Consider the following 72,089-nt stretch of genomic DNA (forward strand, 5'->3'; position numbering starts at 1 on the left):
TATTGATTCTCAAAAATGCAGTATCGATTTTTAATTAATAACATTTTACATGCAAAGATTTACGGCAGAGTATAAGGGCAACATTGAGGGAAAAAATACACATTTGACATTTTGAGAATAAAGTCATAATATTACGAGAATAAAGCCATAAGTTTACGAGAAAAAAGTTGTAATATTGTGAGAATAAAGTCACAACTGTGTGTGTTTTACCTGTTATATGTTTTATCTGCCTCATTTAGTCTTGTCAAGTATTTGTTTTAAAGCACTGACCAGAAGTGGCAACTGTGAATCTCGTTGTATTTAATACAATGACAATAAAGCTTTTTATTCTATTCTATTCTATAGGTCAAAAGTCATAATATTATGAGATAAAGTCGTATCTTTACAAGAAAAAAAAGTCGCTATATCATGAGAATCGGCATTGGCTAACTTTGGTAGTACACCAATATGGAGGCCAATGTCCCTGATCATTTTTGGAATTAAGATTATTATTTTAATTGGTAGCTCTACCGATTCCACTGACTGAGCAGCTGTGATTACCTTTTCTCTAAACATGCTTTAATTGTGAAGGGGAAACAGGTGATTTCCGGCAGAGACCTGGTCTGTCTCCATCAGCTTGACTGAACGCTGCGTAGGCGAGCTGATGACCAACCCCTGTCCCATGTGGTGTGGAGGAGCAGAAAGCATATGAGGCAGGCAGCAGTCATCTCCATCACTTCATATTCCTGTAGTCAGTCAGTCAGTGTTGGAGAGCTGCATGTCTGTCTAACTGCTACTATTCTCATTATGTTCAGCTACACTACACATGGGCTGATGTGTCACTGGTGCCTTACTCTGAATTGACATAATAGTGGCATACATAGTTCATGGTATTTCCTTTGTTAAATTATATATAGAAAATATTTCTATATTACATTTTTGCAGTTAAATATGGAACATTGTGATCACCACTATTCACTATATTATCTGGGCCCCTGCATCAAGATTTAGTTTTAAAGGGACTGTATGTAACTTTTTAGACACATTTTTTAAGCATTTTTTTATTGCCGATGTGTGAACAGGTTGTAATCTAACTTAAAAAATGAGATCTTCTGTGACTTTCTGGGTTTCCTATATCAGCCTGTAGACTGTTTTTAATGAAAAGAATGCGGGGCCCGTTTTTTCTGGGAAAAGTCCAACGGATGTGACGTCATGCGCGCTCACAAACGACGACTCCAAGGATGCACAAAAAAAAATAAAGTTATATCTAGTGAAGCCCGTCTTGCAAAACAGGAATGTGACCGACGTTGAGGTGTAGCGGAGGCAAAAGAGTCCATTGTCCCTGCAAAATGTATGTGTTTCTGATGGTTTATTTATCCAAAAAGCAAGCAAACGAAGCACAAAAGGGCCTCTCTTGTTCTGGTAAAAAAAAAAAACATAAGCCCACCCAGGTGCATGCTGGTCCTACCTGCCTACCTACCTATATAACCACAGATGCCCACAGTGTTACCCAATTCATGAACAAAAGAAAACAAAATACTAAATAGGCTATACTAAACAAGAAAACAACAATTGACTTTCACTTCTTAGCAATATATACGCTCTTTGGCATCCTCTTACTGCAGCTAATGCAGCCTCAGCCTCCTCTCTCCGCTGCATTTCCACATACTCCGAGTCAGCCAAAGCACAGTAAAACGTCTCCTCATCCATAACATCCTCTGCACTCATATTTTGGGATGCCATTGTGAAGCGAAGAGAACATGAAGTTCTGTTTTTGAGCGATATCTAGAGCTGGCTACCTAGAGTAGGAGACTTCCAAGAATCCAAACTGAAATAGCCAAGTTTTTTTTTGTTTTTTTGTGTCACTGTCACGTCAAATGACGGCGCCAGATGCAGGAAGAACAACAGACTATTTGCAGCAGGAGAAGTCAGCTTTCTGAGTCAATATGGCACACACAGGAATTTATTGCAACTACATTTACCATCAACACTGATTGGACATCCACATAAAACATTTTCCCTTTAATGATTTCGGCTGATGCTGAGTTTACATGGTGCAAATTATATTATATTAATTTGTGTTTAATGAAATGATGCACAAAGAAAGGCAGGAATGGGGGAGCCCAGCAGTTTGCCCCAGGAGGACCCACAGCTTAAACCTGCAGTCTGTAGAAATGGAGCAAATGGGATTTTAAACAGTTATTAATATTTGTAATTATAAAACGGTCACTATATCCTGACAGTAGTTCATGAGACAGGTAATCTGAAATAAAAATCATGTGCCACTGTGTCCTCCGGTGTCCTCCGGTGTCCTCTGGTGCTCCTAACGGCATCTGCTGCTGGGAAAAGAAAAACAAATCAAAACAGTAAATGCACCGCTGAAAATAGTCCCCAACGAATGCACTATGTCCTCCTTTGAATAACATTTTGGAAAAATGTCTTGTGACCTGCTTTCGAAAGATTTATGTTTCAGTAGGAACCAATGTGCTCGGGGCTGAGTGCCACAGACCAGGTAGGGAACACAGAAAGTAAACATTTCATATTCTTGCCAAGGGATTTGTTGACTGATACATGATATAGAATAACGCCAGTTTTACGCTTTAAAGGGACTCTTTGTAAGAATCAGAAATTTCTTGTTAACAGTGACACCTGTGGCCGTTAAGTCAACGACAGTCATCGTGCTCGCACTATGTAGACGCAAGGGAGCATCGGTCAAAACAGTGAGGCGACATATATGAGACTGAATGTAATTAACAGGCATCATGTTGATTAACGTTAGCAACCAGAATGCATTGCACGGCTGCTTACATAGACAATGAATAGGGAGCGTGGAAAGGATGGAGGCTGTGGACACGTAACTTTAGCTCTGAAGTGGAGCTGAAGAGAGTAAAGGCACTCCCGGGCACACATGACATCACATCCGTTGGATTTTCCTGGACAAAATGGCCCAAATTCATCACATTAAAAGCAGTCTACAGACTGATAGAGGAAACCTAGAAAGTCGTAGAAGGTCTAATTTTTTAGGTTAGGTTACAACCTGTTCACACATTGGCAACAAAAACGATTAAAACATGTTTATGTAAAAATGTACATACAGTCCCTTTAAGAAACTTACAATGAGGTTTATGTGTGAGTTGTGAAATAAAAGGCTGAAACAGCTGGGGGGGGGGGTTTAAATGGAAGTAACAGCTCTGGTGAAATGATGTCGTCGTCTTCAAGATCCCAAATCAGTCCAGTTTCACATCCAGTAGCCTGGTTTCTGTCAGCGTCCATCATTCACCTGAGAGTAATACACACACCCTGATTACCCCTGTAGTTCAGCCAAACAGAGCTCTGCCATCCAAAGGGGGGATCAAAGGGTGTGTGTGTGTGTGTGTGTGTGTGTGTGTGTGTGTTGCAAGCCCAGCACACACACACACACACACACACCACCACCCCCTGGCTTTTATTATGAGGTGAAGAATAGAAGCTGGCAGTGTATGAAGGGCCTGGTTGTGACTTTGACTAATGAGAACATCAAAAAGCTTCAGTCAGCAAATGACCTTAAGGTCCTCAGCTGTGCACATCTGTGCTCTGTGGAAACATACTGTATGTAATGTATGCAGGGATGACACACTGCCAACACATCGGAAGGTTTTGTACTCATATATGGTGTAGAGGAATTGACTGCATTATAACTAGGGCTGTCAAAGTTAACGCCATAATAACGTGTTAACGCAAATTCGTTTTAACACCACTAATTTCTTTAACGCATCAACGCAACTAGAGAGAAGATACTGTTATCACATGAAACTAGAAAAACCTAAAGAATCCATCGGTACCAACCATGTCATACTAGCTTGTCAGGAAGGAGGCTAAATAAAGCTCCAAACTTACACTAAATTTTGGTGAGGAAAAACTGGCAAGGCCATTTTCAAAGGGGTCCCTTGACCTCTGACCTCCAGATATGTGAATGTAAATGGGTTCTATGGGTACCCACGAGTCTCCCCTTTACAGACATGCCCACTTTATGATAATCACATGCAGTTTGGGGCAAGTCATAGTCAAGTCAGCACACTGACACACTGACAGCTGTTGTTGCCTGTTGGGCTGCAGTTTGCCATGTTATGATTGGAGCATATTGTTTTATGCTAAATGCAGTACCTGTGAGGGTTTCTGGACAATATCTGTAATTGTTTTGTGTTGTTAGTTGATTTCCAATAATAAATATATACATACATTTGCATAAAGCAGCATATTTGCCCACTCCCATGTTGATAAGAGGATTAAATTACTTGACAAATCTCCCTTTAAGGTACATTTTAAACAGATAAAACACGTGTTTAATTATATATTTGAATCGATTGACAACCCTAATTATAATACAATTATACAGTAATGTATAAACTGTATATTCAGTTACCCAGACAGTCAATATGTCAGCCAGTAAATATTGCATGTTGTATATGAATAGATGGATGCCACATTGTACAAACTGAATTAACAGAAGTGTTGTGTGATGGAGGTCTGGCGCCCTCTTTCATCCAGACATATGCAGCAACATTTACAGAGAAATGTACTCTCACTAATCATTGATGACAATTATCATCTATAAAAATAATTATTATAACCTCACACATTTTACTTATTTCAAATTTGAAATGTTTCAGAATGTATAGTTACAGTAGGCTATTACTTATTTTTTCATTGAACACTTTCAGTTTTACAGATTTTATCACCATCCTACTAAAGTTAATATGTTAATGTATATGTTTAATATATATTTATATTAATATGGGATCAAACAGCTGAGAAAACAAGGCAGTGTTTTGGTGTGTGACATCAGCTGCCAGCAGTTGGCCAGTCATCTCTCTCTATCAGCTGATGTCCTGCAGGAATCTCCCTGAAGTCAAACTAGACCGAGTTACACTGAAACATACCGGAAGTTAACTGGATTTGCCTTCAAAGTAAAGTCATAAAGAAAAAAAGCGTTTAGTATGAAACTGTACTGTTTTAATTTTTAATTTATTTCACATAAATTCACTTACAACACCAGATATATTTTTTTATTAAAGAACAAAACATTGTATCTTGCACACTTTTGCTAATGTATATAGTGGGTTATTCTATGTTTATGATTTAGATTTTTTTGTTATGTTAGTTGTAGTAGTCAGGTATATTTATAGTGTATTCCAATATATTTTGTGTTCTTTGGATATATTTCTTTAGTGTTGACATGTACATTTTATATACTGTATTTATCACTTTATCTGTTCCATTATTTTTTGCCATTTTTAAAAACAATTTTATTTTATTACGTTTATAAACCCCTTACATTCATCATCTTTATCCACATGATCTTGTCCTATGTGTTATCCATTTTATTGTTTTGTTACTTTTGCAAATGATTTACAGCCTAATCGGTCCAGAGCACACAATATATTGTTCCAAACCCAATGGTCTCATGAAACATTGGACTTACCAGGGTTAAACTCACTCAGTTTAATAGGATTTAGTTGGATTTCCAAAAGGAATCTATGTATCATAAAGTGATTCTTAGATTGTTCAATTGCAAAAATGTGTAGCCTATACTAGGGATGCACCGATACCAATACTGGATCGGATAGCCTATCAGGCCGATACCGACTACTCAAATAGCTGGATCAATGTATCGGTGAAAATGGGGCCGATCTATTAAATTCAATTCTATGTTTATACACATTATATAGTGGAATTCCTGTTAAATGTCCTGCCTCTCGTTTGCACTAGGGTCCTCACTGCATTAGACTTAATAGACGATGTTACCTTCATTTATAAAGCTCAAATACAACCCAGACAGATTTTTTTAATAAATTCATTAATTTATTTTATTTTATTTTATTTATTATTGATTATTTTAATAATTTTTTATATTTATTTTATTTTATTTTATTATTTTGTTTTGTTTTATTTTGTTTTGTTTTGTTTTATTTTTTTATTTTATTTTATTTTATTTATTATTGATTATTTTGTATATATTTTTATATTTATTTTATTTTATTATTTTGTTTTGTTTTATTTCATTTAGTTTTTTTATTTAATTTCATTTCATTTCATTTCATTTCATTTCATTTCATTTCATTTCATTTCATTTTATTTCATTTCATTTCATTTCATTTCATTTCATTTGGGCCAAAAATGGCTCTTGACAGTAAAGGTTGCACAAACACATCCTTTAGTACTGTATTACTTTGAAATACTTCCCCCGGTAATGCATGCTGTATTCAGGGTCACCTGCTCTAACTCGCTCTTCACCAGTTCTCAGTGCGTCAGCTCGTCAGCTGTGATGACTTCCAGCTGTGAACGTGTTTAACGCAGAAACAGGAGGAGTACTACTTAACAGGTAGAGAGGAACCAGGTGCGGGTTTCCTCCATGTGGTGATGAGATGATCAGTGAACTTTATTCATCCTAACTATCACCACTCTCATCCACTGCGCGTGTTAGGACCCTGACTACACCTCCATCATGGCCTCCGCCACCTCGACCCCCGCTGCCGCCGCCTCCACCGGCCGCTCCAGCCGCTCTGCTAGCCGGCGAGGCACCGCAGCCTCCCCCGGCCTGCAGCCCGGATCCTCCAGCTCCACCAGTCCGACCCGCATGCACCGCATCCAGGAGAAAGATGAGCTCCGACACCTCAACGACCGCCTCGCCAACTACATCCAGCGGGTCCAGGAGCTGGAGAGCGAGCGGTCCTCCATCCTGTTCCAGCTGGAGGAGAAGGACGAGTCGAAGAGCCGGGAGATGGGCAGCGTGCGGCGGCTCTACGAGGAGGAGCTGGCCGACGTGAGGAAGTCTCTGGACGGCCTGGCCGGAGAGAGGGCCCGCCTACAGATCGACTACGGCAATCTGTGCGAGGAGTACAGGAAACTGCAACACAGGTCAGGAGTGATTTAGGATGCAACTATGTAGCAACATGCAGGATGCAGCCATGTAGGACCATGCAGGTGAAGGAGCAGCTGATGCACCAGACTCTTAACACAGTATTGCTTTGCTTTAGACAAACACACCTGCACAACACAGATGAGGACATTTCTGTGTCTCTGTGTAATTCAGAGTGAATACGGGCACCTGTTTTTAGTAATATTTCTACTTTTTTAGCTGGTTCACACTAGGGATCGACCGATATGGTTCCTCAGGACCGATACCGATATCAATTATTAGTAATCAAGTAGACCTTTAACCGATATTAGGTCTACGGTACAACGGAGTATTAGGGCCACATTAAGGAAAACAAAATAAATCTAAGATTTCGAGAATAAAGTCATATTCCGAGAAAAAAAGTTGTATTACGAGGATAAAGTCATAATATTAGTATATATAGTAGAAATTTTACGTGTTATTTTCTTTTTTCTCTTAAAGTTATGACTTTTTCTCTTAAAGTTATGACTTTATTCTCGTAATGTTATGACTTTATTCTCGTAAAGTTACGACTTTATTCTCGCAAAGTTATGACTTTATTCTCGTAATATTACAACTTTTTTTCGTGTAATATTATGACTTTATTCTGGAAATCTCAGATTTATTTTCCCTCAATGTGGCCCTAATACTCCGTAGTACATTGTCTCTTTGGCCCTCACTGCATTAGACTTATATGCTATATACTTATAAACTGACTATAGAATATAAACTGTGTTACCTTCATCACAATGCTCAAATGTTTTGCGGCTCCAGACAGATTATTTTTTTTTTATTTATTTTTTTTTGGCCTAAAATGGCTCTTTTAGTAGTAAAGGTTGCTGACCCCTGCTTTAGACGAACACACCTGCACAACACAGATGAGGACATTTCTGTGCTGCTGTGTAATTCGGAGTGAATTCGGGCACCTGTTTTAGTAATATTTTTTCGTCTTAGGGATAGACCGATAGGTTTTTTTTTTCAGGACCCATACCGATATCAATTATTAGTAATCAAGGAGACCTTTAAAGGGACTATTTGTAACTTTCACCTGTGGCCGTTAAGTCAACAAAAGTCATGTTGGGTTTGCGCTTGTGCTCGCTCTACATAGACATGAACGAGCATCTTTCAAAACCACAATATCACTCTATATTTCAGCTGCTTGGTAGTAATGTTAGCTGACCAGACGAAGGTCTCTCCATGAATCAATGCTGATCCTAGTGTTGGCTTTTCTTTTTGGAAAAGAAACATTATCGTCTACGACTGCAGCCGGAGGGAACAGGGTAGACACCGGCACCCAGTCGGAGACGATAACATTTCTCTCTGCGGAGCCCCGTCACTTCACAAGACACGGGAAACCTCTGTTGGTCTGGAGGAGCTGCAGCAGTTATTTCTGCACAAACGTCCACTGAACATTCACTAGATATTCTCAGAGCTAAACTAACTCTTCTGCAGTGTGGAGTGTGCGCACATGAACGTGAGGTGGAGCGAGAACGCGCGTGCGTTGTGAGTGAAGGCAAGCAGGCAGAGGAGCGGTCTGAGCAGCGTAGCCACATGCGAGTGAGCATGGGACACCGACCCGGTAGATTTATACGCTTAAAAAGTTACAAACAGTCCCTTTAACCGATATTTTGAACCGATTTTATCACATTTACAGTAAAAATGAAACTCTTGTTGTCAAAAATAGGAATAAAACTTTGTTGAAATGCCTTAAAGCATATGTTTGATTAAAAGAGAACTTTTCAACATTATCTTAAAATGAAGAGTGAAGTGGAGGTTTCAACGAAGATAAACGATAATTTAAATAAATAAATAAACAATATCTCCCTGAAGTTTTATCCCTCAGTGTTAATAGGCTATTGCCGGTGACGTGTAACCAATCAGATAGTGTTGTGGGCGGGACATTGAGCCAGACTGCACAGTGGAGAGCACTGACCGAGAGAGGAGGCTTCATGAGAGCCGAAGTAGTGCATTTTTAAATGAATGTATTTTAAAAAAAATAACGAGACCGATAATCGTAAACATGCTGAAAAATGGTGCTGAAATTTGGTAGATCTCTAGTTAACACAGCTCCTGTATTTCGAGATGGGGGCCTGAACTTCTTTACACACTTCATCCTTAATAAGAGTTTGGTTGGAAATTTCCACCTGGCCCATTTAGAGAAGTATGTTGTAGTCATTGTTTTGAAATGTGTAAGGTACGTGCCTGTTGTTGGCAAATATGTGGCCTATTTCCTTTTTGTTTTTGTTATGTTGGAAACAAATGGATATGCTAAAAAAAACAAATATATTTGCAAAAAAACAAACCATAAAATAAAAAGACAGCAGGGAAGAGATGAAGTCATAGTTCATTTCAGCAGTCTGACTAAGGGTGTTTTCACATCTAGTCCTTTTTAAACAAACCAAACTCAGTCCTCTTAAAGTGGACCAACAGAAAAGGGACTCGGTTGTTTTTGTGTTCACATTGTCAGTTCATTTGAAAGAGGACTCAGTTGTGTTTCAGCTCTGATGGGGCCTCAGTCTTCTCTCTGTTCACACTATAGTTCTACCTTCATCACTGCTGCTCAATGCTTTCCCTGTCATTGACATTTTTAGGACTTCCACACAGAATACTGTCCAGTTTGTCTAAAAAAAGGAGCATGTGTCTCTTGCATCAGTTTCTCACTTATCAGTATCTATTTTCTATGGCTATGAAAACATCTCCTTCAAACAGTTGTATTTATTTTCAAGTTTCTTGCCAAAAACTACATTTTACAAGATTACACTCGAAAACATCATGATAACATTATAATTTTCACCCAATATTAATTTTTTGAGTTTGAACGCATCATAATGTAACTCAATGGAGCCTCCGTATATTAGCTGGTAGCTTCGTTATTTAGCCATCAGGACTGTACTGCCCATGTACTGCTAACAGCTAACGTTAACTTGCTCTCCTCCTGTTGATTTCAACACAGATTTATTGTTCACAGCGTAGCATTATCAGGGATTGGTGACTAGAAACCATTAATGCCGATCTCCCGATTGCATATTTTTACTGAATATTGGCCGATAACGATCAGTGGCTGATCAAATATGCCATCCCTGACAGCAAGCCTAGAGGGCTAAAATACAATGGCAAAGTGAACCTGGAGAGCATTGTGTTCACAATGCACAGGATAAATGTACTGCAATGTGGGCTTAAATCGAGGTTGAACTGTTTGGAAATGTTAGGTTTGTAACAGATTAAGGTTTAGGCAATCCTAAATTGTTAAACTAAACTGAGAAGAGGTGCTGTGTATGTATGGCGGTGACCAAGGCAGCACTAAACCTACAGATATATGAATGGAGTTTGGTATGAAATGATGATTCTATTGTGCTCATCTGATGTTCTGCCACTTCAGGAACCAGAAGAAAGAGAGCGATCTGGCGAATGCGCTGGCCCAATGGAGGAAAGTCGAGGCGATTCTGAGCGCCAAGGACGCCGAGTTCACCAAGCTGCTGTCTGAGAACAGGAGGCTGGATGAGGACTTAACTGACGTGCAGGGCCAGCTAGAAAACGTATGAACCAAAGCTACATTTACACATGATAGGTGATCTACATACAGGGCTAACTGGAGATGTAATGATCTCCATGTTTGAGGTCTTAAAGCCCCCGTTAGTAGGAATAGAAAATGTCTTAAGTTTAAGTGCAAATTATTACTTTTGCGTCGAGAACATTTACTCCTTAAATTAAATATTGATACAAAACTTTCAATAAGTGGTGTGTAACAATTTCTCCCTGATAAAAGTGTATTTTTAAGTATCTAATGATTGCAGACGTGCCATTTACCCCCTTTTCATACTTGGAACACACCCTACATTTCTTAATGTAGACCACTGAGTGTACCTTCTACAGTTACATATCATATATTGCTGGATTCAGCACAGTCATACCATTCCAGCAAACCCTGATTGGTGTTTCTGTCACCAGGTAGAGGGGGTGCTGGCGGACACGAAGAACCAGCTGAGCTCTGAGATCCTGAGGAGGGTGGACCTGGAGAACCAGGCGCAAACACTCAAAGAGCAGCTGGGACTCCAGAGGAACATCAGTGAGCAGGTAAACCACACAAGTTGACTATAAATTACCAACCTTCCATCTCAACACAGTGACTGCCTTCCCCTGAGAGGAACCCGTTAATATTCTGCATCGCCCCAGGCTCATATGTGCACATTTTATTGATGTTTTGCAGGAGATCTTGGAGGTCCGAAGCCGACACGATAGTCGTCTGGTGGAGTTGGACTCGGGACGACGGAGAGAGTTTGAGAGTAAAATGGCCGAGACGATACAGCAGCTCCGCCAGGACCACGAGTCTCAGCTGCTGCAGTACAAAGAGGAGATCGACAGGACCTTCAGTTCAAAGGTAGAAACAAAGAACTCCGATAATGTCTTTAAAAAGTGTCCAGATTTATTTATTTTGAAGTTTCTGATATTCTATTGAACCCTTTTTGCCCTATAGTTACAGAACGCCCAGCAGGCGGCGTTGGAGAAAAACAACGTTGCGTCAGCTACAAGAGAAGAACTGGAAACCACCAAGCTCCGAGTGGAGAGCCTCAGCTCCCAGCTCCAACAGTACCAGAAAGATGTAAGTGCAGGCCGTAACACAACACACAGACACATCTGCAGGGCCGGCTTAAAGGCAGGGTTGACGATGTTCTCCACTATTTGTTATATTGGTTGAAATGGTCTTTACACCCCGACAGCGATCCATTACTGATGAGCTTTAAAAAGGACCGGAAAAGAGCCGTCATCTGTAGCTGCTGTAATCTTGTAAAAACGTCTACCAATCACTGCCTCGCGGTCCGCTTGGAAAGAACCAATCAGATGCCTCCCTGCTCGTTCTCTACCCTTGGCGTGCACCAGCCTGAACTCAAAGCGTATCACTTGGCGTGTTAATCTCTGGCGTAAACTAATATTCATCTGTTTTTATTTATTTATGCTCCTGCTTGAGTATTTCTTTCTCTTAGTTCTCTCCGTCTCTCACTCACTGAAGGTCCTTTTAGATACAAATTGCACCACTGCGCTCTGAAATCCGTTATTTACAATAGCTTGCACTGCGCCACGACGGCTTTTCACTGCATCGAGCAAAGCCCAACTTGGGCGCTGCGCTGTGTCGCAAGCATAGACTGCTCTCTTCTGCCGGGAAACGACAGTTGGTGTAGCTCTATTGTCGTCCGGGTGGAAACAGTAGGAATTATACACACTGTTCAGTTCCAGAAACAGGTTGAGATAACGAAAAGAAAAAAAAAGTGTGACAATTTGCCATAAATCGGGAGAAATACGGGAGAATTGTGACCCCGGGAGGGGAAAATTGTGAGGGTTGGCAAGTATGCATGACGGCCGTCTAGCCTGCCACCTTCTGGGGGTTGCTGGTCGCCCTCAACAAACAAAAAAATTCACCTCAAATCCAAATTTCGCCTTGGGCACCAAAAGGCCTAGAGCTGGCTCTGCGCATCTGTTAACAAAACAAGGTCAACTGTGTGGAAAATACCTCATAGTCCAAGGCCACAGTCTTCCTAACTCCCATGATACTTATCAGATTATTTTGTGTCCTGCTAACATTTGTCTTGATATTATTCTGTCAGAAAACGGTGCTGGAGGGCCGCTTCCAGGATCTGGAGAGGACTCGGGACGGGGAGCGGGAGGTTTGGAAGCAGAGACTCGGTCAGAAGGAGCAGGAGATGCTGACCATGAGGAGCCAGATGTTCACCCAGCTGGAGGACTACGAGGACCTGCTGGATGTCAAGCTGGCTCTGGACATGGAGATCAACGCCTACAGGAAGATGCTGGAGGTGGAGGAGCAGAGGTACAGTACGGCTGTGATCTATGTGTATAGCATGGATGATACCTGCCTGGCTGCTTTTATTTAAAACCAAAATGTGTTTTTTCTTCAGATTGCAGTTGTCTCCCAGCCCCTCCCAGCACACAGCCGTACCCCGAACACACGAACACAGCAGCCACAAGCTCCGAGGGAAGAAAAGGAAACACGAGGGAGCCTCCGGCAGCTCGCCCGCCTATAAGATGTCCAGTCGTTCAGCAACGCACAGTACCGTGAGCGTAGCCGAGGTCGACATGGACGGGAAGTATGTTCGACTGAAGAACAACTCCGAGGCGGTAAGGCTGGATTGTGGTTTGTTTATTTTGGGGGTTAGGCTTGATTTGTACTTTATAATGTCAAGAATTAGTTTTAGCAAAGACACAACTTGTTATGGTTGTATAATGTTTCCTGAAGCTCTGGAGGAGCTTTGTCAGGTAACACATAGTGATGTCATCAGCGTTATCTCATCTTGAGCATGGACCAAAAATTCGTTTCCCGTCCCTAATTATTTTATTTCCTTGGTTAAAGCATGAATACTTTATATGCATCATTTAACTGCTTCTTGTCCTCATCTGTGTGTTTCCAGGAGCAGCCGCTGGGCGGTTGGGTGGTACGGAGGATGTACCCGGACTCTGGAGAACTCTCCTTCCACATCCCCTCCCCCTGCATCCTGGCTGGTGGGCAGACACTCACAGTGAGTAGTTAACTGTATGTTTCCCACGATTATATACAAAGTCGAGGCGAATAGACGCAAATATATGGCGCGAAATTCATGTGACGCTGTGTCGCGTGAAAGTGAGATTCTCCTCCTGACGTCCTGAGATTCTCCTCCTGTCGTCACTGACGTCCTGACGTTGAATCTTGTAGCTGTCTGTGGTCACCCAGAACTACGATAGCACATCATAGATAGACCAAACTCTGTATATAAATGTATGTGTATGAACCACAGACTGTATGGTAGAAACAACAACGTCGCTGCCTTATTTTATGCCTAGATGACTTTATCTTGAGTGTTGATGGAGCAGCTACATATCCTGGCACTGATTGATCCGAACTCCATTCAGAAAACAAGCATTTTAAGAGTTGTTTGCTTGTTGTCTTGCGGACAGACCTGACAAAGAATGAATTCAGACTTTTTACAAATCATCATCATGTAGTTATTTCAGCGTCTTTTTGATCTGTTTACTGCAATGAAATCTGTTTATTTGGGTTCATACCGCAATAGCAACGTGTGCAATGGCAAATTAACACAAATGATGCCGGCGGTCCAACTAGCGTGAGTAAAGCAAGGTGAAAATTCGCTTCGCTCTTGGTGTGAATGCAACAATGGGGGGGGGGGGGGACAATTCAGATTTGTTGAGCATTTTAATAGGGGCCCTCCCAAGTAGGTGAAATATATAATTAACAAAAGTGTGTGTGTGTGTGTGGTGTCAGATCTGGGCAGCAGGTTCTGAGACGGAGGCTGATTCTGGGGACCTGGTTCTGCAGGGCCACAGGAGCTGGGGCCCTGTCACTGATATACGGGTGGTTCTTATGAACCCCAACCATGAGGTGAGTGGAGCAGTGTGTACCGGTGCATACTGGGAGATGCAGTTTCAGCTTCAATCACTGCAGTCAAAGTCCTTTAAAAGTATCTTGGTCTACCCCTCATTATGAAGTGATCTACTCTGAGTCATGAGATGATACTGTATGTGTCAGGATGAAGTGGTGTTTATTCAGAATGCCTAGTGCGAATCCTTTTTGTCTCGGCTATCTTGCGATGTTGGATGTAACTCACCACAGGAGTCATGTGATACGTTCTCAGGAAATAGCGGAGCGCAGGGTGTGTATGCAGGACCGAGGTGACGAGGAAACCGAACTAGACTTTGATGAAGAGTACGTGGCAGGCAGCGACATCCAGCACTTTCGGAGACAGGTAAACACGCTGGCTCATAAACAACCAGTAGTTCTATCACCTCAGTGTGCTCTTACAGATACAAGCACAAATGCTTCAGTATTATGAAACTTGATGTCACTTTTCCCCCCACCTGCCTACACTGAAGCCAAAGAGGAAGAAGAAGAAGTGTTGTTCAGTCTCTTGAGCGCGGAGCAGACGGCGTGCTGTACAGGAGGAGGTGAGGAGGGCGGCGCTGCCCTCTTGCTCGTCCGCTCGTACCCGCTGTGCTCCGCTCTGTGTGCTGGTCACAACATGCATGGCTTGTTTCATACGTGTTTCATACGTGTTGGATTCGCTGCTGCCTGTTGTGTTTTATTCATCAACATGCCAAACATCATCACAAAGCAAGTTCAGTTCTGTTTGTCTCTCTTTGGGTTACCTGGCTCCATTGAGTCTAAAGCTCCAAGAGCGAAGCGACTGTAGTTCAACAAACCATCTGTTTACCTGGATTAGGCCATAGTTAATCATGATTTATCTCAAATTAATCACACATTTATCCGTTCAAAATGTACCTTAAAGGGAGATTTGTCAAGTATTTAATACTCTTATCAACATGGGAGTGGGGAAATATGCTGCTTTATGCAAATGTATGTATATATTTATTATTGTAAATCAATTAACAACACAAAACAATGACAGATATTGTCCAGAAACCCTCACAGGTACTGCATTTAGCATAAAACAATATGCTCAAATCATAACATGGCAAACTGCAGCCCAACAGGCAACAACAGCTGTCAGTGTGTCAGTGTGCTGACTTGACTATGACTTGCCCCAAACTGCATGTGATTATCATAAAGTGGGCATGTCTGTAAAGGGGAGACTCGTGGGTACCCATAGAACCCATTTACATTCACACATCTGGAGGTCAGAGGTCAAGGAACCCTTTTGAAAATGGAAATGACAGTTTTTCCTCGCCAAAGTTTTGCACAAGTTTGGAGCTGTATTTAGCCTCCTTCGTGACAAGCTAGTCTGACATGGTTGGTACCGATGGATTCATTACGTTTTTTTCTAGTTTCATATGATAACAGTATCTTTAGCTCTAGCTTTAAAACTGAGCCCGATACAACCTAAAAAACGCAAGTTGTGGCATTAAAAAGAATTTGAGTTAACGCGTTATTCTAGCGTCAACTTCATTTGGTACATACACAAAGGAAGTAGCAATGCTAATGCATTAACATACCGTACTAATGATGCATTCTCAAAAGCTAAAATGAACTTACTCTGCTTGTTCTTCAATAGAAAGATCCACGAAGGCAGCTGTTTGTTGCCCACCAGTAACCCCCTCACCCCCTCCAGACTCATGTGCCATGCCTTCCTCTAACTGTGCTGCCTGTATGAGACCAGCATGTTTCCCATGATGCTAATTGATTAAATATATGTGTGTGTATATATAACGCCGCTGTGCTCGTTTATTATTTCAGGATCTGTCTAAGGAGGAGGGGAGCTGTGCCGTCATGTGATTTGCTGCCTGGAAAACCTGGACCGGCTCTGGCCTCGAGTCTGGTTCCAGTTGTTTTCTCCTACAACGAACTCCACTCTGAGAAACTACAGTAGGACTTTGACACATTAGTCAGACGCCTTAGAGCAACAGCATCGACCTCAGTATTCCTCACTCGTCTCATGGCTCTTAACTGCACAAGATGATTATGAGCTTTGCCTTGAATTGATCTCATTTTAAATGTGTGTGTGATATAAAACTTAATAAAGCATAATAAATTCATTATGGTAGAGACACCAGTATTGAAGACTGTTTATTACAATATATGCAATTAGTAGAGTTTGGCGGGAAAAGCTGTGTGCATGAAGGTGCTCCCAGTTCACTGACTCACACTTAATAAACTAAATCAACAGAAGAGTTAAAGGGTTGGATCACCCGAATACCCAACAAGAAATATAATTTGTACAATTTATTTTTCCTTCTAGTGGTATGTAGGGTAGCACTTCATTTTACAGGTCCGCAAATTTCATGGTAATTAGGTTAATTATCACCTATTTGAAATTGCTGCCAAATTACCCCAATATTTACCTAAATAATTACTTTATTAAAAACATTATTTAATAATTATATTCTGCTATTTCCCAAGAGCTGGTAATTTATTTAATACATTTCCAGGAAAAGAATACAAAGTTAATTGATGTGCTTTATTTCTTTGTATGCTGATAAATAGATGATAATTAGTAAATAACTTCTTTGAAATTTCTTTAAACCTGTAAAATGAAGTGTTACCGTATGTAGCCATGCAGATGGTTTTAGTTTTATTTGTCCTGCTCACAGCATTGGAAAAAACATCCATGTGGCAGGAATAATGAGCAGAGTCTTAATGAATTGTTTGTGTGTGAACAGCTGATGAACTGTCACATGGATGACGTGCCGGAGCTTAAGCATTTCTCACTTTAGTTCTTCTCTGTAAAGTTGCAACAGATTGTCCACGAGGAGGAAAAATAACATCCGATTAGTCCAGAACGCTTCATTGTCTTCAGGAAATGATACCGATTGTCACCGTGGACTCTAAAAAAAATACTGAACATGTCCACAGTTGCCAGAATGCCTCTTCTGATTTGGAGACGGTGTCACAAGATGTTCGTCTTCATCGCATTAAAACAGACTCAAAGGTTGTCAGAAGTCTTTAGATTTGCTCCTTTGACGGCCAGTAAAATGTTCCAGAGGCTGGTGTAACAGTCCTCCAGCTCTTGAAGGAGTGTAGCTACTCATAACGTAATAACTGCACATAATGTAGTCATTTAAATGTAATTAAAGCTCATGATGTAATAAAACCATGAGCACATAATGTTATAACAGTTTTGTTCATAACTTAAGTTATTACATTATGAGAACATTATTATATAATAAACTTATAAGCAAAAAAAAGTTGAATAATGTAATAATAAAGAGTACTCTCCTTGTCTCTTAAAGCCTTATAGGAAACCTTATAGTTTTAAATGACAAAAGTAGATGATTTAAAGCAACTGGACAAGAGGACATTTTCATCAATTAATTTATAACTTTTTTATAAATTTATACCTGGTTAGAAGTGCTTCTGTGCTTTAAGAGACAAGGAGTGTACTCTTTTTTTTTTTAATTTTTTTTTTTTTTTATATTCAATTATTACATTATGCGCTGAATTTATTATCATTCAGCTTTTTTTTGCTAAGTTTATAATGTAATGTTCTCAATGTAATAACTTATTACATTATGAACAAAACTGTTATTACGTTATGCACTGAATGTTTTATTACATTAAGAGCTTTTATTACATTTAAATTATTACATTATGCACAGTTATTATGCTATGATATGGCTTCATATCTGTTGCCATGTCAGGACTGGGACACTCTGTTCTCCTCTTCCCTTTCTATATATATTTATATATATATATATTTATATATGAGGTATGTTCAGTGTTGTAGACCGGAGTCTCTACACCATTGTCTCTTTGTTGGTGGTCTTGCTGAGGGTGTTTATGGACGGGGTCTGTTGGTTAAAAGCAGTGTTGGCAGGTGAGGGAACCTGCAGTCTCACTCTCTGGTCGGTCTTCTTCCACGTCTTGAACAGATGTGTGTGGTAGCGCACAGATACCTGAGAAACAAATACGCATCATATTTCAGTACAGCTGGTAAAGGTCAAGTATGGAAGCTCATAGGGGACTTCATTAAAAATGATAAGGTAAACTTGAAAATGTAATTCCACAATATCATAATTTTCCACATATGTATGTGCTTTTTTAGTAAAACATAAAATGAAAATGCAATAAGCAACCAAATCAAATGAATTTGTAATGTGAAAGGGGCTGCAGAGAATTAACTCTGACAAGTCTAGACCCTGAACACACCATGGTCCAGAAGACGTATATGGTGAAGAGAGCCAGCGTGAGGACCAGCAGCCCCAGGGCCTCCATGCCGTTGGTGTGGTAGAGGTCCATGGCTCCCTGGACACACAGCCATCCTGACAGGCTGGCCAGAGGCGTGATGAAGAGGAAACACACGGCGTCGCCACACAGCGTCCTCCTCTGCTGCTGCATGGATGGAGAACACAACCACTGGGAGGAGGAAGAGGAAGGGGAAGACCGGTAAATAAAGATTTAACTATGTGTACCATATGTAGAGATAAAACACCTGGGGTGGAAAGTATGGCATCTGGCCAGCAGGTGGAGCTAAATGCTTGGATCCTGTGAACTGTTGCATGCAGTTAGTAGTAGTAGTAAGTAAATAGTATTAAAAGCCACAATATGTAGCTGTGTTCCACTATAATGTTATATCAGACAAATTTTCAATCAGTTTAGTTTTCAATGGCATGATTGTCCATAGTTAATCATGATTAATTGCACATTTATCTGATCAAAATGAACCTCAAAGGGATATTTGTCAGGTATTTAATCCTCTTATCAACATGGGAGTGGGCAAATATGCTGCTTTATACAAACGTATGTATATATTTATTATTAAAAATCAATTAACGCAAAACAATGACAAGTATTGTCCAGAAACCCTCACAGGTACTGCATTTAGCATAAAAAAATATGCTCAAATCATAACATGGCAAACTGCAGCCCAACAGGCAACAACAGAATAGAACCCATTTTCATTCACATATGTTGAGGACAGAGGTCAAGGGACCCCTTTGAAAATGGCCATGCCAGTTTTTTCTCGCCAAAATTTTGCATTGGTTTGGAGCGTTATTTAACCTCCTTCATGACAAGCTAGTATGACATGGTTGGTACCAGTGGATTCGTTTATAGTTTATATATTTATAGTTTCATATGATACCAGTATCTTCATTCTAGCTTAAAAACTGAGCCCACTACAACCTAAAAATTGTATGATTATCGCGTTAACTTTGACAGCCCTAATATATATATATATATATATATATATATATATATATATATGGTCCCTAACTATGATGTTAGAAATACTGACATGAGTCCAATGGTTTTATGGTTTTGTGTGATGACCAATCTTAAATGCCCGTCATTGTCTAAAAGGTTTTTAAAAAATCAATCATTCTGGCTGATTGGACTCATGCTCAAGTTGAAGGTGGGCGGAAGTGAGGTCACCAGACCCGTGTATTAATAAGGATGATAAAGTCCCCACCCAAACAGCTGCAACAAAGCAAAGTCTGCACACACCCACACAGACATAGGAAGACGTCTAATCAGCCAAAATAGTGATATCACTACATAGACTTAGATAGAGATGTCTAACACCTCCAGAACATTCAACTGTACTACATTACTAACATAAAGCCATGTGTTTCTGTGCATGTGCGCGCATGTGTCTAGCATTGCCTGACAGCAAGCTTATGTCGTTCACTGTGTAGCTTAACCTGGTGGAGAACGTGGTGCTTAATCAGCAGATTACTGGCTGTGACCACACATGCAGCAGGAAGACGAGGAAGGCCACTAATACACTCTCCTGCACTGTGCTCTGCAGAGCAGCGAGGAGGAGGAAACACCATCTAATCTGGCTCTCAGGCTAAGTGGCTTTAGGGGGGGTACAAGCGGTCCAGCTAACAGCAGCAGGTCCTCCAACGTGAAGGCAGCGACTGGCTGCAGGAGGCTCCTCCCACACTGACTGGGACGTCTGCTGTCTCATTGGGAATAAAAGAGCAGGCCTACTAGACATCCGGTTTCTCACGTTTTATCATCGGTTGAATGTACATTCGAATTTCTATGACAGAGTATTAGGGCCACATTGAGGGGGAAAAATAAATGAGATTTCAAGAATAAAGTCATAATATTACAAGAATAAAGTCAGAAGTTTACGACAAAAAAGTCATAGTATTATGAGAATAAAGTCATAATATTAAAAGGTAGTGATTTTACGTGTTATTTTAGAGGGGAAATAGAGCAGCCTGTGTGAAAATGAGGAACGTGGAGCATCTTGAGAAGTTATACTTTAGTTTAGGTTTCACAAATCACAAAATTCTTCATCTTTTGGCACATCAGCACCACATTATCATCAGTATCAGGACCTTGAAAAGATTGTGCAAGAAACTGCGTTAATTCTGAAGAAAGAACCACACGGACCTGATGGGGAAACTGACTCTTTTGTGGAGGAGGAAATTACTTTTTTCTCTTAAAGTTATTACTTTATTCTCATTAAATTACAACTTTTTTCTCATGAAGTTATGACTTTATTCTCGTAATATTACGTTTTTCTTTCTTTTGAAATAGTATGACTTTATTCTCATTAAATTCTGACTTTTTTCTCGTAATATTAGATTTTCTTTTCCCTTGATGTGGCCCTAATACTCTGTCGTAGTATTTCAGTGGGGCTTATTATCACATTAAAGAAATAGTTATATTTATATTTCGGAAAATACGCTTATTTTCTTTCTCTCTTTTTTGAGAGTGAGATGAGATGACTGAAATCAACCTCACGTCTGTTAGAGGAGTCTTTTTGAACTTTTGAACTGAACAGAGCCAGTTAGCTCTCTCCCTCCCTTTGCTTCGAGTCATTTAGCTAAGCTAAATTAACAACATCCCGACTGTAGCTCTGATCTTAACTCCCCGACATGATACTGAACAATCTTCTAATCTCACTCAAAGAAAAGAAATCACACAAAGAAAGCAAATAATGTTGTCTCCCCAAAATGTTGAGCTATTCCTTTAACTGACTAAAAAGTAGACTTAAAGCTGCAGTGGGTAGAAATGGAGCAAATATGATTAAAAAAAAAGTAATTTTTATGAAACGGTTTAAGAACTGAATGCTGAGAAGCAGTGAGTGTCAATAAATGACGATAATCTTAAGGGCCTACCTCAGTAAGAGGTTTTGGCAGGCGCTCCAGTGCATACTGGTGGTGGCAGAGTTCACAGTGGCTGCTGTTGGAGGCGGTGAGCCAGTGCTCCAGGCAGGCCCGGTGCACCATGGCCAGGCTCCCAGAGCACTCGCAGGGGGACAGCAGCTCCCCTGAGGCGCTGCCTTCGTGGCAGATCCGACAAAACGGCTCGTCGCTGCACAGACTAGCACACAGAGAGAGACAACAGTCATGTCAGAGGATAAAGGAGTGTATGTGAGGATGTCTGCTGTAACATTTCCCTAAGTGTTGTGAACTTGTGATAGGAGATAGGAGGAGAGCACCGTTTGTGTCCCGTGTGAAACCAAGTCAACGTTGACTTATTTTACTTTACTGTTGTTACGTAACTTCTGTACTTAACTAATGCCAGTTACAAAACAAACATAACTTATTTTAACCCAAACCATGATGTTTTCCTAAACATAACCAAGACATTTTGTTGCCTCAACATAACCAAATAGTTGTGTTGCCTTACCAAACCAAAAAGTTGTGTTGTCTAAACTTAAGCAAGTAGTTTTGTTACCTTGACCTAACCAAGAAGTTTGTTGCCTAAACTTAACCAAAATGTTTTGTGCCTAAACCTAACCAAGATATTTTGTTGTCTGAACCTAACAAAGACGATTATTTTGCCTAACCTCACCAGAGGATGCAGAAGAGAGATGAGACTTGGGTGTTACCTGTCTGTGATTGCTGCACACTCCTCAGTGGCCGTGTCCGTGCGATAGAGCGTTACTTCCTGGTTGCAGCTGTTGAGTTCCTCCTCCAACCCGTGTTCAGGCATTAACTTGACCTCCCCCGCAGGGCTGGACACCCACGGGACCAGGATTTCCTCTGCTGTCATGTCTGCTTTATAAGGGGCCATTCACTCATGTCAGGAGCATCACATCTGTTAGCAGAGACATAGACAGATGCAGACAGGTCAGAACTCAAGAGATACTAATACTTTTATCATACCCATTGCCAACCCTCTGATTTTCCCGGGAGACTCCCGTTTTTCATCGCCCTCTCCCGGTTTCCTCCCGGGGTCACAAAAGAGAAAGAAATACTCAAGCAGGAGCAAAAACTTAATGAATGAATGAAAACCGATGAATAGCCTATTAGTTTATACCAGAGATTCACTCAAGTTAACGCCAGAGGGGCAAATTACGTTGCGTTGCGGTGCGGTGCCATGCGGTGCGGTGCCATGCGGTGCGGTGCCATGCGGTGCCGTGCGGTGCGGTGCCATGCGGTGCGATGCCATGCAGTGCGATGCGATGCGGTGCAATGCTATGCGGTGCGATGTGGTGCAATGCGATGCGTTGTGCTCAGGTGCGTTGCGCTCAGGTGCGTTGCGTTGCTTTGCTTTGCGTTGCGTTGCGTTGCTTTGCGGTGCGGTGCGTTGCGGTGTGGTGCGATGCGTTGGCTAAGGTGCGTTGCCTTGCGGTGCGGTGACGGTCTACAGGTACAGAGCAGGAGGGAGAGGAGGAGATAAAGAGAGAGGAGTGCGGTGCGCGAATAGCAGAAAAGATGAGTGACACTCAGAAACGAAGCAGCATGTAAAGTTATGGTATTTTGGAAATTACAAGGTTTAGTATAATTATATTGAATAATTTAAGTGATATATGTGCACACATACTAATCATTAAGGTCAAAACAGCTAAAGCTAAATTTGGCTGAATTATAAAAGGCAGAAGTGGTAAAATGAAGAGCCGAGTTTGGAAGCAGAACGAGCCGGCTCTTCTCTTCTTGGTGAGCTGAGCCAAATGATCCGGCTCACTAAAAAGAGCGATGATGGGAACATCACTACATATTACAGACTGGGGCTGCAGGTGATGCAGGTAACAACACGGAAGTGCCTTAGCCAATCAGAGTGCAGGTCTACCGCACCGTAGGCAGACTAGACAGTGAACGTTACTCTAACGTTAGAGCTACTGTCGGTAGAGGAAGCTGCTGCTGAACGGTAAAAATATAACTCGCATAAAGCTGTAAACACAATATAACGTTATCAAATCAGCATGGTAACAGTCTGTACTCTGTTATGAGCTCGTAGATGTGTGTTTGTGTGAGTATCTGCTCACTGAAAGCTGCTGATCGATACAGTATTGACAATAAACAAGACTAGAAAATTGCACAAGTGGAAAATGATATTGCACAGTGAGAATGAATGAATGAATGAATGTAATTCCACCTGAAAATATCAGGTTTTGTCAGTTTTTGGTGTGTAAGTGTAAGAGCTCTACTGGGAGAAGTGCTGGTTGTGGTCTACTGGGACCACAGATCTGTGATATTCTGTATTTAGAGCCAGTAAAGGCTGTTGGGGATGACTATAAACAATGAAAAATATATATATTACCATTTAATCAATTTATATCTATATAATATATAATATAATGTATATTTTCTAGTAAGTATATCATGTGTATATAACATACATGTATAATAAATTGTAATTGTTTTATTCATCTTAAGTGTATAAACCAATCCTTTGGTCAATAATTGTATTGTATTGTAGTGTGATATAATATAATAATGGTAGGAGGGGTAATATTAGTGTTCTGTGTCACTTCGGGTTAGTGGTATTGGTTGAACCAGTAAAGATCTGAACCACTTCATGAACCAGTCACGTGATATGGCCAGGCAGCGAGGCTTCGGACGTCATCAATGACGTCATTGGTCTAAAACGATACAAGCCTCGATACACGCATCGCGGAAAACTTCCTGGATTACTCGACACACGCTCCGAAGCCTCGGCACAACACGTAACATCACTAGTGAACAGTGCAATTAGCTAGCTAACTGTTAGATAAGATAAGATAGAACTTTATTAATCCCGAAGGAAATTCTTGTGCCAGAGATTGCTCAGAAATACGACAAAATTACAACAAGTTCAAGTGTATAAAATAAAAAAAGTACTATTTCTAGCACCAGTGCCTAGTAGAATAACAATTAAGTAAGATACATTTAGTAAAATGAGTAAATAAGATAAGTAAAATAAAAAAGGTAAAGTAAGCTAAAAATCTGAAAAAGAAGTAATATTGCAAATGTTGGACATTAATATTGCACACAATGAACAGTGATATTGTACATGAGAATGTAAAAGTAGTATTGCACATGATATTGATATAATTTTTGTTCTCAGTGTTTTCAGCTGTCCTTCCTGCAGGAGGGGGAGGAGTTATATAGTCTGATGGTCACTGGTAGGAAAGACCTCCTGTGGCGTTCTGTGGTGCACCTCGGTGATCTCAGTCTACGGCTGAAGGTGCTCTGATGAGAGGCGTTGCCCCTGATGCTAAGTAGTTTCCTCAGCATCCTCCTCTCCGACACCTCCACCTCCACCAAAGACTCCAGCTCAACTCCCAGGACAGAACCTGCTTTCCTGATGAGCTTGTTGAGTCTGTTAGCGTCAGCTGCCTTCACCCCGCTGCCCCAGCACACTACAGCATAGAAGATGACGCTGGCCACCACCGAGTCATAAAACACTGACAGCAAGAGGGTCATGACTTCTTAACTTACTATACTATGACTTTTTTTTTTACATACTATACTATGACTTTTTTTTCGATATACTATAATGTGACTTTTTTTTCTATGTACTATACTATGACATTTTCTTCGACATATAGTATGACTTTTTATTTACATACAATACTGTGACTTTTTTCTACTCTTTTTCTTCAACATACTATACTATGATGTTTTTTCGACATACTGTACTATGACTTGTTTTCAACATACTATATCATGACCTTTTATGAAATTTTTTCTGACATACTAGACTACGACTTTTTTTTCTCGACATATTATACTACGACCTTTTTTTTACATACAATACTATGACTTTTACGACTTTTCAACATTAATGCGATTAAAATTCCAATAAACTTTCTAAATTCCATTGTTTGTAATGCAGCAGCCTGTATTATCTTCACTTATTTCTACTGAAAATTGACTGGAATGTTCTCACTTCTTTAAGAAAATTAGATTTTTAGGACTCATAATAGCCAGAAATTACTTGATAAAATTGAATTTTACAAGATAGATTTGAACTGTCTCTTACCTGTATCTAATGCAACAGACAGGTGACTCCCACTCATAACATTTGTACTAGTGCTTGTACAAAAGACAGTAGTGTAGCACAGATTTGGCTCAGGTCTACATGCAGCTCACCCTGTTCAAAACCATCTGCATGATATCAAACTCTGTTCATGACAAGCTGCTGTTCACCACAAACACAGAAGCCCAAGCAGTGACACGTGAAACACAACACACACACAGAGCACATACATTACAGTAAGAGCTAATGACAGCTAAGCCAATAGGCTTCAAACAACACCTTTTACAGTATAAAGTAAGAAGTTAACTTCTAACAGTAGTCTTACCAACAGCTGGATATATCCACAAACCCTCTGTGGTGTGTGCTCCCATAAAGTGAAATCAACCTTCTCCCTCTCTGTTTACCAGGGTGTATGTGTGGAAGCTTCTCCTCCTATAAAGCCTGCCAGCAGATTAGTGTGGCTGACGGACGGCGGTGAGAATAGTGAGGGATTAGACGGAGGGGAAGGTAAGGGCCACGCCAGACAAATGGAAAGCACATCAGAGTGAGTTACACCGAGCGAGAGCAGCACCTCACCACATCCCCCCTTAATCCTGTTAGGGGGCTACCAGAGCGAGCCTTTCACTGGCCTCCCAGCTCCTATGGTAATGTAGGCTGCTGGAGGCCGAGGAGGAAGGACATGAGACTGTGTTGTTGTTTGGTTTTTTGACAGGTATGTCTGTGGAGGGGAGAAATCCTCATTCATTGATTTATACAACAATCCGTAGTCTTGCTGAGATGGAAATCTGATGGCAAGTGTGGACAAACAGAAAGATGTCCCCCTTAAGAAATGAATTCAATGTAATTTTTGCTTGTTTGTAAAGCAGCCAGTGCACTTTATTGTTTTACGGGCCTTCACTTCCACTCAGATCCTCCACTGCAGATTCATTAGACGATCAGAACTATAGTCATAAACCTCATTTGTGTCAGACTGTGTTGTGGCATCATTTCCACCATCGTTGATTTTCTAACCTTCATCTTTGTATATTAGTTTCCTGTCTTGTTTTGTAGATTTTCAAACCCTGGACGTTGTCCTCCCCCCTGGGTTTCCTCTTGAAAGTGTTGATCTCTGTGAGGCTGGCTTATGTGTTATTATATATAGGCCCTCTCTCCATTTCTGAGAGAGAACAGGGCTGGTTCCACTATGTTATCCATTGTGAATACCATATATAAAGTCATAGTATAGCATGTTGAAAAATGTAATGAAAAAAAGTCATAGTATTGCATGTCATAAGATTTCATAGGAAAAAGTCATTGTATATGTCGAAAAATTGCATGAGAAAAAGTCATAGTATAGTGTGTCGAAAAATTTCATGAAAGAAAGTCATAGTATAATATGTTGAAAGATTTCATGAAAAAAAGTCATAGTATAGCATTTCGAAAAATTTCAGGAAAAAAAGTCGTAGTGTAATATGTTGAAAAATTTCATGAAAAAAGTCATAGTATAGCATTTCGGAAAATTTCATGAAAAAAAGTCATAGTATAATATGTTGCAAGATTTCATGAAAAAAAGTCATAGTATAATATGTCGAAAAATTTCATGAAAAAAAGTCAGTGTAATATGTTGAAAAATTTCATGAAAAAAGTCATAGTATAGCATTTTGAAAAAATTCATGAAAAAAAGTCATAGTAAAGCATTTCGGAAAATTTCATGAAAAAAAGTCATGGTGTAATATGTTGAAAAATTTCATGAAAAAAAGTCAGTGTAATATGTTGAAAAATTTCATGAAAAAAGTCATAGTATAGCATTTCGGAAAATTTCATGAAAAAAAGTCATAGTGTAAAATGTTGAAAAATTTCATGAAAAAAGTCATAGTATAGCATTTCGGAAAATTTCATGAAAAAAAGTCACAGTAAAGCATTTCGGAAAATTTCATGAAAAAAAGTCATAGTGTAATATGTTGAAAAATTTCATGAAAAAAGTCATAGTATAGCATGTTGAAAAATTTCATGAAAAAAAGTCATAGTATAGCATTTCGGAAAATTTCATGAAAAAAGTCATAGTATAGCATTTTGGAAAATTTCATGAAAAAAAGTCATAGTGTAATATGTTGAAAAATTTCATGAAAAAAGTCATAGTATAGCATTTCGAAAAAATTCATGAAAAAAAGTCATAGTAAAGCATTTCGGAAAATTTCATGAAAAAAAGTCATGGTGTAATATGTTGAAAAATTTCATGAAAAAAGTCATAGTATAGCATTTCGGAAAATTTCATGAAAAAAAGTCATAGTGTAAAATGTTGAAAAATTTCATGAAAAAAGTCATAGTATAGCATTTCGGAAAATTTCATGAAAAAAAGTCATAGTAAAGCATTTCGGAAAATTTCATGATAAAAAGTCATAGTGTAATATGTTGAAAAATTTCATGAAAAAAGTCATAGTATAGAATTTCGAAAAATTTCATGAAAAAAAGTCATAGTAAAGCATTTCGGAAAATTTCATGAAAAAAAGTCATAGTATAGCATTTCGAAAAATTTCATGAAAAAAAAGTCATATTATAATATGTTGAAAGATTTCATGAAAAAAAGTCATAGTATAATATGTTGAAAAATTTCATGAAAAAAGTCATAGTATAGCATTTCGAAAAATTTCAAGAAAAAAAGTCATAGTATAGCATTTCGGAAAATTTCATGAAAAAAAGTCATAGTAAAGCATTTCAGAAAATTTCATGAAAAAAAGTCATGGTGTAATATGTTGAAAAATTTCATGAAAAAAGTCAGTGTAATATGTTGAAAAATTTCATGAAAAAAGTCATAGTATAGCATGTTGAAAAATTTCATGAAAAAAAGTCATAGTATAGCATTTCGGAAAATTTCATGAAAAAAAGTCATAGTATAGCATTTTGGAAAATTTCATGAAAAAAAGTCATAGTATAGCATTTCGAAAAAATTCATGAAAAAAAGTCATAGTAAAGCATTTCGGAAAATTTCATGAAAAAAATTCATGGTGTAATATGTTGAAAAATTTCATGAAAAAAGTCATAGTATAGCATTTCGGAAAATTTCATGAAAAAAAGTCATAGTGTAATATGTTGAAAAATTTCATGAAAAAAGTCATAGTATAGCATTTCGAAAAATTTCATGAAAAAAAGTCATAGTAAAGCATTTCGGAAAATTTCATGAAAAAAAGTCATGGTGTAATATGTTGAAAGATTTCATGAAAAAAAGTCATAGTATAATATGTCGAAAAATTTCATGAAAAAAGTCATAGTATAGCATTTCGAAAAATTTCATGAAAAAAAAGTCATATTATAATATGTTGAAAGATTTCATGAAAAAAAGTCATAGTATAATATGTTGAAAAATTTCATGAAAAAAGTCATAGTATAGCATTTCGAAAAATTTCATGAAAAAAAGTCATAGTATAGCATTTCGGAAAATTTCATGAAAAAAAGTCATTGTGTAATATGTTGAAAAATTTCATGAAAAAAGTCATAGTATAGCATGTTGAAAAATTTCATGAAAAAAAGTCATAGTATAGCATTTCGGAAAATTTCATGAAAAAAAGTCATAGTATAGCATTTTGGAAAATTTCATGAAAAAAAGTCATAGTGTAATATGTTGAAAAATTTCATGAAAAAAGTCATAGTATAGCATTTCGAAAAAATTCATTAAAAAAAGTCATAGTAAAGCATTTCGGAAAATTTCATGAAAAAAAGTCATGGTGTAATATGTTGAAAAATTTCATGAAAAAAGTCATAGTATAGCATTTCGAAAAATTTCATGAAAAAAAGTCATGGTGTAATATGTTGAAAAATTTCATGAAAAAAGTCATAGTATAGCATTTCGGAAAATTTCATGAAAAAAAGTCATAGTATAGCATTTCGGAAAATTTCATGAAAAAAAGTCATAGTGTAATATGTTGAAAAATTTCATGAAAAAAGTCATAGTATAGCATTTCGAAAAATTTCATGAAAAAAGTCATAGTATAGCATTTCGGAAAATTTCATGAAAAAAAGTCATAGTGTAATATGTTGAAAAATTTCATGAAAAAAAGTCATAGTGTAATATGTTGAAAAATTTCATGAAAAAAGTCATAGTATAGCATGTTGAAAAATTTCATGAAAAAAGTCATAGTATAGCATTTCGAAAAATTTCATGAAAAAAAGTCATAGTAAAGCATTTCGGAAAACTTCATGAAAAAAAGTCATAGTATAATATGTCGAAAAATTTCATGAAAAAAAGTCAGTGTAATATGTTGAAAAATTTCATGAAAAAAGTCATAGTATAGCATTTCGGAAAATTTCATGAAAAAAAGTCATAGTGTAATATGTTGAAAAATTTCATGAAAAAAGTCATAGTATAGCATTTCGGAAAATTTCATGAAAAAAAGTCATAGTATAGCATTTTGGAAAATTTCATGAAAAAAAGTCATAGTGTAATATGTTGAAAAATTTCATGAAAAAAGTCATAGTATAGCATTTCGAAAAAATTCATGAAAAAAAGTCATAGTAAAGCATTTCGGAAAATTTCATGAAAAAAAGTCATGGTGTAATATGTTGAAAAATTTCATGAAAAAAGTCATAGTGTAAAATGTTGAAAAATTTCATGAAAAAAGTCATAGTATAGCATTTGGAAAAATTTCATGAAAAAAAGTCATAGTATAGCATTTCGGAAAATTTCATGAAAAAAAGTCAGTGTAATATGTTGAAAAATTTCATGAAAAAAGTCATAGTATAGCATTTTGAAAAATTTCATGAAAAAAAGTCATAGTATAGCATTTCGGAAAATTTCATGAAAAAAAGTCTTAGTAAAGCATTTCGGAAAATTTCATGAAAAAAAGTCATAGTGTAATATGTTGAAAAATTTCATGAAAAAAGTCATAGTATAGCATGTTGAAAAATTTCATGAAAAAAAGTCATAGTATAGCATGTTGAAAAATTTCATGAAAAAAGTCATAGTATAGCATTTCGGAAAATTTCATGAAAAAAAGTCATAGTATAGCATTTCGGAAAATTTCATGAAAAAAAGTCATAGTGTAATATGTTGAAAAATTTCATGAAAAAAGTCATAGTATAGCATTTCGAAAAATTTCATGAAAAAAAGTCATAGTATAGCATTTCGGAAAATTTCATGAAAAAAAGTCATAGTAAAGCATTTCGGAAAATTTCATGAAAAAAAGTCATATTATAATATGTTGCAAGATTTCATGAAAAAAAGTCATAGTATAATATGTCAAAAAATTTCACGAAAAAAAGTCATAGTATAGCATTTCGAAAAATTTCATGAAAAAAAAGTCATAGTATAGCATGTCAAAAAAAATTCATGGAAAAAAAGTCATAGTATTGCATGTTGAATAATTTCATGGAGAAAATATCATAGTCTAGTATGTCAAAAAATGTCATGAAAAAAAAGTCACAATAAAGTATATTGTGAAAAAGTCCTACGATTATTTCACTTTTTTCGACATACTGTAATGTGACTTTTTTTTCGACAAACATATGTTCTGTTTTGACAAGCTGTATTATTACTTGTGAAATAGCTGAGGGTGGTAGATATCTGGTTGGAATACTGGAGGTTGGTGGTTCGATCCTAATGTGACATTGTGAGTTTTGAGGGTTAACTTCAAATGGAGAAGTCAAAAAGAAAAATAAATATTACATCATTGTATCTGGTCAGATAGCTCAGTCTGGTAGATAACTGGTTGGAATACTGGAGGTTGTGGGTTTGATCCTTATGTAACACAGACTGTTTTCAGGTCTAACTTCTAATGACGAAGTCAAATATACGAAGAGGACAGTCCCAAGCGCGTGTGGCATTGGTGGCTCGGTTGCTAAATTCCTGATTCTGGCTGCGGCAGAGCGGGGTTCGATCCCCACCCTCACATCGATGGCCGGTGCCCGACAGTGGAGTGAGACGAGCGTCTCCTCCCAGGGTTTCTGAGAGATACAACTGGGGGGTTGTGAAACAGTTTCCATAGTATATATATTAAATAATAATATATATGTATTCATTATATATAATAAATAACATAGATTATAACCATGACCTGTATGATATATAACCCTAAACCTAACCCTATGAAATATATAACCCTAACCCTAACCTATATAATCCACCAGGCATCAATGTGAGGGTGGGGATTGAACCCCGCGCTGCCGCAGCCAGAATCGGGAATTTAGCAACCAAGCCACCAATGCCACACGCTCTTCAGAATGTTCTCTTCGTATATTTGACTTCGTCATTAGAAGTCAGACCCGAAAACAGACTGTGCCACATAAGGATCGAACCCACAACCTCCAGTACTCTAACCAGATATTCCTAGTTATCTACCACACTAAGCTATCTGACCAGATACACTGATGTAGTGTTTCTTTTTCTTTTTGACTTCTTCATTTGAAGTTAGACCTCAAAACTCAGTGTGTCACATAAGGATCAAACCAACAACCGCCGGTATTCCAACCAGGTATCTACCTCCATGAGCTATTTCACAAGTTGTAATATGGCATGTCAAAAAAAGACTACAAAACATATGTATGTTGAAAAAAAGTCATTGGATAGTATCCAGAAAAAATAAAGTCATAGTATATAAAGTATGTGGATATAGTCATAGTTTAGTCTGTAAAAAAAAAAGTCATTGTACAGTATGTTGAAAAAAGTAAAAAAAAAAAAAAGTCTATCGAAAAAAAGTCCTGGTATATTATGTTGAAAAAAACCCAAAGTCATAGTATCGCATATCCGAAAAAGTAAAAAAATAAAATAAGCCATAGTATAAAAAAAATCATATGTATGTTGAAAGAAAAGTCATAATTTAGTCTATAAAAAAAAGTCATAGCACAGTATGTTGAAAAAAGTCTTAGTATATGCATCTGATGCATCTAGATGCAGAATGCATCTGTCTGCAAAAGGAAAATGTATTCTCCTTTAATTTCAAGGTCTCAATCAGTGATGGAGAGATGACCCAATAAAACCCGGCAACCGGGAACATAGAAACATATAGTATGTCGAAAAAAAGTCATATAATAATATATCCGAAAAAGTAAAAAGAAAAAGTCATAATATAGTCAGTCGAAAAAAGTTATTGTATAGTATGTTGAACTAAGTCCTAATAAAGTCATATTATGTTATGTCGAAAAAAGTGATAAAAAAGTCATAGTATAGTATTTAAAAAAAAAGTAATATAGTATGTCGAAAAAAGTCAAAGTATAGTATGTCGAAAAATTTGATAAAAAATTCTAGTTTATATTTAAAAAAATGTCCAAAAAATCCTAGTATAGTATGTCAAAAAATATGAAAAAAGTTAAAGCATAGTAAGTAAAAAAAGAAATACGAAAAAGTCACAAAATGTCGTAAAATGTGATAAATGTCATAGTATAATATTTCAAAAAATATGAAAATATTCATAGTAAAGTATGTCAAAAAATATGAAAAAAGTTATAACATAGTCTGTCAAATAATTTTATGAAAAAATTCCTATTATAGTATGTCGAAAAAAATTTAAATATTCCTAGTATAGTATGTTAAAAAATTTGATTAAAAAATGCATAGTTTTTTACGTCGAAAAATGTCATAAAATAATCATGTATGTTGAAAATATGATGACAATTTGATGAAAAAGTCATAGCATAGTATGTTGAAAAATGTTATTAAAAAAATCATAATATAGTATATCGAAAAATATAAAAAATAATATAGTATTTGAAGAAGCTTGATAAAAAAAAGTCATACTATAGTATGCAATAAAAAGTCATGATAGTATGATGAAAAATGTCATAAAAATCAAAGTATAATTCGTCAAAAAATTGGATGAAAAAAGTCACGGTACTGTAATGCAGAATAATTTGGGGTAATCGCTTTTTATTGTGGAAACATTCAAAAGTATTGACTATTAATATTCAGCAACTTCAAAATGAAAATAGTGGTATTTTTCTACCTTATAACAATAATTATTTCAAATGAACTGTTTTTGAGTTACACTGAGTGAATAGACTAAAACATGTCCGTGTGGAGCCGGTTCAGAGCCAAGCCTGTGTTCTAAAGGAAGCCTTTCCATTCATATTTATAGCCTGCTCTCTCTTTCTACACATAACAGCAGATAAAAGTGATGCTGAAAAACAACTCCTGCGCATTGTGAAGAAAGAGAAGGACTTTCCCTGCCTGGCAGACCTCTCTTTCTCTTTCTCTCTCTTCTCCCTCTAATCCTGTCTGTTATTCATTCCCAGGCTGCTCCTGACAAAGCCCAGAGGGAACGCATATCATTGGGAATTCCTTCATGAACAGACTGAGAGGGTGGATAATTCCTTTGACATCGGCGGGACGGCAGCGCGCAAAGCCCCAGACGTGCAGGAGAAAAACATATATGCACAGGGCCCCGTCACGCCACTCTGGAGAAAAGCCACTTCCTGTCCTCTCTGGGTGCAGAGGGCCCGTTGGACGCTGCCTCTGGCTGCAGGTCTGGGTCGGCTGATGTTGTGTCTGGGCTTTAGTCAAGGTCTGTTTGCGATCGGCGGACCCTTTAACCCCCCGCCTCCATTTGCATTGTGCTAGATGAGACCGGGGCCCTCTCTAATCCTGCTAGGAGCGAGGGGCCACTCTCCAGTCTATCGATCCCTCGCTTCATCAGGTCCCAGAACAGCCATTAAAAGATGTTAATCCAGCGTGTGCCTCAGTCTGGATCGATAGGAGACAAAAGCACTGTTGGAGGCTGTCTGAGACATTAACTCACACGTGCTTTATGCTCTACCTGTACGCCATCATCATCATGATAAAGTGCTAAACACCTGCTCCTTGGTGTACCACTCTTAATAGGAATAACAATAAGATGTAAAGGGTTAAGTGTGCTTTGAATAAAGCAGTTTGTACATTGCGAAAGAAACATACGGGGATACATGACCTGATGCAATGTATCCTCATACAACGGTTTGTATATCTTACGAAAAGTTTAAAAAAAGTTTCATTTTTTGAGCGTTCTCCTGCGATTGCCCAGCGTATGAGCGATCAGTGCGCCTGTGCAAGCTCCTGCAGCGCAGAACCTGTTGAGGCAACAAAACTACTTGGTTAGGTTTAGGAAAAGATTTTAGTTTAGGTTAAAAGTAGTACGTTTGTTATGTAAAATAAGTATGTTTGTTTCGTAACTTACGCACGTGGCGTCAACGTTGACTTAGTCTCACAGGGGACATGAACAGCAGGCTCCTGGGTGAAAGTCCGAGGTTGTTTGACCCATCCATCTCAAGTCTCCAGGAAGAGCGCAGGGCTTTGAAGCCAATTTCCGTTGCGACCAAATTGGGGACTTACAATTTGTCTGTGCATAAATGCTACAACTCCTCAAGACCAAAGCCAAGCTCCGTGTCTTCCCAGTCGCCTGCTGACTAAAGTGAAGGCGGTTAGCCCTGGAGTTAGCCCTGGAGTTAGCAACAACTCCGGCTCAGGCTCATTTAAGGTGGATCAGTTATTCTCCTTTAAGTGACAAGCCGCTCCTCTGAGTTTTGCTCAGCTTTTTATTTAATCTTTAATATCTATTTTAACCGAAAGCATTAGTCGGTTAAAATTCTGAATGTCGGTTAATGGTTAAACGGTTAATTATCAACATTCCTAATACACACACCTCCAAACACCGGGCCGATCACTGATTGTCAGATTTTCTGTTTTGGAAAGTTCTAAAAAAATGGTCTGATGTGACCCCTCTGATTGTGCCATCAGTTGTTTAAACGCTTGACTTAAAGCATACTGAGCCTCAACAATATAATCTATATAGTACAGTGTGAGTTAAATAACAAATGTTTCTATTCATGTCATAAATAGCCTGCATGGGCAGAGCTCTGAGACTCAGACGGGGCTTGCCAGGACTGTTTGAAGTAAGGAAAAGGGGTCACTGAGTGTTTTATCTGGGGACACGACGATTTGATGCTAGCAGACCTTTCAAGGGTCTTTTTTTAAAACACAGATAAGACGACTGGCGAGTGGCCGGAGAGGAGAGGAGCAGTCACAACAAACCCACCGGACACCAGACTGAACTGGACCAAACCAAAATTCTTATTTGCTCTGACGTGTGTGATCCTGCCACAAACTTCTTGATGTCTTTTTTGTACATAACAGCATCCAGGATTTGAAAGTGAGCATGCTCTTCTGTACTGGTCATCATTTAAAATATACCTCTCCATTAAAGGAAGAGCCCATTCGCTCTCAGAGGACTAATCTGTGAAGAATGCTCTATCAGTCGGCGCTATCAGCCGCTCCTCCAGTAGAGGAAGGAGGATGTGTCTCGGTTTTAAAATGGATCCCAAAGACGAGAGAGAAGTAACCGCGCCAAGTGAGTCATGTCAAGTGGACATCCTTATCTATGAAAGATGGGAAGGCTCTCTCTTGCAATGTACTGCTCTCAAAGCGACTGGGCAGAGAGCAGGCGGAGGGTAGGTGCTCTGACTTTAGGAGAGCTTTCTGACTAAGAAATGAGATGTAAAAATTGAGAAAAAACCTCAGGAACCGAGTGTAGATTAGGTAGGATAGTGTAGCCCAGATCAGGTCTTCTTCAAGGTGGTTAAAGATGTCAGCAGGTCCAACAGGGTAGGAGTTGAGGAGGAGGAGGAGGAGAGGTGGATCAGTCCAGAGCAGACTGCCCTACTCCAGGCAGTTGGTCCCTCCTCGAGGCAGCCGGCAGCCACAGGCCACCATGACGGAGTGGACCCTGCTCAAACGTCTCCTGGACGCCGTCCACCAGCACTCCACCATGATCGGTCGCCTGTGGCTCACTGTCATGGTCATCTTCCGGCTGCTCGTCGTCGCCGTGGCGACCGAGGACGTGTACACCGACGAGCAGGAGATGTTCGTGTGCAACACGCTGCAGCCGGGATGCTCCACCGTCTGCTACGACGCGTTCGCGCCCATCTCGCAACCTCGCTTCTGGGTCTTCCACATCATCAGCGTCTCCACGCCATCCCTCTGCTTCATCATCTACACGTGGCACAACCTGTCCAAACTGCCCCACAACGCCACCCAGAGGCCGGGGCAAGGACTAGGGGTCATCGCGGGGCAGGGAGGCCCAGACGCAGGGCAAGGCGGCGGACGGGAGGCGTACGATCGGAGCTGCGACTCGGACAGCTGCTCCATCCGCTCCCACAAGCATCTGGGTCACAGCCTGGCGGATGTGCTGCAGGGCGTCACCGCCCAGAGGGGAGACCCCAACAACATGGCGTCCTTGAGCCACGCCCGAGCTTGCACTGTCAGGGAGGAGAGCGCGGAGGGTCCTGTGGCCTCTGGAGGCGTTCTGTCTAAATGTTACATCTTCCACGTGTGTCTACGGGCCGTTCTGGAGGTGGGCTTCGTCCTGGCCCAGTGGAAGCTGTTTGGCTTCCAGGTGCCCGTCCACTTCCTGTGCACCTCGTCCCCCTGCAGCCAGCCGGTGGACTGCTACGTCTCCAGGCCAACGGAGAAGACCATCTTCTTGCTCTTCATGTTTTGCGTGGGGGTTTTCTGCATCCTGCTCAACCTGCTGGAGCTCAACCACCTGGGCTGGAAGAAGATCCGGCAGGTGGTGAGGCTGCGGGAGACGGCGTCCTGGGGACGTTGTCCTGGTATGAGGGGGGGGTATGAGACCTTCCCTCCAGACAGCCCCTCTCTCACATCCTCGTTAGGCTTCAGGGACGTGACCAGCACCACCTCCCTGCCCACTTTGGACCTGGTGGTGGGTCACCAGCCGGACTGGACCTGTGCTGTGAACTGTGAGGGGGTCAGAGAGACGAGACCGGATCAACCACAGAGACTGGACTCCTATAAAGGAGAGAGGCAGCCTCTGAAGAGCAAGAGGACCATTAGAGAGTCTAAACAGAGGAGTGCTGAGGTCTGGATATAGACTACGACCAACAAACGCATGTTGCTGCCTTTACTTGTTTGACCCGTGGATCTCACTTTGGAATTTAAAGCATATCAATTAACTTTGTATCCTGGAAATGAATTAAATAAATTACCAGCTATATATAATGATTAAATAATGTTTGTAATAAAGTCATTTTCGATAAATTTTGAGGTAAATATTGGGGATATTTGCGATCCCTTAATACAGAACAATGTCTACTTGTTACCCTCACAGGTCGCATGACTTGTGAGCAGTTGAGTCATTTATAGACTGTTTCGTTATAGCTCTCAATAGCTCTCGGAGACATAGAGTTCAAATCATATATTACACTGTAAGAAACGGGCAAAGATGAGAAAATAAAGATAGTTCTGTGGAGCAATTTTTTTTTTTTTAGTTTCCTACAGCAGCAATAATCTAGTGGCTTTGTGCACTGAACTAAAATGTTTACACTAGGGCTGTCAATCAATTAAAATAGTTTATCGCAATTAATCGCAAATTAATTGTACATTAATCTGTTCAAAATGAACCTTAAAGGGTCAAGTATTTAATACTCTATTCAACATGGGAGTGGGCAAATATGCTTGCTATATACAAATGTATGTATATATTATTGTAAATCAATTAACAAAAGAAAACAATGACAGATATTGTCCAGAAACCCTCACAGGTACTGCATTTAGCATAAAAAAAAAACTGCAAACTGCAGCCCAACAGGCAACAACAGCTGTCAGTGTGTCAGTGTGCTGACTTGACTATGACTTGCCCCAAACTGCATGTGATTATCATAAAGTGGGCATGTCTGTAAAGGGGAGACTCGTGGGCACCCATAGAACCCATTTACATTCACTGATCTGGAGGTCAGAGGTCAAGGGACCCCTTTGAAAATGACCATGCCAGTTTTTCCTCGCCAATATTTAGAGCAAGTTTAGAGCGTTATTTAACCTGCGCTCTGAACTGAACTGAACACAAAGTCAGAAGCACACTATTGTCTAAAATATCATCGTGTGCTGTAACATTAAAGTTTCCCTTAACAACGGCCATACGGTGTAATTCACAGATCAAGACGCACACACACAAAAATCAAAAAAAGGCGGCTCGGTATTTGCTCGTCATTTATTTACGCAATATATTTATGAATATATTCATTTACAACATCTATAAAACACATTTTTGCATAAATTATGCTACTGAAAAAATAAAACACAGAACTGCGCAGCCACTTTCCTTTGCCTAGTACGAGTTGGTTGTAAAATGAATACTGAGGAGAAGAGACTTTTGTGAACTGCAAAGGCAAACAGAGGTACAGTGTTGAGACAGATCTCGTTTTAGTGTATCAAAAGTCAGTCGTTCAAACTGCGGGGACAAACTACAAAAAAATAATAATAAAAGACTGAAAACAGGCTAATCTTGTCTTCAGTCTGAAATCTGTAAACACTTTGGGAATGGATGGTTAGTATGGATGATTCCACTTGTTTCATGATGACTGCATTTACAACAATTAACACTTCATTTTACAGGTCCGCAAATTTGAAATTTCTTTGTAAATAATGCCAAATTACCCCAATATTTACCTCAAAATGTATTGAAAATTACTTTATTATAAACATGATTTAATAATGATATATTAAAATAGCATATAATGGTTAAAATAAGGCCTTTAGGGTTAAGAAACGGCTGTGCGCTGCTCTTCATCGGAGGTGGAAAACCAAAACTAATAATAATTTGAGGTAAATATTGGGGTAATTTGGCAGTAATTCCAAAGATGTTTCAAATAAGTTACTTACTAATTATCACCTAATTACCATGAAATATGCAGACCTGTAAAATGAAGTGTTACTGGAGACTGAATGGATTAAACCTCCTGATGGACACTCAGAATGCAGTTTAGTTGCATGTGTAGGTCACTTTGTAAGGAGGAGACAGAGTTGTGTATTGTGTTGTGCTAAAAGCTCCCCGGTATCCAAAATCCATAAAAAAGAAATCATCATGCGACATCTTGAACATCTAGGCAATGCAAGCTAATAGTAAAAGTATCCAATACATTTTCTTTATTTTCTCTCTATTGTATATAAAGTTGAGTTGGTCCAGGTAGAATAAAAGACGAAACTTAATAACGTAGATTAAGAATGTATTCGATCGAGTACATGATGGGATAAATACCCCGATATATAAAAACACACCTCTGGAGGGGAATAAAGATAAATAAATATTAAAATAGTAGTTGGTCACTAATACAGGCAGCTAAACGTTGAGTTGGGGGGGTTTTAATTACCTGTAATCTGATAGCACACATGATAAATTCAGTATAATGTATCACAGCACTAATTCCATCAGGATTATGTCATACTCACCTTCTTTTTAACGCCTGAAAATTCATCAAAAATGACTTTATTATAATATAATTAAATAATTATATGCTAAAATAATGAGGTAAATATTAGGGTAATTTGGCAGTAATTCCAAAGAAATTTAAAAGAATTTAAATATAATTTAATGAATTAATTATAATTAAATTAAAATAAATTATCACCTAAATATCATGAAATTTGCAGACCTGTAAAATGAAGTGTTACCAGAGTTTACAGTTAATTTGCCTCTGAACACTCTAAATCTATTATCAGGAGCGAGGAGTGCTTGTTATCAGGCTACTGAGGAGTTTTATCATGATGGGACTTCCTAAATAAACATGTCTATCAGCACTTATCCTACGGTTTAATGACAGCTGGAATGAGACGTCTGATGTTAAGATGTGATACAACCATTTTTTCCAACCTACATTACAATAATTGAGAAGGTGGATCCATTATAGTACAGTCCAAAGAACATCTGTGGTTATATATATATAAATCTAAGTATCTACCCCTTTGACTTCGCTTGGTATATATCTGATATGGCAGTGGTTCTAACCCTGTTGTGAACAACACAAAGTGCAACGCTGGAGAAAAGGAAAAACAATATAAACATACAGATTAAAAGGTGCACGTTCATAAACGTAGGTAGATTCTAAAGCTTCAGTGCAATACAGACGACATTTCATAAAAAGCACTTTCAGAGTGACAAGGCCTTCATCCCTATCTGACACAGAGTGGGCGGTACGGTCCTTACATTATGTCACAATAAGTCAGAGCATGTAAACAGAGAGAGAGAGAGAGAGAGAGAGAGAGAGAGAAGAGAGAGAGAGAGAGGAGGGGACACATTCAGAGAGTTCACTTCAGTTCCTCATAAAAACACGTGTTCAGGGCGACACTTAAGAGCACAGCAGGCAAACAGGCAAAGTCAGTGTGAGGAGGAGAAACGTACAACACAAAGTCTATAACAGAGTAGTCATTTACAACAGCGACGGTCTACCAGGATCCCAGTGGAACATGAGGCTTTGGATCATTGGTGACTTTAACCCTTTAACCACAGGGGGTCTTTAGGGGGAGATAGCAGGTCAACAGTAGATGTCACATAGAAGTGGTGTACATCATCTGAAAGCTGAGAACCTGAAGATGAATTTGAGATGCTGCTTAGCACTGTGTGTCAAGATGTTCTAGTCATAAATCAGAAATAAACATGAATTAATTAATTAAAGTGAATTGTAAAAGTGTATAAGGATTTAGAACATTTTGATAGAAGTATATGATGGTCATTCCGATGCTCTTTTATGTCTCATAAGTTGTTGCAGTAATTTTTGGGTTGATACCATTTGTTACACAGATTTGGTGCTAAATTTAACAATTTTTTTCCACTCGAGAAGTGATGAAAATGATCAATAATCCCTCCAAAATACCACATTAAGACACCAAGACCTTGAGGAACACCATAGAAAAAGCCATGCTGTGATTTGGTATCAGAAACTTTTGAGATGTTTGCAAGAATTGCATTTTTCAAGGATTGGATGGCGAGCACTTCTGTTGTGGAAACTGCTCAGAAACCCCGTTATTGTCAATCTAGCTAGGAAAGCCATCCATCCTCTGAATGCTCTAGGTCTCTAGTTTGTGGCTGTAAAGTTTCATGAGGCTGTGATTATCCTAGAGGTCACCACAGGTCATTTTATACAGTGAGGTCAAGTTTTGAAGATATGGTCTCACTACAATGAAATGTCTCCTATGGGGACTAACATCATCACACATGAATACAGTTGGGCTCATTGGATCCACAAGAGTCTCAGCTTTACTGTGATACCCAATTTATGTAATTCAAGACTGTTATTTATACTGCATGAAAAAAACTGCATGTGATTATCATAAAGTGGGCATGTCTGTAAAGGGGAGACTCGTGGGTACCCATAGAACCCATTTACATTCACATATCTGGAGGTCAGAGGTCAAGGGACCCCTTTTTAAATGGCCATGACAGTTTTTCCTCACTAAAATTTAGCCCAACTTTGGAGCGTTATTTAACCTCCTTCCCGTCATAGTTGGTACCGATGGATTCCTCTAGTTTCATATGATATCTGTAGCCTCTGAAAGACAGTAAAGTCAGCTGGGATCGTCTGCGATCCTGCCGGTCTCAGGGGGTTAACTCTGTGACAAAATCATAAAAGTATGTCGTAAAATAATAAAAAAGCAACAGAATGTTATGATTAAGACTCTACTGTATAGTTGTCAACTACAGCTGAGGAGATGAACCGCGGAGGAGGTGAAACCTACGATCAGAGTAGTCACTGACTCTTAACTGAATTAAATAGTGACAATAAAATATTCCTCTGTTTTTCTGGGGACCACCTGCAACTGGTCCTCAAGGACCCCCGGAGGTCCTCAGACCTCTGGTTGAGAACCACTGTTCTAGACTAGATATTGTCTTTGGATATCGTAATATGGCATAAGTGTTGTCTTTTCCTGCTTTTAAAGGCTGCATTACAGCAAAGTGATGTAATAATCTGAATTTACCAGACTGTTCTATTAATTGCCTTTACCCACTGAGTCATTATATCAACATTACTGATGATTAGTTATCACAAATCTCATTGTGTAAATATTTTGTACACCAATAGTTACCAGTGTAATATCAATATCCAGTTATTTGGTCAAACATATCGTGATATCTGATTTTCTTCATATCTCCCAGCCTTGATTTGGGTGAACCGACTCTTTAAACACCAAGCGAACCACCTGACTGCATTTGTACTTGTTAGCTTCTCAGCTAGCTAGTAGCTCAAGCCATCACTATGATGGGATTCGTGAATCAAACACAAAGCCTCTATCGTGTTTTGGGGTAACTGTATGACACTGGGATGGGAAATATCCTGAAATGTAGTGACTAGAAATTGATGTCCAGTGGTGAACGTCAAGCAAAGCTAAGGAGCCTCGAGGGAACGTGTCCACAGGCTGCGTCCTTTCCACGCTTCCCCATTCATTGCCTATGTGAGCAGCTGTGCAATGCATTCTGGTAGCATGGCAGCGAAATTTGAGAGACTGTCCGTCACGTCGCCGCTCCTCATCTGCATAAAGTTGACGTCTAGGCTACTTTAAGCAAATCACGGGCGTCCGACGCGACTCGCCGCCTCTCGAAACTCCAGAGAAACCTTTAAACTAAACGTTGATTTAAAATAAAGACAGATTTAGCAACTGCACGGCTTATCGCTCTCATAAATAAAAACACATTTTGGTGAACTGTTTCCGTTAAATAAGACAGGAAAGTTTCCAAACGAGCCGCCATGTTGGTTCCGGTTTGAAAGCTGCAGGAGCAGCAGCCCACGGAGGGAAAGCGTTCGTCCAATCAGGTGTCTAGTGGCAGCCCATCAAGCCTTCAACGCTGGGAAGCAAGGCAATCCCTCGCGTTAAAAAAACGTCCCTGTGGACACATACAGTTTGTGGTGATGGGGGTAAAAACGAGGCAACAAGCATGAACAGGGAGCAGCGTCTTTGTGAGGGACTGATGGGAAGAGACGACATTTTCACCGCGGTCAGACCGAGAGGATCCGACCAGGCAGTGTCCCGCTTAATGGCTTGGGTTTCAGTTGGCTTCAGGTTCATAAATGTCAACAGAGGAAACAATGTAATCAGCGAAATTTGATCTCAAGTCAACTTGGGGGACAGATCTACTACCTCTCCGGCTCGGCTTGAAAACGGGCTGAGCCGCCACCCCCCGTGCGTTTCACGCAGTCTTTGGAGGACTCGAGGTCGTCGGTCTTCACTGAGGCAGGGGGACGATGACGTCCACGTAGTTGATGGGGAAAAAGCCGGACTCGCCGTTGATCATGCCCTCGTACCAGTTCTCGTCTATCTGGTTGGTGAGGATGATGATGTCGCCCTCCTTGAAGCCCAGCTCGCCCTCGTTCTCGGGCTCGAAGTCGTAGAGGGAGCGGCAGCACGGCTGGTCCAGCACCTCCGACTCTGCACCGCAGGAAGAGATTACAGAAATGACTCCTTGCACACTGATGAGGAGAAACGGCTGCTTTCCTACCTGGTATGATGAAGTGTATGAGGCTGCTACTAATGATTCTGTCCACTGATCTTTTGAGGGCTGATTTATGTGAATGCAGAGTCAGTGTGTGTTACTCACGGTGAATATTGCCATTGGTGGTGGGGCTCTCAGGCCATGACAGTGGAACAGAGCTTATATGATCAGCTGGGTGAGATGTAAAGACAAATGAAGATGGTTGTTGAGCACAAGACAACACAGAACAATGCACACACTCAGTTCCCAAATGTGCTCTTTAATCTAAATGCTTGCCAACCCTCCCGATTTTCACGGGAGACTCACGTTTTTCAATATCATCTCCTCCCCGGGGTCACAATTCTCCCGTATTTCCCTTTTAGTTATCTCAGCCTGTTTCTGGAACTGAACAGTGTGTATAGTCCCGACTGTTTCCACCCAAACGACAATAGAGCTACACTAAATGTCGTTTCTCGGCGGAAGAGAGCAGTCTATGCTCGCCGCTGGGTTCAACATCATAGCGTTCAGCGCCTGAATTTGGGCTTTACTCGACATAGCAAAAAGCCGTCATGGCGCGGTTCAAGCCGTTGGAAATAACGTGTTTCAGAATGCAGTGGTGCCGTTGTCACATATTGTCTGAAAGGACCTTCAGTGAGTGAGAGACGGAGAAAGAAATGGAAATACTATAAATAATAACAGAAAGAAATACTCAAGCAAAAATAAATAAAAAATGATGATTAGCTCATGCCAGATATTCATCGTCAAGGTTACGGCAGAGGGGCGAATTATTACATTTTCTTTACTGAGAATTAAAAGCAAAATTAAAAGTTTAACATAGAAATGCTGTTGCAGAGTGCTTATGATTTTGTTACTTTCACTCTTTTTAGGTCACCACAATGCAGGAAACAAAGTCTCTGAAACTCTTTGGTTTTGAAATCCTTCCTCTTTTTAAGGTCTCAAGGTTGGCAAGTGTGTTAATCTACTGTGTACCGCTCCATACTGCATGTACACCCGTTGTGTCTGATGTTTGCCAGCAGAGGGCACCAACGTTTTCTCAGATATTGCCACGGACAAGACGTGGACTTATATCTCCTTTTCACCTGCTTATCAGCGTATCAGTGTGCCGGAGGATTGTAACCACAGCGACTCCACTTAATGCACTTGGCCACATCCTCAATAAAAGCATGAATCTAACTTTCACATAAGAGCACAGCAGCTAATAGATCGAACCCTGAACACACACACACACACACACACACACACACACACACAGGCAAAGGAGGCAGCAGCTATTTGGAAGTTCATTAACAACAAAACTATTGATTGAACACAGAACAAATATAAACCCTATAAGACTAATCTGTGACTACATAACCTCAGTTTGTAACGAAGGCTTTCTGTTATACATTTCCTAGGGACTGACTGTTTGATCTGGACGGCCAAAAAAAAATATCTGTAGAAAATGTTCACCTGTATGATGTCTGCTACAAATAATACAAGCATTTATTAGAAAAAATGTGCTAAAATCATAACATGGCATACTATGACTGGACTATGACTTACCCCAAACTGCATGTGATTATCATAAAGTGGGCATGTCTGTAAAGGGGAGACTCGTGGGTACCCATAGAACCCATTTACATTCACACATCTGGAGGTCAGAGGTCAAGGGACCTTGAAAATGGCCATGCCAGTTTCTCCTCGCCAAAATGTTGCGGACTTTGGGTAGTTATCTAGCCTCCTTCACAACGATCTAGTCTGACGTAGTTAGTATCAATGGATTCCTTCATTTTTTAGTTTCATGTGATACCAGTATCTTCACTCTAGCTTTAAAACTGAGCCCGCTACAACCTAAAAACGCAAGTTGCGTTAATGCGTTAAAGAAATTAGTGGCGTTAAAACAAATTTGCGTCTAGCCCTAAAAATTAATAAAATAATTTATATTAGATATTTTCATTTAGGCATTTAACTAATATCATTTTCTATTGAAGAAAATGTAAATTTAAGGATATTAGAAAATAATATGGATGATAAAAAGGGTTAAACAGTTTACTCAGATCTAGAAATAACACTAATTAGCTTATGTTTAGTGATATAAAATCCACATTACTTAACAATTGTTCTCAAAAATAATTATCATTACAGTCAAATGTTTTTTTTTTTTTTTAGTGCCAACCACTGTGTAACTTTTTTACTTTTGGTAATAATGACAAACTGCTGGTAAGTCAGATCTTAAAGCTGAAAATTATCATTAAAAAGCAAAAAGGAAGCAACACGCTAACTAAAAGGGTTTGTCGGGAGGATACCGGTGGACGGGGAACAAGTGAGAGGTTTAAGGTCAAAAGATGTAAATAGTCTAAAACAGTGTAGACGGTAATCTGCATGTGGTGAGGGAAGAGAAACGCCTCAACACTGTTTTAAAAGAATACCTACTTTTCCCATTGACTGTGTGGTTGATCTGGATATCTGTAAGGGATAACACAAAAAAAAAGTATATGCTAGAACTCAAAGCAAACAATGAAGATGGAGCAAATTACAGAAGAGGAAGCAGAAGCAGTGAAGAGGTGAGATAAAGTGTATGTGCGGTAGTGTAAGTGTGTGTGTGTGTCAGCGGTACCGGTGGATCTGAGCGAGGAGCTGTAGGACAGGCCGTTGTGCTGATTGTTGTCCAGCATCTCCACGCTGCTCATGATGGACTTTGGTTTGAACTCTCTCTTGGGCCGGCTGCTGGCTGTGGATATCCTGGAGAGAGAGTGAAAAACACACTTGTTCCATTAGGCAAAACAAATCATTATTTTGAATTAGCTCCACCTTCTCGGTCTCGTTACCGCCGACCGTGCGTACAGTACACTGCTGCTGCTCTTTCCACACCTGCGGAGGCCCTGAGAGGTAGAAGTGAGATCTGGTGATCCATTTTCAAAGTCTGATATAAATTGTTTTCTTTTCTGTGTTTATGTCTTAAAGCTAGGGTCGGTAATGTTGCAAGAGCACGTTGGATTTTAAACATTATCGCGAAGGAGGTTAAATAACGCTCCAAACATACGCTGAATTTTGGCGAGGAAAAACTGGCATGACCATTTTCAAAGGGGTCCCTTGACCTCTGACCTCCAGATCAGTGAATGAAAATGGGTTCTATGGGTACCCACGAGTCTCCCCTTTACAGACATGCCCACTTTATGATAATCACATGCAGTTTGGGGGCAAGTCATAGTCAAGTCTGAGTTTGCCATGTTCTGATTTGAGCATATTGTTTTATGCTAAATGCAGTACCTGTGAGGGTTTCTGGACAATATCTGTCATTGTTTTGTGTTGTTAATTGATTTCCAATATTAAATATACACATTTGCATAAAGCAGCATATTTGCCCACTCCCATGTTGATAAGAGTATTAAATACTTGACAAATCTCCCTTTAAGGTACATTTTGAACAGATAAAAAATGTGTGATTAATCATGATTAACTATTTTAATCGCTTGACAGCCTTAATAAATACACATCTGACAAGTTTGGCATATTTCTTTTTAAATTATAGACAAAACATTCAATCATTTTCATCAATTTGGGTATTGGAAATGAAATGCTGGTGTCTCATTGGCCATGGTATTAAGACAGTTAGTATGATAGCAACTAGTCTCAGCTGCTCTCGGGCTAAACCCACGCATTGACAAAAATAAAAACACGCCGTCACTGTGCCTCCAAAATGACATAGAACATGTAGGTGGACCTGTACCACATTCATTCAAGTATGTAGACACCTTAGTTTCTAAATATCCTGCCGTCACCACCGGCATGCTTTCAGTGTCTCAACCACTCTGTGTGAAATTACTCTTTGAACAGCAGAACCAGTGTGAGGTAGTGATTCTCCCACAGGGGACCGACGCTGCGGAGTAATTACTGACAGCAGATTGAAGTGTGGCCTCAAGCGCCTTCCTTACCTCTTCTGCAGCTTTCCACTGAGCTCCTCCAGGATTTCACAGGACTGCCTGTGGTACTCTACGGCCGCCTCGATCAGCGCCGACAGCTGGCTCACCTGCTCCACCTATTGGCCACAAGACAACACACACACACACACACACATTAACTCACCCTCCATCACCAGAGAGACATAACTCCTTTTAAAAAAACAAACTCTGGCACGTTACACTTTGTTATTAAAATGTATCAAAATCACTCCTGAGGACTAAAACCCACTGCTACCTCAGAGTGGGGTTGAACTAGTTCTGTCTCTCTTACATCATTCTCCAGGAAGTTGAACATGCTCCTCTCGGCGAGCTCTTTGCTCTCGTCAAACTTCTCCACAGCCTGCCGGATCTCCTCGTCTGGGATCTTCCCCTGACGCTTCTTCTTGTAGTCAAAGTCTAACCGGCGGCCCTCCAGCTTCTTCAGGTGGTGCTGCAACACAAAGAGGAACAGGTCGATGTAATATATCCTGTTTGGTTCTTTGTTTACAACACACTTCTTCTGCAAACATTCTGGATATACTGTATGACCTGTATGTATTGGCATATACTTACAGAATTACATAATGATAATGATAACAATGCAATCTCACACACCCTTTACATGCAGTATGCAGGAAAATGCACATTTTATTCATTCTTTTTTCGTCCTATGAATGTGACCTCTGTGTACAAAATTGATCACATAGCATTGAATGCAAAGGTATTATATATTGAGGCTGGTATTAGGTTTATGACTGATGAATTCATGGACTGAAGTGAAAACCGCAATGTTTATTAAATCCTGTGAAGGGCTCATTACCTGGGTGGAATATGGTCTCAAAAAAGTACAAAAATGCAAGTCTCCCTCAAGGTTAATCCAAGGCACACTGTAATGTTTGAACAAAATTAAAATGCCTTTATTTTACATGGCAATGATTGTTTAAAATGACCAACGTGTTGCGACCAACATAGGTCTTCATCAGGGTCATAGTTGACTGGACAATGACCCTAGACAAAGGCCCTGGTATTAACATGCGTGCTGACTGATCGGATCACAAGTGGACAGCTTTAAGTACAGGTGTGAACGCACTCAAGATGCATTGAGGACACATTGAGATCGGATCTCAAAGACCACATTCAGAGGTGGTCTGGGCCACATATGTCCACATTCTTGTAGCAGTGTGTACGTGAATGCGTCCTGGGCCACATTAAGGACTGCCTACTCATCTGATGTCCAGCTGGGATCCGCGGGATCACCAGGATTTGTCATACTGTTGGAGATGTGTCAGTGTTTTTGTTCCGCTGCTTTGCGCGGAGCTGACACCCAACCACCCGCCTGATCTCTCTCTGGAGCTCTGTACCCCGCTGTTGTCTGGCAAAAGCAGCGGTGCCGGCGGCGCGAAGGTCCATGGGGACTGCCGGTACAATAACCTTTTATTTTGATGTTAATACAATGTACCAGAATTCACGAATACGTAGGATATTACTACTGACAGTCATGTAATATTACATCACAACGGCTGCTGTATTAGCCGTGTGTTTACTACGTGTTTATTTGCTTATAGAGCGGGGAAGTGAGATCGAATCACAGGTGACCACTGAAGACGCATGTGGAGATGCATTCTAATACCAGGTGAGAACAGACGTACTTAAAATTGTCCACTTGTGATCCGATCACTGAGGACGCATGTTAATACCAGGTCTGAACAGGGATAAAGACTCCTCTGTAAAGGGGAGACTTGTGGGTACACATAGAACCCATTTTCATTCACATATCTTGAGGTCAGAGGTCAAGGGAGCCGTTTGAAATTGGCCATGCCAGTTTTTCCTCTCTAAAATTCAGCTCAACTTTGGAGCGTTATTTAGCCTCCTTTCTGAAATAGTCAATCCTCTCGCTGACGGTCTTGTTTACTGATGTAGGTCAAACGGAGGCATCGGTATTTAACTGAGACTGCTTAATAACCAGTTAAAATTCCTCACAGTAACTGTAAGAAACATTTTTGAAAGCAGGACTTTTACTTTTAACAGAGTATTTTTATAGCGGGGTATTAATAGTTGGATCAAATGAACCTAAAGCTGCGTACATTGTGTAAATGAACTAAAGGTAACATTTACACTGGCCTAATAGCAGACAGTTATTGGCACATCTTGGAAGTGTTGTCACATTTCCCCCATGTTGCAAACACACACTTGTGTTTGATGAGTTTAGCTATAGGACACAGGCTGCTGTGATGTACCGTGATTTCTTTGAGGTCCTTGTCCTGCAGATTCTGCAGAGGGTCAACAAAGTTTTGTTTGACACTTATGTCCAGGGAGTCCTTCACATCCGCCATCTGCCTCATGGCCTCGCCCATATCCACCAGAGCACAGCCTGCAGGACACAGAGAGACAAAGCACACCTCGTCAGTTAACCTGTGGTCTTTGCAGCGGGGCGCTGAAACGTAGAAATCATCTTGAGGACGTGCACCGTGTCACAGACGTGCTGCTGTGTGTCTGTGATGTAATGTTGTTTTTAAATGCTACATTTTAAAATCTTCTATGCTTTTATTGCATAAAAGGGTTTACATACTTTGCTCTTGAAATGTGCAGCAGTCAAACAGCAGGGATTCCCCATATGCTGATGTTGAATAAGAAACTCATCTATATACATGTACGCCTCTGCAGCAGCTCTCTAAGAATTTCTGGAAGATGAGAATCGGTACCGAAGACGGAGTCGTCTCCCAGCTCGTTGCCGTATCGCAGCATGCAGTCTCCCAGCAGGCCTTCGGTCTGAGGATACCCAGTGGTCTTCACCTGGCCCCGCATCTTAGACACCGTGTTCAGCATGTTCAGTTTGGCTCGAGAGGCTGCAAAGGAAAACAGTGAATATACTGAACTCATTTAGCAAGACAGTGGCTGAAACTAAATAATGTGATTCATCTTTCTTTCTTTTTTTTACCTGGGTTAGGCTGGAGGTATTCTGTTGTTTTGGACAAGAGGTCAAACACCGACTTGTTGGTCACATCAATTTTCTAAAAAGGAGCAAAACAAAACATTTAAAAAAAGGAGAGATATTGATTGCAGCTCGGCTCTGCCCCGAAGTTGTGTGCACATCTCTGTGATGACGTTGCACAGAAACCCGTCTATAGCAATAGTTCTTCATTCTGCTTGTTTGTTGTGACATTAAAATTCAGGAAATCAATGACCATCACCAAAGTCCCACCTCCTCTTACGTGTTTAATCAGCTGAAGAGAAGTTGAAAAGGACTTTCAGTCCTGCCTGTACTGATGAAATCAACCCCCGTACTACCACGTGTAACACTATGCATCCACTGTGAGTTTACTGCTGAACTGAACTCACCCTCTCCATCTCCATGAAGTCTTCATCCAGCTTGGTCCCCTCGGCCCCGCTGATCTTCTCACTGAGTAGCTGCACAAAGAGAGCAGAGAGACAATGATGGAGGACTATGTTGTCACTAAAATCAATGAATAATCTTGATCGCAATATTGATCGAAATAATCGTGATTATCATTTTGGCCATAATCGTGCATCCTTACTCTGAATCAGAGGACAATTTTTTCAAAGTTGGTGTAATGATGTTGAGCTAGTGAGTGATTCTGTGGGCTCATATATGTTGTATCTGAACATTAATGTAGCCACGACCACGTCCCACCAGTTGTTCCATTATTCATCGTCGAGCATCATCAGGATTTGTCTCTAGATGACATCATCCTCACAATCTGTCTCTCTCTGTTGTTCAGACGGGGTACAAATAAGCTCAGGAAGACAAGATCTCCCCCAACTAATTACTAACATTGAGACAGATCCAATTTCAGGTTGAATATAATTTTGAACCGTAGTTCAAACTTATCTTATGGTACGTCTTTGTTGGAGTGATTTCCAGTGTGGACTACATGTTTTCAGTGATCTAAATGACTACAGACCAGAGTGACGCAATGACTGCCAGTGTTATATTCACACTATGCTTTCTTTATACTCAGAAAGAACACATTGAGAAGCCAAGTTAATATTTTAAAAACAAAACTAAAAAAAGGTAAATGGAGGCACCGTATTGGTTTCTTTATGAACGCCTCTCTGTTCACACACAGCTCAATATCACTGTTAGAAATGTGTCATATGACAGATGACAAATCATGAATTTAAGGTACCATCAGGGTGAGTGGGCGCAGAAACACACAGGCAGGGAGAGAACGAGTACTGGAATATGTTGCTGAAGTAAAAGTACTGTTGCTTAAAAAAGTATAATTACTACATTTTTAAAGGAGATGGTTTTAAGGCCAACACAAACCGGCGCTGAACGGCCTGTGTCAAAACAGCTGCCCCTATTATTTTCATTTTCACACTTGGCGGCTCGTTGACGCACCGCCACACGTCACTTCACGCCACTGTCCTATTTCCAGCCCCGCTGCCCTGAAAAAGACCTTTTTCCCCTCACTCACTCCCTGCTTACTATACTTCTCCCCTCCAGTAGCAGCTCGACCTCATATCTCCTCACTCACTTCTTGCCGTCACTCTCTCTAGTGTGTGTCCATGAATTAATGAGGAGAGACCAGTTATTGAGGTCAGGATATATCCCGAGCTGTAGTCTGAAACATGTCCCGACAGCCTGTCCCCCTGGAGGTGTGCCCTTTCAGGTGAGAAATCAAGTTTAAGTAGAAGACCTGGTTGTCCACACATTTCTTTTTATTCAGATTTAAAGCTAATGCAGTGTAACAATACTTTATAAATTCACATCGTAATGAGTGGGAGTGAGAGATTTGCATTTAGTTGTTTAGGTGACTGACTGCTTCGGTTCATAAACTGCTATTATATGATATGAGGACATTAATAAACATGCTATTGGCCCTGCATCGTTTGAAATGGTGTTTCAAACAGAAGAATGGGACATTGACATCATTCCCTGGTAGATTTAAAGAGGATTAAAATTCTGTGTGCAAATTGTGGACTAATACTGAGAGATTAAGGGCAGTCGGCCAGTTAGGAAAAAACATCTGATTACCAGCCCGCCTCTACTTCTTCAGTGATTTTCTGCATAACCAAGACTAACTTTGAAAAACCTAAAAAGGGAACAACCACAGCCACCTCTTTTTCCTGAGACTTTTTCAGTCTACTACTCATAAACTCTACGCTGACTGCGTAAGTAAAGGACTAGAGGTGGAATCAGTGATTACAGTGATACTCGGGGACGTACATCACCATGTGGAGTAGAGTTACCTGGACAGGTTGTCTTGACTCTTCTTTTTGTTTAAGAGTACCTTGACAGGTTATACATCTGTATGAGTGGGTTACTCACACCTTTTTACTAATTCTGAGTCTCCTTGAGGTTTCATGCACCAAACAAAGTTAGTTTTTTTGTTATTTTTAATAGGATTTTTCACGCAATGCAAGAAACATTATGTTTATGTGATGCTTGAATTTAGTAGGGGTTAGATGTAACATATGCTGTTTACATTACACGCCCCTTCTTCTCAGGGTCATACCTCAGTCAAACACAAACACACAATACTGTCTTGTGATTTTTCACAGCTACTGTATCTCGGTGCTAAACAGCAGTGCAGCTGTGCTGACACTTCACTGTGATTCAGAGTGATATAAACACCATTATAACATGTTCCTGGTTGCATCCCGACAGCCTGGTGCTGAGTAAAGACGCTGAGCCTGATGGGTGGGGTGTAAGAGGAGTAGGGCAGGAAGTTGCGGTCATCACCTCCAGCATGCTGCATTGTCTTGTGTCGGTAAATGACGACAGCAGCGCTGGAGTCAGTGATGCTGCTGCCAGGCTTTATGTAAAGCCATGAGACTAGATCAGCAAACGATGTACAGAACGACTGAGGCTTTGGGAAAGCATGATTTTGTTTGATGATTTGAAATGTCGTAAAGAGCAAGAACACAGCAGTTCCCAAGAATTGAATGAATTTCACAGCTTCTGTTTACTTCACTGATGTGACAACTCTGTCTTATCTTGATGAATGCAACTGTCAAAACAACAGAACTGAGTGAAGGTCTTACAGCTGTGTGTGTTAAGACACAAATTAAACACCAGGGAGGTAAAAAAATATATTTTTTTATGATTTTAAAATAGATTTTTTTAAAGCAAGAATCAATATATTTGCTTCATTTGAGTCTGTGTGGAGGTAGAAGGAAGTTACCACTTTTATTGTTGTAGTCTGAGTAACATGACGTCATATCTGTTCCGTATCCGTCGACCAAAACAAACCGCAGTGAGCCGAAACGACAAAGTAGAAAACAGCAGAGGGTCTTCATGGATACGACCTGCACCCTCACATGTTAAATCCAGCGTGGTAAACACTACACATCCTGTAATGGATGGAAACACTTTGGGTTTCACACATTGACAGGAAAAGCAGAGCTAGACATCACGGCTAAAGCTGCATGCTAACTCTGTCATGGACAGGAAACGTTATCGTATCGCGGTAACGTACGGTCGAGCCAGCCGTTGCTCTCATCTCCGTGGTCAAATGGGCCGACGCTACAACTATAGAGCACCCAGATACTGACATTTATGTTAAATGCATTCAAACGGCCCCGATGGAGCTGACCATGGATGGATAAAGAGAACGGAGCTGACGGGAGAGCTAGAGACCACCTTGGAGAAGTTAGAGGAAGTCTACACGTGTAACTACGTCCGGTTTTCAAAATAATATGTTAACAAAGGGAACTCTATATACAAAATACCTATATGGAAATAAGATTGATTGGATTATATTCACCAGAAGTATAAAACATTACATGTCCCTTATAAATTAAAAAGAAAATACCACTAATTTGTGAGGGAAATGTCTTTATTCTTTGATTTTTGTGGGTTGCTGGAAAAGAGTTAATAAATAATGCCTGACAATGATCCTGATATATTTGACTTCAGGACATCTCTGATTACATACATGCTGAAAATCAAACATTTTTACTGTATTAACTTCGAGATTTTCCAAGGTAAAAGTCCATAGAAATGTATGACTTAATTTTTTCTCATGGTCTAGTGTTAAAAAAGTTAACAAAAATCGCAATATATATCAAAACCGGCACCCAAGTATCGTGATAGTATTGAATCGGGAGATAGGTGTATCGTCCCGGCCCTGCTAAACATTTTAGAAATGTGGTCCGGTAATAAGAGAAGTGCAGTTTGTTGCACAAGCTCATGGGAAGTTTGATTGGTGTAAAATCAACCCTGACTGCAGCATTGCAACGACTTAGTTTCACAATAAACTCGCCACTTTAATCAGATGTACCATCACTATTGATGCTACGACAACCTACAAGTCAAATCCTCACCATTCAGTAGTTTCATGAATACAAGCACCGGTGGTTTATTCAGCCAACCTGGCAAATCTAAACAGAGAGCCATACTGCCCCAGGTACAGGTGGTGTGAATGTGTGAATGTGTCCAAGGCTCCACTACAAGAGCTGCCGGCAGTAGGAGAGTCGAAGGCACCAAGTGGGTCAGAGCCTGGATAAAATTAGCAGACTCTGAGAGGAGAAATGAGCCCAATCTGGCTGCCAAAGCCTTTCTAGGACAGAGGAGGGGGCAGGACGGTCCCACTGTACATCTCTACAGTCTGCTCCATCAAGTCAGCGGCTGTTATAGACTTAAGATCATGTTTTCACTGAATAACTAAATGAACGTTTTATTCATGCAGTATACATGTGTTATTTTCGCCAATATATTAAAATGGTGTGTTTGAATATTTCTGCATACTGGGGTACAAACAGTCTTGGAATTACATAAATTGGGTATCACTGTAAAGCTGAGACTCTTGTGGATCCAATGAGCCCAACTGTATTCATGTGTGATCATGTTAGTCCCCATAGGAGACATTTCATTGTAGTGAGACCATTTTTTTTAAAACTTGACCTCACTGTATAAAATGACCTTGTGGTGACCTCTAGGATAATCACAGCCTCATGAAACTTTACAGCCACAAACTAGAGACCTAGAGCATTCAGAGGATGGATGGCTTTCCTAGCTAGATTGACAATAAGGGTGTTTCTGAGCAGTTTACACAACAGAAGTGCTCGCCATCTAATCGCAGAAAAATGCAATTCTTGCAGAAATCTCAAAAAATTTCAAAAGTTTTTGAAACCAAATCACAGCATGGCTTTTTCTATGGTGTTCCTCAGGGTCTTTGTGTCTTAATGTGGTATTTTGGAGGGATTATTGGTCATTTCTTTATCAATTCTCGAGTGGTAAAAAATTATTAGATTTAGCACCAAATGTGTGTAACAAATGGCATCAACCCAAAAATTGCTGCAACAACTTCATTAATTCATCTTTATTTCTGTCTTATGACTAAAACAACTTGACACACAGTGCTAGCTGCATCTCAAATTAATCTTCAGGTTCTCAGCTTTCAGATGATGTACACCACTTCTATGTGACATCTACTGTTGACCTGCTGTCTCCCCCTAAAGACCCCCTGTAATCCCCTAAAAAATACTAAAACTACTACCATTGTGGGTCTCAGAGGGTTAAAGAACACAGTAGTTTTGACTTCAAAAACCTGGTGTTTTAAATGAAAGGGGCAGCAGCAGAGCTCACTGGGACGATGACGTGCTCCGGGGCCAGATGCATTAGTACAAGCTGCAGCAGCAGGTGACAGCTGGAGGCAACAAATAACTGGTGTTGGCCCTTTTTAATCCACAATGACGGCATCGCATCTACACATTTAGAGCTGCAATTATCCTGAGCAGTGAACTGAGAGTGAAATACAAAGGCTCAACAGGCACTCTGAGAGTTAAAAACGTTCAGATCGAGGTGCTTTGACGTGACTCTCCAGCGAGCATCGCCGTCAGGATGTTAGTTTGCTTCTTTTTTAAATCCCAGATCAAAGACGCCACCGGCGTTGCATGTTGGCTTACAGTCATTTCTTTGATTGTGTGATTGTGTTGTTGGATCTGTGTGTTCCTTCTTCCTGTGCTCTGAACTCAGGACTTTACAGAAAGGCCTGGGGGGAGCAGGTGGGTTCCTTCCTTTGTAGAGAGCGCACACGTTTTTGCTCACTTTGCTCAGTCTAAACAAACACAATGATGGCCCAGCAGCAAAACAATTACACCTTTACAGGAGAACACATTATCATAGAGCATTTCCCTACGAGTTTCAATACTTTACTAGGGCTCTTGTGGCTCGGGATTTTATTGCACGTACTTAAAATTTAATTTCTATAAGCAAAAATAACACTATAGTCACTACCAACACTAACAACCATATCTAGTAGGGCTGGGACGATTCACCTATCTCCTGATTTATCACAATACTTGGGTGCCAATTCGAACTGCTTTAACACTAAACCATGGGGAAAAGTTGAATCATACACTTCTAGGGTCTTTTACTTTGGAAAATATCTAAATTAATACAGTAAAAATGTTTGATTTTCAGCATGTATGTAGTCAGAGATGTCCTGAAGTCAAATATATCAGGATCAATTGTCAGGAATTATTTATAACATTTTTTCCAGCAACCCAAAAACCAAAGAATAAAGACATTTCCCTCAACAAATTAGTGGTATTTTCTTTTTAATTTATACAGGACATGTAATGTTTTATACTTCTGTTTATTTCCATATAAGTATTTTGTATATACAGTTCTTATTTTGAAAACCAGACGTAGTCACACGTGTAGATTTCGGCTTTCGACTTTGGGAGTCCAACAAAGCTGCAATTTGCAGTTCACTGTTCAGTTTGTTGTTCAGTCATTTTACTACATGTTAACACTAATAGTAGTATTTCAGTTTCAAGTTGGCTGAAGCATAACAGTTAAGTATTAATTAAATCGCAAAAAAACATCCTTATAATTAAAGCTGAAGTAGGCGAGACTGGAGCAAATATGATTACAAAAAGTTATTTTTATAAAACGGTCGCTATATCCTGACAGTAATACATGAAACGGGTAACCTGAAAAAAAAAATCAAGTTCCTCTGTGTCCTCCGGTGATCCTAACGGCATTTGCAAGATTTCACAGACCGGAGGAAAACAAGCAGTCAGAGCTGATCTGAGGTCTGCTGTCCAGCTGCCGTCTATGAGAGCCGGCTGTCAATCACTCTCGAACTCCGACGAAACGGTCAAACTAGGCAGCGCTGATCAAATATGAATCAATATTATGTTACGTTAATGCCTATTTTCTGGTGAAGGAACGCCAAGTTCCGCATGACCGGAGCACAGCCAATAGGAACGCTCTCTCTCTGTAATGACCTGTGATTGATCAAAGTCTCCCGTCACGGGCTAGATGTTCCAAAGTCTGAAAACAGAGCCATGAGGAGGAGCAGAAGTCTAGTTTTCTCTCAGAACACTTGAATTACAATATGCCGAAAGGTTATTAAGGAATTTTTGCCCAATGATGCCAAAAATATACTGCCTACTGCTGCATTAAGACATTTTATTTACCATTAAGTCCTAAACTTTTATCAAACTAATTATTGAGATAAAGTCTTTTTTTTCCAGTAAATCTCATTAAACACGAACATGAAAAAGTGAAATGGTCTTAACCTCTTGGAAGAGATTTGCCTTTAGATTCCAAGGCTAATAAGGAAGGTTGGATTTAAAGACAGCAAGGTTAATTCAATTATTCCGATTTTGCAGGGTGTTAATGTCGGCTCACACTAATTAATGCAATGCTGAGATTAATGTTCGGCACGGACTGTTTTCCCGTCAGCCTCACAGCGTGGTGGTGTTGGTGGATCTTGTGGGAAATTAGTGTGGAGAAGTTAATGCGGGATTCCAGGTTGGCTGGACGGAGGAGAAGAATGCAGAGGGTTAGGAGTGAGATACTCTGCTTGTTTGGTGCGCATTGTGTGACTCGTTGTCAGTCTGTCACAGATAACACTTTCCCCTCAGCTATGCTGTTGATAGGAGGGAAAGTGACATGAAGTCAAACCAAACAGCCTACTGGAGTAAACAGCAGTTTCCCTTCAAAACAATGTGGAACCTCTCGAGGAGCTGAATCACTGGCCTACACACACGTACACAGGCATTGTTGCTGTGGGTTTGTGTGTGTTAGCAGAACCATATTGTTTAACTATGTCTCCCAAAGGAGCTGTATTGGAGAGGCAAAGAGGGGACAGAACAGAGGCTGTATTCTAAACCTCACTATAGTAGTGGTACGTACTGATTTGGCCAAAACGCAGCATGTAGTATGCGAACAAAAGCAAAATCTACAGTATGACAAAAACACCTGGATGTCATACTGATTTGGAAAAAATGTCCATTATGCATCGGACCAATCTACCTCGCCTAATGTATCCCACAATGCAAAGCGCTTGAATGATACAGACAACAACAACAACAGCAGTCAAAAAAGCAAATTTTTTACATTTTTCGTAGCTATTTCATCACTAAATTCACTCCTGAACATTTTTGAGGCGAGAAATCAACTGTGTAGATTTTGAATGTTTACAGTTTTACAATATAAGATGGCGAATCGAACATTCTCTCCAACGTTTTCGGAGTTTAGAAGCTCCACAAATTGCCATGACAGATAGCTAGCACCTGCCGGGGTCGCTACCTCGCCAGCCGGGCGGTCACGCTCACAGACCGCTATGAGCTGACTGGAGCTCTCTAGAGACCGGTCTGTAGACGAGAGGCTTTTATTTCCTTGTTGACGGATAGTTTGTTTAAATATCACAACACAAATGTCCATTATAAATTAACAGGAACCTGAGATTATCTGTATTTTTAGAGTTGAGAAGCTCCACAATCACCCGCGGGCGTAGCTCGCGATCACAGACCGGCTAGAGAGCAGCAGAGTGGCGAGGCAAGAGGCGAGGGAAAGAGCCGCCTCTGACGGGGCAGAGAGATACCTGCTGAGACAACATGACCCTTTTTAACATTCCTCTAATATCTGGAGGGATATATCTTATTTCGTCATGAGCTCTTGGAATAAATAGTTTAAGGGGTGGTGCAGCTAAAAGTATATTATCAAGTAAACAAACATTGGTCAGAATAAAAAACAATTCAAAGTTGTATTGTTTGATTTTTTTGTCCCGTGCTTTAAGAGCTGGTTTAAAGGCTAAAGCCTTTTCTAGCATACTGCAAAATATTTCGCTTTAACCGTTTCATACTGCTGAGGAACTCAGTATGTACTGTATACTGCAGTTTAGTATAGAGTTGTCAAAAATATTGAGACAATTTTAACAACAGGTAGCTCCTATTATTGGATTGAGCTATGACCTTCCTGCTGTTTTGAGCGGGAGTGTGTTTGTTCAGTGGTGGGTGGGATGAGTTGGAAACTGGAGCCTCCCGATGATTTCCATCTGAGATAACACTGTTTTGTAATGGCACTACAGGAGGTCTGTTTAGTAGTTTCTTACTGAAATTTGATTTCTCCTCACATTTTTGTGTACAGACATATTAAAGGGATAGTTCAGGTGTTTTGAAGTGGTGTTGTATGAGGTACTTATCCGTAGTCAGTGTGTAACCTACAGTAGATGGCGGTCGGCACGTCCCCAGTTTGGAGAAGCAGACAGGAAAGCAACCAGACTCCATTGAAAGAAACAGTAATTTTACCTCGCAGAACACAGGAGTTGCTGGTCTACCGCTGCCTCGAACAGTTATTCTGTTTGTGTTATTGTGTTACTTTGGTTATTTTGTATTCACCAAAGTCACACAATAGCACTAACAAACTAACCGATTGAAGCAGCGGTAGACCAGCAACCCCCCGTGTTCTGCGAGGTAAAATTACTGTTTTTTCCAATGGAGTCTGGTTGCTTTGGCGAGAGCATAGATGGATACAACAGTTTCAGTTCCCTGTCGGAACGGTCTGTCTGACGGCAAGGTAAGGCGGTGAAAATATTCTAAATGTACACTAAAACAAAGGCTAACGCAGTAGCACAAAGGCTGATCACAAACAATGAGCTAATAGAGGCTAAAAAGCTCAGTAGAGGTACAGAGTTGGATGACGAGTGTGTTTGGGTTCGTCACTGGCAGCCACACTCGTATTACACATTAACTATCCTTTGTTTGAGGGGAAAATCCTTCACAGTAGCAGAGACATCACCTTGACGACACTAAGATAACACAAGGCAGGAATACATCCCAAAGCTGCTACGAATTCCAATCTCTTTACGTAGTCTTCTGTTACAGCGGGTTCAGCTGCGTGTGTCTATCTAATAAGAGCAACACACCCTTGGTACAGATAGCTGCTCTTCATTGATTTGATAGGATCAATGAAAAGCTGGCAGCTGATTGTATGACCGGCTCAATAACACACAGTACAGTGTTGTCAATGTCGGGTTCAGGGTCCATGAAAGGGCGTTATGGGTTCCCAAGCTGAGTGATGGATAGTTTGTCACGGTTCATTTTACGCCAGCTAGAGGAGATTGAAGACTCTAACCAATGTTATCTTTGCATTTACATGTATACAGCTTTACACTTCAATACTAAACTAGAGTTAGTGCCTCACGGTTGTATGCCTCCACCAACAAGTCAAGTTGCAGTTTACATCCATATCTGTCCTGTTAGACGTTTGTATCGCGATAGTATCGAATCGGAAGTAGGTGAATCGTCACAGTCATAATAATTAGCATATGAATTCTTGAGTTATGGCCAAAAATGTGTTGTTTGAGGTCACAGTGACCTTGACCGTTGACCACCAAAATCTAACCAGTTCATCAAATTCCGTTCACGGTGTTCCTGAAATATCACGTTCACGAGAATGTGACGTATGTACATACGGACAAACATACGGCGGATAAACGACAGACAACCCAAAAACATAATGCCTCCACGCCGGTGACAGCCGTGGCTGGAGGCATTATGTTTTTGGGTTGTCTGTCCATTCATCCGTCATAACAAACTAAAGCAAAACCTTTTATCCCTCCCATACGTGTTATTGGTACAAAACCTTTAGTGTCTCGTGTCTCCATTTATCAGGTCTGGAAGTTGAAAAGCTTGAGATGTCCTTGGTTAGATAACACAGTGAAAAGAGCCTTTCATTCACCATCTACTGTACACACACACACACTATCTACCCAACACCATTGTTAGTGTGTGTGTGTGTGTGTGTGTGTGTGTGTGTATGTGTATGTGTGTGGAGGGGGTATTCAGGGTTGTTGACCTGTGGGTGGAACTTCTTTCTTCATGTGTTCAAGTTTCAGTGTGTGCAGGAAGGAGGAGGCAGCAGGCAGTCTAGCAGACATTGTATTGTTAATGGCTATTCAAAACCGCCTACTACATACTACTGACGAACGCAGTATGCAGTATGAAATGGTAAAGCGATGTATTTAGCAGTATGCTAGACCAGGATTTAGCCTTTAAACCAGCTCTTAAAGCACTGGACAAAAAAACTAACTCGTACCACTATTGTAATAATATTGAAAAATAAAACTTTTATTTTGTTGTTTGTTATGTTTGTTTACTTTATAAGATACTGCAGATTTTATTTATTCTAACAGCTCATAGTGAAGTGAGACAAACAGGATCATCGGTAAATATAAAACATTGATCGACAACATTTACTCAAACTGCTTTTTCAGTTACAGCAACAGAACAGTGGACTGATCTCCCTACAGATATTAGAGTAATGTTAAAAAAGGTCATGTTGTCTCAGCAGGAATCTCTCTGCCCCGTCAGAGGCTGCTCTTTGAAGAAGTGAATTTAGTGATGAAAAAGCTACGAAAAATAAAAAAAAACTAGCTGTTTTTGGCTGCTGTTGTTGTAACCGCAGCCTGTACCGTTCCAGCGCTTTGCATTGTGGGATACAGTAAGCGAGGTAGACTGGTCCGATGCATACTGGAGATTTTTTCCAAATCAGTATGACATCTGGTATTTTTTGCATACTGTAGATTTTGCTTTTGTTCGCATACTACATGCTACATTTTGGCCAAATCAGTACGTACTACTAGTACAGTATGAGGTTTCAAATACAGCCATTATATTGTTTATGTTTCCCTTTAAAACAGACAGGCAGATGTATCCAACCCCAACCTACGAAGCCATATACCACCGCTCTGTTTGAGAGAATCAAAGCTGTCGTTGCAGGAGAATCATCTCCTGATAAACTGTAAGTGAGTTAACAAGGTCGTCTACTGAAAACAGACAATTAGAAGATTTACTAATTAATTAATCTTTTCTCAAGAGAGAAAAAAAACAAGGCATCAGACAGGGTGGCATGACATTATTGGATTAATCCTCCTTCGTCATGCCTGGGTTAAACCTGCCATTCCAGGTAATGGGCTCATTAGAGGCCTGTCCAGAGCAGGGACACACTCGTCCGTTACCATCAGTAGCGTCGTTAGCTGAAGAGCCCTGGTCAGATCTAATGGAATTATTATTCCTTCATTCGGGCCACATGGTGTGAGTGAAACACAAAATCATAATGACAGCCAGTAAACAAGCAAGCATGATACCACTTACATTTAATTTTCTTATTTTTCCAACCACTATTCTCGAGTTAAACTGGGAAAACTGCCACTGTAAAAGAATTACACCATTGATATATTGTCAAGACTATCTACTACAACCTGACTGATGCTGGATTTTCGAGGACAATACCGATATCAATACTCAAAATAGAATAACAGCATATCGATTTTAGGGATGTCACGAGAACCAATACTTCGAGTATCAAGTCAATAACATAATTCTGAAAACGTGACGATACTCGTGTGAGCATGAGTATCATCGGAATAATAATATTCGCTGAAACCGATATATCTGCGATAGGCCGATATCAGCCGATGAAACTGGCTGACCAATAAATCGGGTCGAACTAGAGTCGGGCTCTATTAGCTATCTTTTATGTTGAAAACATATACCGTATGTTTTCCATAGTCTTCTACTAATAATGAAAAATTTGTAGTTACTTTGTTACTTATGGAATTCCGATTAATTAACTACCGCTGATAAAATCTGCCAACAAAGTTCCTCATTTCCACCAGCGAAAGCAACAGATTAAAAATGGGAAGCCTGTAACCTCAAGGTTTGATCTTTGCTAATAAAAAATGAGCTGCAAACTAGAGCTGACCACATCCAGGTAGTTTACCAACGAAGAAGTGGAGCCATAATGGAAACTGCTATTGCAACTCATCCCATACCCATAATCCTTTCTGCTCCTGCTCATTTCCTCTGGATTTCTATGTCTCCCTGAAGAGCATAAACCGTAAACTTTCCATCAGGAGCTCTTAAACCAGAAACAAATAAGGTCTGGGTCTGTTTTCTGAAGATTGCACTTCACCTTCTCCCACTGCTCTTTATGCCGTTATTATCCCCCCGGTTCTGCACTCTATTGTTCCAAGTCCGCCACAATCGGTCTGTTATGCCAGCTGCAATCTCATTTCCACAAATGATTTTTGAATCCCAACTGATTATTTCTGCAAAAGTTTCCCACAAATACTTTTTCAATGTGACGAAGACGTCAGCTACCATTTACATACTAATGCTAGATAGCAGCTCGGTGCATGTGGAGTACGCTGTTGTGCATAAATAGCGGGATTGCGACCGCAGCCGAGGTCTTTTGTCAGTGGAGAAGAAAAGCTACCGAGATGATATTTCACTCTTTGGGAAATCCTTCAAGGGGACACCTTGTTTCCATATATCATGTATCAGCTGCTGTTCAGCTGTAAAGCTCTCTCATTCTGTACCACCAGCATAACCACGTCACAGTGAAGCCACACACAATGATGATGATGAGCTGATGAAATGTTAATGAGCTGAACGGCTGCCAGCTAGACCGCCAGGCGACTGTGGCTCAAGTCCCTGCATCGCTCCGTCATTAAAGATGGATAGATTCTTTTCACCGAGGTGTCGGCTCTATCTCTAGTTTCTGTGGCAGGCTGCAGGTGTACATAGGTTACAGTGATAACATGTTGCTACTAAAGAGAAAAGGTAATTGACGTTGCACGTGACAGCACAGTAGTTCTGCACCCTGACCTGTGGCGACGACCCTGACACATTTTAACCTAGACTGTTCCACTGATAGGGACTGTAGGTTTATAACCTTAACCTGGGCATGCACTGTACGATTATAGAAATGTTGTTGTGTACTTCCTACTCCTGCTGTACCAGTAGATCGTTTGTGGTGTAAAGCCAAAGCTCACGATTTATGTGCTCACACTGTACGGTCCGATCGTCAGCCACGTCCTGCCAGAATCCAAGTCTCATTTATCCAGTCATAGGCTCACTACTTCCCAAACACATGCATCTTCACTAAAACCTTGTGTTTAAGGTAAGATGCTTGTGTTTGGGAAGTGATGAGCATACGACTGGATAAATGAGACTTGGATTATACTGCATTAGTTGTGTGATGGATTGTGAATGGATATTTAGTTTTTTCCTTATAAAATGGTCAAATCAGAAGACTGCTAACAAATGTTACCAACCCACTGTGAGGAGCCTCGGTCAGATCCAAATGAAATGTCCTGTCAAATATATAGAGCTCAACGGTGAGGTTCAGGAAGTGAATATTCCCATTCATATTAACCATAAACTGTCAACACTTCCACTTTCACAGTAAAGGTCTACCACAACCTTCACATGAAAGTGCATTGTGAAGCACATACGGGTAGTGACGATAAGCACCATTTGTTGACATTGTACAAATAGTTTGATTTTCAGTTAATCTATTAAAAAGTCCACGTAATACATCAGCTGAAATCAGTGACAACATGAAAAAACACTTGTTGAACCAGAAGACTGGCCAACTCTAAATCTGTCTTTCAAGACCTTAAACTTAAAAGTCCAACTCAAAATATATATTTTCAAACTTCCAGGGCTTCTGGTTGTGATTATATGATTTAAGTACTGTAGCTTCAAAGATGTCTCAGATGCTGTATAGATACAGAAAAAGTGAAACTGCCGTTGTAGTTTTTATGGAGTATACAATGGTGAAGAGCCCGCCTGCCACTGAAGTGAATACATCCCACTCAGATGAAGTAGAAATCACAGTGGAGGACAAAGAAAAGGGGTAATTGCAGGTTTTTATGACATTTGCCTCCCTTCTGAACATGACACGTCAAGAGTATTAGTCATGAAGCTCCAGTGAGTTCCACCTGTACGGTGAACTTTGCACAGTAAACTGAGAAACTACAACAGTGCTGCTGTTATCGAGTCATAGATAGAGGCAGGGCTGGTTGGGCCTTCAGCTTCCTCATACATCCTCCTCACATTTACTGTCACACTCAAGGTATATGCTCTTTTATAGATTTAGGATGACTGTTACAAATACAACATAGTATATAAACACAAGGTGCCACATCTGTTTGTTTAACTATGATCCTATGAAACTAGAAAACCTAAGGAATCCATTGGTACCAACCATGTCACACTAGGAGGCTAAATAACACTCCAAAGTTATGCTAATTATGCTAAACTAGCATGGCCATTTTCAAAGGGGTCCCTTGACCTCTGACCTCAAGATAAGTCTCCCCTTTACAGACATGCCCACTTTATGATAATCACATGCAGTTTGCGGCAAGTCATAGTCAAGTCAGCCCACTGTCACACTGACAGCTGTTGTTGCCTGTTGGGCTGCAGTTTGCCATGTTATGATTTGAGCATATTGTTTTATGCTAAATGCAGTACCTGTGAGGGTTTCTGGACAATATTTGTCATTGTTTTGTGTTGTTAATTGATTTCCAATAATAAATATATACATACATTTGCATAAAGCAGCATATTTGCCTACTCCCATGTGGATAAGAGTATGTAATAAAAAAATACAAATCTCCCTTTAAGGTACATTTTGAACAGATAAAAAATGTGTGATTAATTGTTATTAACTATGGAACTATGGACTATGGATGTATAAAGACTTGTACCTTTGGCTTTTTATCAAAATTCAGATACTTTCTAACAGTTCTTCTTCTTTTGTTCATCATTAGTCATATTTTTAGATATTGCACAACCATTTTGATAACGTGATAAGTATTTCATCATTCTCTAGTTCCAGAGAACTTTGCTGCCTTTCTCTGTTTTCTATCATTGTAAACTGAATATGTTTTGGTTTTGGACTGCGGGCTGCACAAATAAATAAGACATCTGAAAAACGTCTTCTTGGACTCATGGTCATGCTTCAATTCAGTTAATCAGTATTGACTTAGAGGGCGAGGATGAACACTGGGGATTTATCTAAAAAGGCCAGTGATTATATCCAGCTACGTTCCTCTCGGCCCTTCTCCAATAATCGTGGAAAACGATTTAGATGGTTGAAATAAGCAGGAAGTGTATCCCTTCCCAGTTATCTGTTGATGGTTCAGAGATTATCTGGTCTCAGCCTCGCTCTCTGTTCATCTCCACTTCAGGAAGCAGGTGAAACAATATTTTTGACATACATGACAGTTCTAAAAATACTCTACTTTTGTTTCCTTTTTGCGGCGGTGATAGGTCTGATTGATACAGTCTGGCTGTTATTATCAGAAGGTCTATGTTTTTTAAGAAGCAGGAAACCACGGTGGGTGACGTCAAATGTTAGAAAAAGCTTTGAATTGTTTTACAGCTCATCACTGCATGACTCAGAACACCAGCAGGTAGCGAGATCAAACAGGTATCGGGGGGAAAATACAGTACACGTTCACATGTGAAACCACTGCCTGTGAGTCATTTGCTTTTTCACGTGGATAACAACACCCTGTGTTGGAGACCTGACCTTCGTGTAATCTCATGAAACAGGCAGTGAAAGAGAAACTGTACAATTACACTGATCACAGAGTGGAGGGGATCGCACACCACAGCAACCATGAGACACATAAACAGGAAGTGGCAGGCTGACATTTAGCTTGTGCACACGGGGATGACTTCTACGAGATAAATGATGACATTCATATTCCCCCTGCATGAGCCCAGATGGCCAACAGGAGATTTGCTCTCTGCTGTGCTGTGAGGGAACAATAGAGAGAGATACTCTGAATTAGACAATACCTCTCTAATGTGTGGCCTGCTCTATGATTCACCCAGATGCTAGTCTAAGGTCAGCACCAATGTCAGCACTCTCTAGTTACATAACCGATGGTATTTGGTCTGGGAATTTCAATGTCACTCCAGACAGTTCTAATCTGAGGTATTTCCACTAGGGATGAGGTATAGGGCTCGGAGGAATTTCAGCAAAATACCTCACTGATATCACAATTGCAAATTAAATTGCAATCCGTAAATTCTCTAAATTATTTATTAGATCATTTATTTTCCTTAAACAGCAGCAAAGATGCATCTGACTTACATTTGCCTTTGTTTTAGATGTCCCCAGTTCTATTTTCTGTATTTATTAGGGCTGTGATTTTTATGTATCATGATACAGGGGTTACCATTCAATATATATTGCGATATACCGCAATGTTGTAAGTGATATATTGCGAATTTTATTCAAATCTAATTTTAGGAAAACTGTCAGTACAAAGAGTATAAAGAACACACTACCATATATGTATACAATCCCAGTAAAAAATGGCTACTATGTGGATTAACATATAATTTTCGAATAGGTGAAAATAACCCATTTGTACGGAATGCAACAAAAAAAATGCATGGTTTTTGCCCTTAACCGGTGAAATATTACAGTATGCAAACGCTGGACACTAAACGGTGGCATAAATATCCCACAATGCAATGCGGTAGTGATGAAAACGTTCATAACAAACATTGACGGACAGCTCTGGGACATCAATAACGCTTCAAATTAAGTGTAAGTAAGTATAAGGTTTCACTTTGCTAGGCGTCAAAGGTCACACAAGGTTGGCGCAGGTTACCATAGTTACACATCTCCAACCGGTAAGGAGGCTCTCGGGAAGTGACGACGTAAAAATTACTGCTCAGTATGTCGTCAAAGATGCACACAAGGGCTGTCAATCGATTCAAATATTTAATCATGATTAATCGCATCATTGTCCATTGTTCAAAATGTACCTTAAATGGAGATTTGTCAAGTATTTAATAATCTTATCAACATGTGAGTGGGCAAATATGCTGCTTTATGCAAATGTATGTATATATTTATTATTGGAAATCAATTAACAACACAAAACAATGACAAATATTGTCCAGAAAACCTTACAGGTACTGCATTTAGCATAAATGCTTAAATCATAACATGGCAAACTGCAGCCTAACAGGCAACAGGAGACTCGTGGGTACCCATAGAACCCATTTTCATTCACATATCTTGAGGTCAGAGGTCAAGGGACCCCTCTGAAAATGGAAGAGATTTTAACGTTTCGTTCTACAAAATAAAATATACCACTCGTGAATTTTGAAGCCTTTATGTGTCTTAAAAAAAGGCGGTTGCTAACCCGTGGCTAAATGAGACCATTAAACGTCGTCACACCGACTCGTCCTCCTTTTACAGCCTCGTTGTGTATACTCGCGCTCATGCGACCGTGGTGTAGTTTGTTTATAGCATAACGTTAGTTTTTTATTTCTGGAAATTGCATTTACACTTCAAAAATCATAAAAGTGGTGTTCATTTGTGAAGATATCTTGCTTCACGAAACGTGTTAGTATCATAAACATTTGTTTGCCACAGAGTTTATTTTCTGCAATAATCCAAAACCCAATGGAAAAATCCCATTTGTTTTTTTGTCGTGGGAACCAGGCCAGCCCAAGTTTGAAGCTCTACACAACAAAACAGTCCAACCCAATACACTCTGGTCAGGTAGCGTGAGCCACTCTGTGCCCAATGCGTCAGCAGACTACATGTATGATTAGGGAACACCTAACAAATGGACCTGTAAGGGGAATACATGCCAAACTCCAGCTTAATTAAATCCATTATCACCTGGAAATATAATGATGGCTCTTACTTTCCCGTCAAAGGTTCTTAGAGGGTTTAAACAAAGCTTGTCTCAATCATGAAGAGACACTGCTCATTTAGACAGACAGATGATCCACCAGGCAGCGTTTGTTTCAAATGGCACGGTAGCTAAATGTTAGAACTGGTTCACAGTTACTCACAGCCGCCCACCATGGTGTATTTTGGTGGCAGGAGACTGTGGGAATAAAACAGGCCGATCCTTTCTAACTGGAATTTTATGACTATTGGATGCATGCCAAGATTACACAATACCTACAACCTCTGTGTGTAAACTGTTATTACAAGAAGGCCTGTTGATTCAATGTCTCTGATGGCTCCAGGCCATTTCTACCACTTACAGTGACAAGTTTGAAACATACAGCTAGTCTACAGAAAACACTACTTTTGATTCTTGTGTGACGCGGTCAAAACAGACCGTGGAAAGTAGGGGTGGGGAAAAAATTGATTCACTAATGTATCACGTTTTTTTTTTTTTTTTACAATTTTGAAATACATTTTTTAACGCCAGAATGGATATATTTGATTCATTTGAGTCTATGTGGAGGTAGAAGGAAGTTACCGCTTTTATTGTCGTAGTCTGAGTAACGTGACGTCATATCTGTTCCGTATCCGTCAGACCAAAACAAACCACCAACCGAAATGAGACAGTAGAAAACGGCGGAGGGTGGTAAACACTACACATCCAGTAAAGTATAGAAACACTTTGAGTTTCACACATTGCAGGAAAAGCAGAGCTAGACATCACGGCTAAAGCTGCATGCTAACTCTGTCATGGACAGGAAACGTTATCGTATTGCGGTAACGTGCGGTGGAGCCGGCCGTCACTCTCATCTCCGTGGTCAAATGGGCCGACGCTACGACTGTAGAGCACCCAGATACTGACATTTATGTTAAATGCATTCAAACGGCCCCGATGGAGCTGACCATGGATGTATAAAGAGAACGGAGCTGACGGGAGAGCTAGAGACGGACTTGGAGAAGTTAGAGGAAGTCTACTCGTGTGACTACGTCTAGATTTCAAAATAAGGTGTTAACAAAGGGAACTGTATATACAAAATACTATATAGAAATAAGATTGATTGGATTATATTCACCAGAAGTATAAAACATTACATGTCCCTTATAAAGAAAAAAGAAAATACCAATAATTTGAGAGGGAAATGTCGTTGCCGGAAAAAAATTATTAAATAATTCATGACAACGACTGATATATTTGACTTCAGGACATCTCTGACTACATACATGCTGAAAATCAAACATTTTTATTGTATTAATTTAGATATATTTCAAAGTAAAAGTCTCTAGAAGTGTATGATTCAACTTGTTCCCATGATCTAGTGTTAAAAAAGTTAACAAAAATTGCAATAAATCGCAATACTTAAAAATCGCAATACATATCGCATTGGGAGATAGGTGAATCGTCCCAGCCCTAATGCTGTGACATCTGGACAAAAGATAATTAGCCATGCTCACTAGCTAAATAGAATCTTAATAGCTACTGTAATAAAACTAGATTTATGTGTGGTTTCCTTCAAGGTCTCTCACATTTAGAGATTCAGAATTGGTTCTCTCTCCTATAGAGATAACGTCATGCCAAACTACAGCAGAAAATGTTATATATGTATGTATATATATATATATATAAATATAGTACATACATACATACATACATACATACATACATAACATACATACATATACATATACATACATATATACATACATACATACATACATAACATACATACATATAGATAGTAACTTTATTAATCCCAAGGGAAATTCAAGATATATATATATATATACATACATACATACATACATACATACACACATACATATACATACATATATACATATACATATACATACACATATATATATACATATATATACATACATACATATACATACATATATACATATGTATATATATATAGATATATATACATACATACATATACATACATATATACGTACATATATATACATATATACATACATACATACATACATACATACATACATATATATATATACATACAAACATATAAATATATAAATATTAGGATTATTTATGCTTAATAAACAAAGATTATTTATTAGTATTGTCTTATAGCTTTTCCTGTCATCATGATATCACCATGTTTCTGCTACTGATACTAGCTTGGCAGCAACAGTGTCTAATATTATAAATTGTATTAAAGTGGTGAATAAAACGTCAATAACAACGCCGAATTATCCACGAGGGTTTAAGGTTTCGTTATCACTCTTAAATGAAATCAAACAATGAATGTTTAATTGTTAAATATGCGATAATATATTTAATTTTCGGATTTTCCAGCGGAGTTTGGTGTGACGTTGTATCTCTGTGTAAAATGTAACTTAATGTGAATGAAAAAGTAACAAATGTATCGAGTGTGATGTGACGTTCCATACCTGACTGGCTTTGTGGAACTGCTTCTTCAGTCCGGCCACAGACATCTTCCACACGGGCTGTTAAAGCTTCACCTTCTGGAGGAAATGATCCGTAAAAACACAGAATAAAACTGGTAAAATGTAGGTTGAAGAAAGAAAGGAGAGCAGCTGTACTCCACACAGCAACACTGCACTCATCAGTCACTACCGCTCAAGATTGCAGCAGCAAGCGAAGAGCTGAGGACGATGCAACCGGAAATACGGTTATTGTCTTCAAAATAAAAGTGTCATATTGAAC

General features: G+C 39.7%; 4 protein-coding genes across 6 annotated transcripts in view; 2 read left to right on the top strand and 2 right to left on the bottom strand.

The window, feature by feature from the left end:
* Window positions 1–6,277: 6,277 nt before the first annotated feature.
* Window positions 6,278–16,401, top strand: lmnl3 (lamin L3). 2 transcript variants are annotated; one of them, XM_037758327.1, is made up of 12 exons: window positions 6,464–6,876; window positions 10,275–10,431; window positions 10,844–10,969; window positions 11,103–11,273; window positions 11,370–11,495; window positions 12,496–12,716; window positions 12,805–13,024; window positions 13,315–13,422; window positions 14,163–14,279; window positions 14,533–14,643; window positions 14,771–14,842; window positions 16,089–16,401. In XM_037758327.1, exons 1-11 carry the CDS (start codon window positions 6,464–6,466, stop codon window positions 14,807–14,809), a joined length of 1,809 nt encoding a protein of 602 aa, XP_037614255.1. In that variant the 3' UTR covers window positions 14,810–14,842; window positions 16,089–16,401. The 2 variants fall into 2 exon arrangements, with proteins under 2 accessions (XP_037614246.1, XP_037614255.1); XM_037758318.1 differs by lacking the exon at window positions 14,771–14,842 and having other exon boundaries at window positions 6,278–6,876.
* Window positions 16,402–16,816: 415 nt separating this feature from the next.
* Window positions 16,817–25,936, bottom strand: zgc:158785 (uncharacterized protein LOC791214 homolog). Its single transcript, XM_037791653.1, has 5 exons — window positions 25,822–25,936; window positions 22,141–22,349; window positions 21,425–21,629; window positions 18,498–18,704; window positions 16,817–18,244 (listed from the first exon to the last, which is right to left on the bottom strand). The coding sequence occupies exons 2-5, from the start codon at window positions 22,323–22,325 to the stop codon at window positions 18,086–18,088; spliced, it is 756 nt and encodes a 251-aa protein (XP_037647581.1). The 5' UTR covers window positions 22,326–22,349; window positions 25,822–25,936; the 3' UTR covers window positions 16,817–18,085.
* An 8,535-nt stretch (window positions 25,937–34,471) lies between these two features.
* On the top strand, window positions 34,472–37,689 carry gjd6 (gap junction protein delta 6). The gene has a single exon (XM_037752081.1). The coding sequence runs from the start codon at window positions 36,143–36,145 to the stop codon at window positions 37,319–37,321; it is 1,179 nt and encodes a 392-aa protein (XP_037608009.1). The 5' UTR covers window positions 34,472–36,142; the 3' UTR covers window positions 37,322–37,689.
* A 5,279-nt stretch (window positions 37,690–42,968) lies between these two features.
* Window positions 42,969–72,089, bottom strand: part of sh3gl3a (SH3-domain GRB2-like 3a) — a 29,531-nt gene continuing 410 nt past the window's right edge. The window contains exons 1-11 of one of the 2 annotated variants that reach the window (XM_037758842.1): window positions 71,813–72,089; window positions 50,968–51,036; window positions 50,567–50,639; window positions 50,331–50,474; window positions 49,866–49,999; window positions 47,921–48,079; window positions 47,623–47,726; window positions 46,305–46,429; window positions 46,121–46,153; window positions 43,814–43,879; window positions 42,969–43,644 (exon numbers count right to left, since the gene is read on the bottom strand). The exon at window positions 71,813–72,089 is cut by the window's right edge and continues 408 nt beyond it. In XM_037758842.1, coding sequence (XP_037614770.1) covers window positions 43,442–43,644; window positions 43,814–43,879; window positions 46,121–46,153; window positions 46,305–46,429; window positions 47,623–47,726; window positions 47,921–48,079; window positions 49,866–49,999; window positions 50,331–50,474; window positions 50,567–50,639; window positions 50,968–51,036; window positions 71,813–71,857 — 1,155 coding nt within the window. In that variant the 5' untranslated portion in view covers window positions 71,858–72,089 and the 3' untranslated portion in view covers window positions 42,969–43,441. The remainder of the gene's footprint in view (window positions 43,645–43,813; window positions 43,880–46,120; window positions 46,154–46,304; window positions 46,430–47,622; window positions 47,727–47,920; window positions 48,080–49,865; window positions 50,000–50,330; window positions 50,475–50,566; window positions 50,640–50,967; window positions 51,037–71,812) is intronic. The other variant, XM_037758850.1, reaches the window with a different exon arrangement.

The sequence above is a fragment of the Sebastes umbrosus genome, chromosome 2 (assembly GCF_015220745.1).
Source record: "Sebastes umbrosus isolate fSebUmb1 chromosome 2, fSebUmb1.pri, whole genome shotgun sequence".
Classification (NCBI taxonomy): Eukaryota; Metazoa; Chordata; class Actinopteri; order Perciformes; family Sebastidae; genus Sebastes; species Sebastes umbrosus.

Excerpts from the sequence above, each read along its gene's own strand:
- lmnl3 (XM_037758318.1), top strand. The coding sequence starts at position 6,464 with ATGGCCTCCGCCACCTCGACCCCCGCTGCCGCCGCCTCCACCGGCCGC. Across the intron at positions 6,877-10,274 it reads TACAGGAAACTGCAACACAG|GAACCAGAAGAAAGAGAGCG; the intron begins GTCAGGAGTGAT and ends CTGCCACTTCAG. Across the intron at positions 14,280-14,532 it reads TTATGAACCCCAACCATGAG|GAAATAGCGGAGCGCAGGGT; the intron begins GTGAGTGGAGCA and ends ATACGTTCTCAG.
- zgc:158785 (XM_037791653.1), bottom strand. The coding sequence starts at position 22,325 with ATGGCCCCTTATAAAGCAGACATGACAGCAGAGGAAATCCTGGTCCCG. Across the intron at positions 21,630-22,140 it reads TGTGCAGCAATCACAGACAG|TCTGTGCAGCGACGAGCCGT; the intron begins GTAACACCCAAG and ends TCTGTGTGCTAG. Across the intron at positions 18,245-18,497 it reads TATACGTCTTCTGGACCATG|GTATCTGTGCGCTACCACAC; the intron begins GTGTGTTCAGGG and ends TTTGTTTCTCAG.
- gjd6 (XM_037752081.1), top strand. The coding sequence starts at position 36,143 with ATGACGGAGTGGACCCTGCTCAAACGTCTCCTGGACGCCGTCCACCAG.